This window comes from Sciurus vulgaris, assembly GCF_902686455.1.
Source record: "Sciurus vulgaris genome assembly, chromosome: 14".
Classification (NCBI taxonomy): Eukaryota; Metazoa; Chordata; class Mammalia; order Rodentia; family Sciuridae; genus Sciurus; species Sciurus vulgaris.
The window spans coordinates 6630866-6691813 of NC_136475.1; the positions used below are offsets into that span (position 1 = coordinate 6630866).

Here is a 60948-nt window from a genome sequence, read left to right on the forward strand (position 1 = left end):
CCGTGGGGACACTGACACACCGAGGTCCCTGAAGATGCCCGGCCTGGTCACAGATAGGGCCAGCTAAGCCGAAAGCTGATGGAATGTACTGGACCCTGCAGCTAGGTAGCTACAGGAAAAACCTGTTTAAGACTTTGCAGGAAGAAGGTGAGGTGGGAGTTTAAGGACGAGGAGAGGGCCAAGGAAAGGCCGGCGGAGAGTCAAGTCCCCACTTACCCTATGTCCCATTGCCAACACTGCCACTGAGGGCTTATCACCATGGCAGCTGCACCACAAGCTCTGTGTGCCAGGCAGGTTAAACCCAAGTGACCAATGGAAACTGTTCTAATTAGGCAAAAATAAGGTAGTCAATGGGAACAAATGGGGCAAGATGTCCAATCAGGTCCCTGCAGAGGGGACTGAGGCACAGCTCTGCACGTGAGACGCGCCTCGCCTGGACCCAGGGCCGCGAGCCCCTCTCCCCGCCGGTCCTCTCCGCTCACAGAGTGCACCTCTCACTTCTATGTCGAGCCTCATACTTTCTTAATGGCACATTGCAGGAAGGTGAGCTCTGTAGTTATATATTCACACGCACACACGACACGACATGATGGTGTAATTTGGCCAATGTCACTGCCCAGTGCTGCCCCCCTCCCTCTGCTCCTCCCTCTCCCTGGCCCCTGTCCTTCACAGGTCTCCCTTTGATTTTCACGAGCCCTGCCTGCCCTCCTTTGCTTTCTTTTTTCCTCTCTAGACTTCTCATAGGAGAGAAAATATATGGCCCTTGAACTTCAGAGTTTGGCTCATTTTGCTTAATATAATGGTCTCAAGTTTCACCCAATTTCCCGCACATGACAGTTTTCTCTTTCTTTGTGGCTGAGAACCCCACTGTGTGTACATACCACAGCTTCTGTATCCATTCATCCGGGATGGACCCCTCGGTTGGTTCCATAGCTTGGCTCTCGTGAATTGTGCTGCTCTGAACTCGGGTGTGCCTGTGTCACTGTAGTGTGATGCCTTTAATTCTTCCGGATAAAAACTGAGGAGTGGTACAGCCAGGTCACATGGTGGTTTCGTGCCTAGTCTTTTGAGGAGCCTCCATTTCGATGTCCACGGTGTTGTGCTAACTTACCGTCCCCAACAGTGCACAAGGGCTCCTTTTTCCCCACGTCCTCTTCTGCATTTACCATCATTTGTGTTCTGAACCCAGAGGTGCTTAACCACTGAGCTGCATCCCCAGCCCTTTTCATATTTTATTTAGAGGCAGGGTCTCACTGAGTTGCCTAGGGCCTTGCTAAATTGCCGAGGCTGGCTTTGAACTTGTGATCCTCCTGCCTCAGCCTCCCCAGCTGCTGGGATTACAGATGTGCACCACCACACCCAGCTCATTATTTGTATTTTTGATGGCTGCCATTCTCACTGTTGTGAGAGGAAATCTCAGTGCAAATTTGATTGCATTTCCCTAATTGCTAATGATGTCTGTCATTTTTTTTGTATATTTGTTGGCTATTAGTATTTCTTCTTTAGAGAAATGTCTAGTTCATTTGCCCATGTATTAATTGGGTGGGGGTTTTTTGGTGTTTTTTGAGTTTTCTATATCATCTGAATGTGAATCCTCTGTCAGAAGAGTGGCTAGTAAAGATTTTCTCCCATTCTGTAAGCCCTCCTCACATTCTTAATTGATTCCTTTGCTGTGCAGAAGTTTTTAATTGATGTCCTCCCATTTATTAACTCTAAGAATTATCTCCTAAGCTTTCGGGGTACTATTGAGAAAGTCATTGCCTGTGTTGACCCTGTTTTCCTCTAGGAGTTGCATAGTTTTTGATCTAATTCCTAGGTCTTCAGTGCATTTTGAGTTGCATTCTGTGAATGCTGAGAGATAAGGGCCTAGTGGCTAGTGGCATTCTCCAACATACGGATAACCAGTTTTCCCAGCACCATTTAAGAGGCTGTCTTCTCTCCAATGTAAGTGTTTGGCACCTTTGTCAAGGACTTGTGCAGGCTTGTCTGTGTGTCTGCATTCTGTACCAGCGGTCTTTCTTACTGTTTCTGTGCCAGTGCACCATGGTGTTACTGTGTTGTGATGCCTCCAGTATTGCTTTTTTAGTTTAGAATTGCTTTGGCTATTCTTTTATTCCTTCAAATGGAATTTAGGACTTTTTTTCTGGTCCTGTGAAGAATATTATTGGTATCTTGATGGGGATTGCATTGAATCTGTAAATTGCTTTTGGTTGCATGGCCATTTTAGCAATATTAATTCTGGCTATCCATGAACATGGGAGGTCTTCCCATTTTCTTTTATCTTTTTCAATTTCTTTCTTCAATGTTCCATAGGAGGGTACATATCTTTCACCTCCTTTGTTAGGTTTATTCCTAGGGGTGTGTGTGTGTGTGTGTGTGTGTATGCGTGTGTGTGTTGTTTTGCAGTGCTGGGGATTGAACTCAGGGCCTTATACATGCCAGGCAAACATTTTGCCACTGAGTTATATCCCCACTCCATTTGATTTTTTTGTTTTTGAGGCTATTGTGAATGGAATTGCTTTCCTGATTTGTATCTCAGCAGATTCATTGTTGGTATACAGGAAATTTACTGAGGATTTTTTTTGTATGTTGATTTTTGTAATCTGCCACTTTGCTGAATTTGTTTATTAGCTCCAGCTGAAGGAGTTAAAATTTAAGTGCCCATAATTAAAGCACAGAATCTGTAGTCTAGCAAATGAACTTAGGAAAAGAAACAAAGAGGGACAGGCCTGAGGCCTGAACATACCTAAACAAGCCTAAAATAAGACTGCCAAAGCATCAAAAACTAACTGGCCATGGAGGATAAACAATCTCCACAAGGCCGTGGACCATCTGGTGTCACCCACTTTCCCCCTTCTTCCCTTTTCTTTAAGGTTAACTTGACCCCTGCTAACCAAAATACACTGCCCTACCACATTGCTGGAATGTCAATTTGCACGTACTACTTGCTGATGTAATCAATGTAGTCATGTGCCCGCTTATGTTTGAATCAGCCAATTATGTGTACCCGCACCAAACTCCCTAACTTTTCCTATATAAACCCCTGATTTCTGAGCCTCGTGGTCAACTTCTCTATCTCCTGCGTGAGATACGTGTTGGCCCGGAGCTCCGTTATTAAAGTGCCTCGTGCTTTTGCATCAAGCCGGTCTCTCCTGTTTCCTGGAGCGCGCCATCCTGAGACTCGAGTAAGGGTCTTCCTTTTGGGGGGGTCCTACACAGCAGGCTTCTTTTGGTGGAACTTTTTGAGTTTTCTAAGTGCAGAAACACATCATCTGCAATCAGTGATAATTTGACTTCCTTCTTGCCTATTTTTGTGCCTTTTATTTCCTTCTCTTGCCTAATTCCTCTGGCAAGAATTTCTAGTACAATATTATATAGAGTGGTGAGAGCAGACATATTTGTCTTGTTCCAAATTTTAAAGGACATGCTTTCAGTTTTTCCCCATTCACTTTGATGTTGGCTTTGGATTTTTCATATAGAAAATATGATATTGAGGTAAGTTTCTTATGATCCTAGTTTTTTCAGTATTTTTATCATAGTGCTGAATTTTGTCAAAGACTTTCTCTGCATCTATCTATATGACAATTACATTCATCAATTTGCATGTATTAAACTATCCTCTATTTCTTGGATAAAACCAATTTGGCCATGATGTACAATCTTCTTATTATGTTGTTGAGCACAATTTGCACATATTTTATGAAGGATTTTCCATCTAAGTTCATCAGGGTTAGGGTCTGTAGTTTTCTTTCCTTGGTGTCCTTATCTCACTTTGGTATGAGTGTGATACTGTCTTCATAAATCAAGTTAGAAGTGCCATCCCTTTCTTTTTTTTTTTTTTTTTTTTTTTTTTTTGTGGTGCTGGGGATCGAACCCAGGGCCTTGTGCTTGCAAGGCAAGCACTCTACCAGCTGAGCTACCTCCCCAGCCCAGAAGTGCCATCCCTTTCTATTTCATGGAATAATTTGAGGAATGTTGGCATTAGTTCTTCTTTATAGGTTTGGTAGAATTCAACTGAGAATTCATCTGGTACTGGGATTTTCTTTGTTGAAAGGTTTTTTATTATCACTTCTATCTCACTGCTAGTTATTGATCTCTTTAGGTTTTCTATGTCTTCTTGATTCAATTTCAGCAGGTCATATGTATCTAGAAATATATCTATTTCTTCTAGGTTTTACAATTTATTGGCATATGTGTTCAAAATAGTTCCTAATGATCCTCTGTATTTCTTTTATGTCTGTGGCGATTTCTCCTTCCTTACCTCTAAGTCTATTAATTTGGGTCTTCTTTATTTTCTTTTATTTATGTATTTATTTATTTTTGTTTGTTTGACTAAGAGTTTATCAGTCTTATTTATTTTTTATCTTCATTTCATTCATCCTTGGCATGGTTTTCTTATTCTCAATTTCATCAATTTTGGCTCTGATCTTAATTATTTACTTCCTTCTATCGACTTGGGGATTGGTTTGTTCTTTTTTTCAAGGGTTTTGAGATGCATCATTAGGCTGTTTATTTGAGATCTTTCTGATTTATGTAGGCACTCATAGCCATAAACTTTCCTCTTAGAATGGCCTTCACTGTGTTCCAGAGATTCTAGTATTTTGTATCACTATTCTCATTGGATTCTAAGGATTTTTTAATTTTAAAATTTTAAATTATGATTTCTTCTATCACCCATTTATCATTTGAAAGTGTGTCATTCAATCTCCATATGTTTATATAGTTTCTATGGGGTTTTTAGTGCTGACTTCTAATTTCATTCCTTTATGATCTGATAAGATACAAGGAATTATATCATTTTCCTTTTGTATTTGCCAAGAGTTTCTTTGTGGTCTAAAGTATGGCCTATTAGGAGGAAGTTTCCATGAGTCACAGGGAAGAAAGTGTAATCAGCCCTTGAAGGTTGGTATTCTATGAATGTTTGTAAGTTCATTTGATTTATAATATTTTTCAGATCCAAATATTCTTTAGATTGAGTTTATGTCTGGATGACCTATATATTGGTGAAAGAAGTATGTTGAAATCACCTGGTATTATTGTACTGGGGTCTATCTGAGGCTTTACTTTGAGAAATGTCTCTTTTATGTTACTAGGTAACTGGGAGCATGAACATTTGGGGAATTAATATTTACTATTATTATATCTTCTTTTTGGATTGTTCTCTTCACCAGTGTGAAGTGATCTTTGTCTCTTCTGATTCATTTTGGCTTAAAGTGTGCTTTGTCAGATATGAAAGTAGCTATTCTACTTGTTTTCAGGTTCCATTCACATGGCATATAAATTTCCATCCTTTCACTTTCAACCTGTGGCTCTCTTTACCTGTAAGGTGAGTCTTTTGCAAACAACAATCCAAACATAGTTGGATTTTGTTTTTTAATCCATTACACCAGTCTATGTCTTTTAGGTGGAGAGTTGAGACCACATACATTCAATGTTATTATAGGGAGATATTTATTAATTCCTGCCATTTTATTTTATTTCTAATGTTTAACTTGGTCCTGTTTCTCATTTTGTTTTATTTCTAATGTTTAACTTGGTCCTGTTTCTCATTTGTTTAGATATATTTGTGACTCTGGAATTTGTTTTTTATTTCTTCTCTGTGAAGTATGTCTCTAAGTATTTTCTGTAATGCTGGCTTAATAGTCATGAATTCTGTTCATTTCCATTCATCTTGAAAGATTTTATTTTGCCTTCAACTTTGAAGGCTAGCTTTGCTGCATATAACAATGTTGGTTTACAGTTATTTTCTTTTAGGACTTGGAACACACCATTCAAAGACTTCCTGGCTTTAGAATTCTGATTGTCTTCCTTCTAACCATGAACTAACATTTTTCTCTTGAGGCTTTTAAAATTCTATCCTTGGTCTGTATGTTAGGTACTTTAATTATAATGTGTTGTGGAGAAACTTTTTTTTAGTTTTGTTGTTGTTGTTGTTGTTTGTTTGTTTGTTTGTCGTTATTTATCTTGTCTATTTGAGGTTCTGGATGCATCCTGTATCTGGATGTCCATCTTGTGAAGGTTTGGATTCTTTTCTATTATTATTTCCCTGAAGAGGTTATCCATTCCATAAGCTTGCATTTCACAATGCTCTTCAATTCCAGTAATTCTTAAATTTGGTCTCTTGATGTTGTCCCAAAGTTCGTATATAGTCTGATCATGGTTGTTTTTTGTTATTGTTATTATTTGTTGTTTTTTCCTTAATGCTGTCTGAATATTCAAGGCTGGCCACTTTGTCTTCCAGTTCTGAGATTTTTGTCTTTAGTGGTCTACTGTATTAGAAAGATTTTCAACTGAACATTTTATTTGATTTTTTTGTCTTTCATTTTCAAGATTTCTGTTTGGTTCCTTTTAAATACCTCTATCTCCTTGTTGAATTTCTCATTCATAATCCTCTACTGACTTTCTTAATTCCATGAGTCATTTTTCTGTGTTCTCTTGGAGCTTATTGATAATTTTTATAATCATTTTTATCTGACATTTATTTCATCCACATCAATATCTTTGGATGTTTCCTAAAGTTTATAATTCATCAACAACTCCAAAGTGCCTACTAGCACACCTACAACATAATTACCACAAAAACAGGAATAGCAGGGTCATCAGTTGCTAGGAACAAAAACAATAAGTAACAATGAACTAGATCTGTCATTAAAGTAAGAAGCAGTTGTCAACTATGTCATCCACAGCAGTAAAAATTGCAACAGCATGAATGGTGGGGGCAGGAGTCATAAAACCAATTAATTCTAAATGATGGTAAAAATGCAGTTCAGTAATAGAAAAGAAAATGTTAGAGGAGGGTAAAAGAGAGTTTAAAGAGGGTTAAAGTGGGAAGAAAAAGAATGCAGAAGAGATATGGAAAGTGATGACTATAAAGAAGGAAGAGAAAAATATGGAAGACAAAGTAGAGAGAGACAAAGAGAATGTTGCTGTTAGTGGACAAGAAAGAGAAACAAAAGCAAAATGAAACAAAAATAAGCACACTAAAAACCCTAACCACCCCCATAAAACAAGACAAAGAAAAATAATCATCATTTAAAAATGCTGAAAATGAGAAAAAAGAAACAAATATGTATATGCATATATGTCTAAGAACTAATCAGCACAGCAAGAACTTACACACACACACACACACACAAAGACAAAGAAAAGAAGAAAATAAAGAAAAGGAAAAAAGTTTCTCAATGAAAAAGGAAAAAATTGTTTCCACAGAGGTGGTTAAAACAGTTGTTGAGAATGTATAGTCACTGCCTATGCCCAACAATCCTTCTTTCACCTTCTTCTTGGGATATGTACTGAGAAAGAGAGAGGAATACACCTCCTTCTCTTTTTGTGCTGTTCATTGAGCTGCCAGTTGGAGAGGCCTAAAGCTGAAACTAACTGAAATCACTCTCAGTTCCGCTTCTTACCAGTATAAGGAAGTATGAAATGGGAAATACCATCAGCTGGAGTTTTGTCTACCCAGACCCGATCAATACACTCCCAGGACCAGGCTGCTGCAGAGTTCTAGGAGGGCATTTCCACTGACTGCTGCTGCGTGGCCACTTGCAGGAACTGGGTCTGCTTAGGGAGGAAAGGAACTGTACACCAAAGAAATGACAAGGCACAGCCAAAGTGTCCAGCAGGCACTGGGGGATACACACAGGACTGTTCCCCTGATACATCAAGGGAGACAAACCCAAGTAAATGATGGCTTACTGATATAAGAGCACTGTTGTGGAGAGCAGGATTAACAAATACTCTGTCAAGGACCCAGAGATGGTGCTAAAACTTGGTTGGTTTGTAGAAGCTTAGAAAGTGCAGTGGCCGGCACTAAGTGAGGTAGAGTTCCCAGAACTGCCATGCAAGTAGTGGATAAAGGACTGAGGGCTCAGGGAAATGGGCATGCTGGCGTGGATCTGCCACTGAGGAACATTATGTTTACCTGGGTGGTAAGAAAGCTGCAGCCTCAGCAAGAAGCTGAACCAGGACTGGTGGAGGGAGATGCTGCTGCAGAGCTGTGCTCCTAAAACTGATGCAGATGATGGGATCCTGAGGCCACGTGCCTGCACCCCACTCCCAGAAGCAGGAAGTTGAGACTGCTGTAATCCATGGCAAGAACAGATATGATGATGGCAACCAAGGGAGTCTTTTCCCATGGAGCATCATAGAGATGGTAAAAGAACATAGTATCCCCAGGGGCAAGACTTAGCCTAATTTATGCAACCAAAGGGAATAAGCAATTGTGAGAAGGCTTATGGCAGACATCCCAGGAAGAAAATACCCGATCACTTGCCTAGTTTCCACACTTCAATCAGTAAGTGCCCTTTAGTTGAGAGGAAGACTGGACTGCTAGGCAAGATGCTACCACATCATGGCAAAGGTATATGACCACAAGTTCCCCTGACCTCCCTCCACAGGGACTTGGGGGTCATGTGTTCAGGGAACTATACACTAAGGAAAAGAAGCAGGGAGACATTTCATGGACTGTCGGACAGAGGATTTGAGTTAACCTTGACAACCAGAGATTCAAACATCATCATTACAGAGGCCAGGCAACAATTGGGGTTCTGGGTCAGCAAAGGCTCCTAGTGGGTCCACTGTGCTCATGAACCAGCTGAAGGTCATTTCACCAATCCATGAATGTGTAGTAAAATGGACACGTGTGGAAGTTGGAATAACCCCACGTGATACCCTGCCTGCGGGAAGAACTATCAGAGTGGTAAGCATCCAGTGGGAACCTCTGAGACTGGTTCCCTGACCCAAAGGGTGAATGAGAAAATAATGCTGCAAGTGAGGCACTGGCGCAGATTCATGTCACCCATGAAGAGAAGAGGATGCAGAGGCGGAGGCGCCATTATACAATACCCTCGCTTAGTCACGTGTGGTTTCTGCAGAAACCAGATGTATCTTCGTAGAAGACAATGCACGACTGCAAATGCAACCAAATAGGAGCCAAGTACAACTGCTTTGCCTGACCAGTATCCAGGCAGCAGACTACAAGGATGACAGGCATGCATACGCAGTCAGGATCTGGCCAATTGCTCTCTTGCATCTTTGCAGAAAGCAGGAAGGAAGCCAGGAAGACTTTCACAGTGGCAGTCTTGTCAAGGGTGTACCTCTCCCACTCTTTGGTCATGGTCAAAGAAGGCAGGGGTGAGAGTGGAATCGAGAATTCTGAAAGCAGACCCAGGTCTGGTTAAAGAAAAATAATCTCGCGAAGTCATGAACAGGAGTAGGTTAACTGGAAGTGTTTACAAGGAACTGACTTCATATTCAACTCATGAGTCCTGAGGTCTGTTTTGGAAGACAAATTCTGGGAATTTGTATTTGTTGCTGGTACCCACTCTCTTCCCTCTGGATCGACAGGGGCAAGAGACCCTGAAAGCAGTGAAGGGGGCTACTCCCCAGGCCTTTAGCCTCTCTCCCAAGACCCAACTTTCTCCCTGCCCTGGGCCTGTGAACGTCCTTCAGTGTTTTGCATTTTGTGTAGAACTCCACCCCACGTCTGGGGAAAGCTGCTCTTTCTTACCTGGGCTAAGCAGAGACCTGCAGCCTCGCCCTGCATTCCCACTCTCTGGCCTTGAGCTCCCCTCCTTCCTCTGCCCGCCCTACCTGGAATCCTTGGCTCTCGGCCTGTGCCTGCCTCGACTCCCACAATGGCTAGCTTCTTCCAGAAGAATATCCTCAGCTTTCCCCCCAGGCTGACCCTCCTCTCTAGGTGGACCCCCCTCTGGAGACAGCTTCTTGCTCACTTTTGGGCCTGAGTGATCTTTCAGACAGCCCCAGTCCCAACTCCTGATGGGTAGGAAAGGGCTGGTCTGACAGATGAGTGTCTCTTCTTCCTCTGCATTCTTTCTCCATCACTTCGGACAGATACTTGAGTTCCTAGTACACGCCGACCACTGTGCTTGCGCTGAGAACACGAGGGTAACGTTTAGACCCAAGTTCGCTGCTTGCCAGCAAGCCCGGAAACCAGAGCTGAGGGAATATCCCCAGTGCTGCGAGCCCCAGGATTGTGGGTCAGACGTCCCCAGGAGCACCCCCGGTTCTGAGATTCGCTCCAACTTTCGGGCCTCCACGAATAGTCGTCCTCACTACCAGGATGGCACCAAAGGAAGACGAGCCCTTCTACCAACCATCTCCAGGTCAAGCCCTTGGTCTTTTTATTCTCGGTGTATAAGAGCGCTGTGTGTTCTGAGATTTTTTCTCTCACACTTCGTACATGTGTGATCTCCCAGCCAGTTCTGTTTTGTGAACTTGCTGATGGTGTACTTGCTATGCTCTCAGAAGTAGTTCTTAATAAAAAGCTGTTATGAAAGAAGGAAGCCTGGGCCCTCCTGTCCTCTCTTCTCCTGGTTCAAGATGTAATTGCATACTTGCTCCTGCCCTCTCTCCACCACGTGCCATTCAGCCCAAGATCTCCATTAGAATGAGCCAAAGCAGGCACCATAACCTTGAACTTCCAAAAATGTAGATTCAACTAACCTCTTTTTCTTCCTAAGCAGCCTGTGTCAGGTATTTTGTTGTAGCAATAAAAGGCTGATACACCCACTTCGGGCCTCTTCTTCCTCCATACAAAGTGGACAACCCAGTACCTGGCTCACAGCTTGAATTGTTGACAGCGTTTCACTTGTTGCAATTTTTAGGGCCACCCTGAGTAGTATACAGCAGCCCATTTTAGCTCACACCAACAAGGCCCAGGATTTTCCTTCCACTGATTGATTGTGCATACCTACCCAAGGCTGCAGACATGAGGGGAGAGGTTGGCTCCAACGGATCAGACGAGGAAGATGTAGAGATCTGGGCCATGTATTCATTTAACTGCCTTGTGTTCTCTGGACCTGCTCCCAGTTACCATTTCCATCATCCTTGAAAAGCAACTCCAGTTTCAGTCATTTGACGCCTCAAGGTCCATTTCAAAGTGTCTTTTAAAGCTGAATGGCATGGCAGGAGCTGCTTTTCAAATGAATGACAAGTAGTTGTTTGTTACAGAAGGCGCACCCTTGTCCCAATCTCCAAGCTTCTGTTGGGCAACTGTTCTGGACCTTTAGATACCACCTGTCATCTTTATCCACCATGGACACACTGGCTCCACTGGACTTGCTGGCCTGGAGGCCAAGGAGCAGGGCAGTTTGCCACACCCTGGATTCCTTGCGAAATCTCTCCTTACTCTGGGAACTAATTGAACTAGGAAACGATGAATTAATGCTATATTGCCAATTAAGTATATGATCCCCCCCGAATCCAAAGCGTTCCAACAAATACCACACATTTCCTTTAGCAATAGAGGGTATGTGAAATGAAACATCTTGTCCCAGACCAGTGAACGCTCTGATTTTCACCAATACACAAAGCTCTAAGTTTTAGGGAAAGGGATCTTATCTCTTGCCAGCTAACTGGAGCATTCGGTGTACTTGCTCAGTTTTATTCAACCCATACAATTAGCATCACTTTCTGTATAATGTCAAAACGGTCGAGGTCCCTGTGGCTTATACCATGAAAGGGAAAAGAGTAGCCAGGACTATGGCGCACGCCTGTAATCCCAGCAATTCGGGAGGCTGAGGTAGGAGGATTGCAAGTTCAAGGCCAGCCTAAGCCACTTAAAGAGACCCTATCTCCAATTAGAAAATTAAAAGGGCTGGGAATGTAGCTCAGAAGTAAAGTGCTCCTGGGTTCAATCCCCCAGTGCTGCAGAGAGAGAGAGAGAGAGAAAGGGGAGGGGGAGAGAGAGAGAAAGGAAGAGAGTTTACATTGCGCTGGGTCAAGTAAAATATCTCTTCTTCCAGAATAGTTTTGCACCTTTAATGATGAGGACTGAAATAACTATTCTTCCAGAAATAACTATTCTTCCAGAATAGTTTTGCACCTTTAATGATGAGGACTGAAAAGACTGCGTTTACCTGCTCAGTAGCTGCAAACCAAGTACTAAAGGCTGTACTGATTCATTCAGGTAGAAATCCAGCCCTGCGGTTGCAACTGGGCTAATGGAAGTCCCCTGTCATCTACCGCAATCCATATGGGCTTTGTACACATGAACCAAATGGGACGCGACAGGAACCACAGTGCTCACGTCTTTGGTCTTTGATGGAGGTGCTGATCTTTGCACTACTTTCCCAGACTCGGTGTCGATATCTATTGTTCTGACACACGCTGCTCGAATCCTCTACTGTAACTGGTGAGGGCCAAAGTATGCAAGTTCTGCTGGCTGTTACACAGATCCATCCCAGTTAGGAGTCGAGCTACGACTGCAAGATGGTCTGTGAGCCCACCAGATGCATGGCCAGATGGGCGTGAGCAGCCGGACTTTGGTCATTTCCTTGCATCTGTTGGCCTGCTCGGGGCAGGGAGCCATGACCGCATATCAGTGTCACCAAGGAATCCTGCATTCCACACATCCCCCTTTCTGTGAGGGACAGATGCCCTAGATCATGGCCACAGGTCCCTTTAGGGGAGAATGAGAGGAATATTTATTGTATGTATTTACAGTGGCAATGCTGGCCCCTCCTGGAGGAAGGGGGCCGGGCTGCCCTTCTGTCACTGGGGTCTGAGTTTGAGAACTGACTCAGACGTAGAAACTGAATGAGGACCTGCGATTTTCACTGTGGTGGATGCTAGGGGGCTTGGTTCCCCGGCTCTTCAATTTTTCTGGTTATTTAGTCAAATAATACTTCAACCATCTTCCCTCTTTATCCCCTCCAATAAAGGCCCTGTGTCCAGACAGCTGGCTGCCACTCCAGTGGAGTGACTGTGGGCACCTCCCCTAATGGACAAGTGCCTTCGCCGCTGTTGCTGCAGAGCCCTGTCACTCCCATATACTAGGAGGGCCGGTTCGATGGCCTCTTGTGTCAAACGCGACTCTTAAAAGTTCAGCGGGAAACGTTTCCAGCTGAGTGGCACACAGTGGTCTGCAGACGGCCTCTGGTTACGTCTCCTTTCTCATTTTTAAACGCCCATCTTTTACCCTTTTGCTTTCTTCATCCTTAACTGGGCTCCTGAAGGAAGCAATTCAGGATTAATCTTATAACCATTTTCTTTTGTACTGGGGATTGACTCCATCTCTAAACTGAGCTACATCCCCCGCCCTTTTTAATTTTTATTTGGAGACACAATCTCTTTCAGTTACTGAGGCTGGCCTCCAATTTTCTATTCTTCTGTCTCATCCTCCTGCATCACTGGGATTACAGACTGCACCACCATGCCTGGCTGCTTTGTTTTTATTTTCTGTTTCCTAAACATCAGGTTTTAATTCTACCAATTCCTTTTTTCACCAATCAGAATCTTTTTTTCTACATTATCATCACTAATACATATGGCTTACTTTTATTTGTTTTTTTTAAGTAATATAATAAACACTTGTGTAATTAGTGTCCAACCTAAGAGCTAGAGAGAATGCACTGTATCTCTATACCTTTGAAATATGGGATTTGGAATTATCTGCACACGATGACTGACTAATGACTAAAATTACACGTTTTTATAATGAATCAGTTTTTAATTTTTTTAGTATAATACCTTTTCCGCATAAACAAATATGCTCTGTAGAGTGATCCTCCACCTTGGTGTTTCCTTTCCCAGCTGCAGGTCCCAGGCCCAGGCCTCCCTTGAAAGGAGCTTATGCAGATGTCCCTGGGACAGCGCCACCTCCTGGACAGGAGAGGAGCAAGCTGAGTGTGTCCTTCCTGAGACTTATTTAACTCCCACTGCCTTGGGTGCTGTGTTTATCCCATGTGCAGTTTGAATGCAAGATAATGATGAGATCCGAAAAGACTGAAAAATTGCTGAGAAAAATGTGCACAATGAAGATGATCCTGTCGCCAACCATCCCCACGCTCGGGTGCTTTGTCTTTTATTCTTTTATTCTTGATCTGTAAGACCCCTCTGCATATTCTGGATTTTTTTCTTCTACCTAGTGCATATACTACCTCCCAGTCAGTTCTCTGTTTTGTAAACTTGTTGATGACTTATTTGCTATGCAAAGTTCTAAATTTTGACGTAAACAGTTTATCCATCTTTTTCTGTTACATTTTCTGTCTGTATTATAGATTTTCTTGCCTTCATTAAATGAACAATTCCCCTATGTTTTTCTCCAGAATACTGTTTTCTATTTAGCTTTTTAATATATCTGGATCATTTTTTAAATTTACTCTTCCAATACTGTTATTGAAGTGTTAGCTGGGGTTTTTTGGTTTGTTTGTGGTGCTGGGGATTGAACCCAGGACCTTGTGCTTTATGAGGCAAGCACTCTACCAACTGAGCTATATCCCCAGCCCAAGAGTTAGTTTCTTTGCCACAAATTTGAATTGCCTCTGCCATTCTAGGTTAAATGTGCACGTATAAGTGGGTATCTAATCTGTTCGGCTGATCTGTCTTCTGGTCCAGCGGTGATACCACCTTATTCTAGTGGCCATGCTCACAAAATGTTCCCCTATCAGGAAGGCAAATGTCCCCTTTCATTGCTTTTCTTTATCAAAAATGTTCTGCCCACTCTTGCACATTTAAAAGTTGAGAATAGATGTTCTGTTCCTAAGTAGAGTTGTCCCTCGGTATCCAAGGAGGAGTGGTTCCAGGACTTCCCAGGGGCACCAGAATCTGCAAATCCTCCTACAGAAGGATCATCTCCTCATACTTCAAATCATCTTTAGAGTATTTGTAATACCTAATACACTGTGAATGCTATGTAAGTAGTCGTTACACTAGATTGGAAATAATGTCAAGAAAAAAGCCATACATGTTCAGCGCAGATGCAAATTTTTTTCAAATTTTTTATCCTGTGGTTAACTGACTTTGTGGGTGTGGAACCTATGACTATGTAGGTCGACTATAAGATGCCGTCAGTGTCCTCTCACCACGATGACGACATTATGTTCTACTACATAGCTGTGCCAAAGCCTATTGAGCCAATCCTGTATTTTAAAATAATTGCATTGCTTCCTTTTTCCAGTTACAAACCACAATGTGATGAAACCTTTGTAGATAAATTTTTGCTGGTTTAAAAAATTGTCTCCTGGTGATGAATTCCGAGACCATGAATTGCTGGGGTAGGATATTGAAACTTTCCCAGGTCTTTGAAGTCTCGCTATTTTGCTCTCTGGAAACACCTCCTCATAGCTTTCTAGTAGGTATGGTGGGCACACCGTTCCCTGCACCCTCAAGGACATTTAAAGACAATAATTTGCTAAATTAAACACTAGGGTAAGGAGTACACATAAATGTTTAAAATACAAGTCCAGTTATATAGCCATATGTAGAAAAATGTTATATATATATATGTATATATATGTATATAGTTATTTGAAACTATATATATGTTACATATAGTTATTTGAAAATATATGGCAAGTCATTGAGATTTGGTATCCAAAATCTTTGCCTACTTTCAAGAAATATTATATATAGTTAAATGCTATAAACTTGAAGTAGATTAGAAGAATCAAGAACACTGTGGAACGTATGTTATTAAAATATGGATGAAATGATGGTAATGACTAAGGTTTGCATTCTCTTTCCAAAACAACAAGCAAAGCGTATTGTAGTTATCGGGCTGTGTTCCAGGCAACATGTAATACGCTTGAAGTGTATACTCTCTCATATCCTCACAATGATCAATTGAGCAACCAGGTCCAGGGAGCTCAAAGAACCACCCTTCCCTTGCTTCAAAAGGCAACTGGAGAAACGTCAGGTGTGAATCAGGTTCTCAGGTCTTTCTCAAAGCCTGTGCTCAACTAGAAGCCATACTGTGGATACTGGCTCTTACGTACATGGTAGAGAGCAAGAATGTGCCACGGTCCACCTTATGGAGGTCAGTAGAGTTTTGGACAGAGTCCATTCACAGTGGGTCAGGTAGGATCCTGAACTAATTTTGAGGTTATTTTGCAGTCACACCAAATACACTGCATGACGGCCGAATCCCTCCATTTCTTCCCTGATCCAAAGATTAAGGGCAGTTATGGCAGACAGACCTCCTCCACCAAGATGCCCAAACAAAAAATGAGTCCCTGTCCACAGGGAAATCCCTACCACTTGGTGCCACCATGGAGAGGTGCCAATTATATTGTTATAATGTGTGCATGTAGGAATTTGTGCCAACAAATCCAACCATCATCTGCAATATAATGTACCCATTAAAAATATGGAGGAAAAAAAACAAAAACCCAAACAAAACAAAACAAAAACAAAAACACATGGTTTTATAGCCACGTGACAGAAAGTGTTTAGTCCTCATAAAATCCACAGATGTAAACCAACAAACAAAAAGACACAGAGGTGCTGATCCCCACCCTCTTCGTCTCACATGCTCGTCTGTACAAAATCCAGCCAACAGGCTTTCACACGTTTAACCAGGTGGGCCCAGGGACAAGCAGAACAGTGGACAGTGAAGAGGTCATGCAGGAGACGGCCTGGCCCTGCTACTCACCTCCGTGGACAGAGGTTTTGGGTCCCCTCTATGAATTGAGATTCTCTCAAGGACTGTGATCAAATGTAGACAAGGTGAATGAAAACATGTTCAGCTAATGCTTCCACCTTTGGTACCCCTCAAGCCCAGGTGCCTTGGGACCTAGAGGAAGCCCACATAGATGGCAGCCTGTGGGTGGCAAGGCAAGGGAAGGCCTCTCCCGCCAGGAAGGACGCCCGCACAATTTCACCCTCTGTGCAGTGTGATTTCACATGCTGTTAAGCGATGGGAGGCAACGTCTGCTGGTGAGAACTTTGGATTCAGAAGATGTTAATAGAAAGAAATCAACAAAATGTTTGCATAAAGTTCCCAAATTCTCAAGGAAAACATAAAAATCAAGATCCATAAAATGTTCATGCTCACAATTGGTGAGAAGGCACCAGTCTGATTGGAAAAAGCAGAAAATGTTGCAAAATTTTAATTCAGTGGGTGGAAAACCTTGGTTTTTGCCTTTTTTCGTTTATCATGCCTTCCCCCTTCTCTGGCTGTAGAAGACACTGAATTCAGGGTTGCAAAGGGTGGAAGGTGATTCCCTCAAAGCAAAGATAATGGTGCAGAAAACCACAGGCGTAACTGGCGAATCCCAAGAAACCAAAAGCCCAAGTGGTGTGGCAGCCTGCAGGGGGAGTGAGGTGGGCAGCACGGCCCTCCTCTGAGTCAATGGCTGCACACAGGACAGGTGTGAGGGACAGTCACAGGGCAAAGACTTGCGCTCACCAGGCAACACCAACATGGCAAAATTAACAGAGTCTGCACCCCAGCTGTGAAAGGAGCCAAAGGGTCATTGGACGCACAGCCCAGGTTTCAGACATGGGTGAAGCCTTCCAGGAAAAAACACAGCCAAAGCAATCACAGTGACACCAACCCCTTTTTTCCTTTTAAATTTTTCTTTGAAAGATTGTGTGACAATACTTAGCCAAGTAGAGTTTTACTATTTGGCTTAAAAAACTTAAACCACATATTATCCATGGTTTTTAGGAATATGGCACCAGGTGATCATGAGTCATTTAAGTTACGGTGTTATCAACTGAAATGTACTTTAAGTCATTACATTGTGCCTCTGGATTTATTTAGAAAAGACAATATTTCTGTATTGTAGATTTTTTAAAACCAAGAAAATGATAACATGGCCTGAGAGACGGTTATTGAAATATTCTTCTCCAAAGTTTTCTTATACTTTTCCTGATTATCCATTTTCCCCCAAATTTTTATTTGAAATATTTGAAACCTACAAAAGTTGCAATAGTGGAATAAATCCTTCACTTTGATCCATCTTTTTTTGATCTTTTCCTGTATTTTCTCTCTAGAGATGTAGACATGTATTTATACATGTGTACATATGCACATACATGCACATATATATGTGAACGGTGAACACGGATGCAAGCCTCTGTAGCTCTGGATATATGTCTAACCATATAGGTTCACAATACACTTTTCTCTTCTGAATACCTGAGATTAAGTTGCATCTATCATGTGCCTCGACCCCAGGCTCCTCGGTGTGTGATCTCCTAAGAACAGAGACACGGTGGCACATTACTGGTGTCCAACACGCAATTTGTGTTCAAACATCCCCAGCGCTTTCAGTGGTGGCCTTTGGAGCCAACCCAGATGAGGGTGATGTTCTCTAGTTGAGTACGGTTCCCTATGCTTTTTCTGTCTTTCATGACACTGACACTTTTGAAAATCTAGGACTGTCATTTTTGCAGAATGTCTCTCAATTTGAATCTGATGCTTCTTTATTCAGCGGGTTCATGAGTGAGGAGTTTATGATGCTGCTGTGAAACACACAGAAGGGGAAGCTGACCTTCTGGGGAAAGTGGGGACAGGGAAGGCTCTGTAAGAGACTCCTGGCTGAGCTCAGGTCTGAACACTGCATAGGAATCAACTAAGTACCCTGGGCTGCTGAGAGTAAGAGCATTCCAGGCAAAGAGGTGCAGGTGAGAAACAGCATGGTGGCCAAAGGGGAGCTGGGGAGGTCGATGGCTTCAGTGTTGGACACTGCAGGACTGTGTGCTCCCTTTTCTCAAAAGGAAAATCTATGTAGAGAACCACATAGGCAGGTGGAAGCCCAAGGCAAAGACTCAGGCTGGAAATGCCCATCTGTGGGCTGATTTTTAAAACATTTTCTATGAATGAGATTATGCATGGAGTAGATTAAGAAGAGTCCTAGCTTAAGCCCTGCAGAACTAATTAATGTAATGGTTGGGTGGGAGAAGGCAAAGGAATATCTAGACACATAGGCAAAGCCTGCAGGGTATGTGTAAAGAGAGATGTGAGACAGGGTGTGCGTAAGTCAGCTTTCCATCACAGTGACAAAACACCTCAGAATATCATGTAAAGGAGGAAAGATTTATTTGGCACACAATTCAGAGGCTTTAGTCTGCAGCTGGTGGCTCCATTGCTACCGGCCTGTGGCAAGGCAGAACACTGTAGCAGGGAGTGGGATGGAGCAAAGCTACTCACTTCACTAGTGGCAGGAAAGCAGAGAGAGAGAGGAAGGAGCCAGGGTCCCAACACACCATTCAAGGGCTTGCCTCAATTCTTCTTCTTCTTCTTAGGCCTGCCTCCTAAGGCTTCCCCCACCTCCCAAGAGGCCACTAAACAATGACTCCATCTGTGGATTAGCACATTAACAAGGTCAGAGAGCCCTCATGACCAACCATCTCCTAACAGTCCCACCTCTGAACACTGCTGTACTTGGACAATTTCAACAGGGACCCTTAGGAGAGAAATAGATGGGGCTCAACTCTGAGCATAAGAACACTGGAGATTTACAGCCAGTGAGCAGAGCGATGGCATCAAGTGGATGGAAAATCTCTAAGAGGAGACACCAAGGGCAGGGAGATCCTTGCTAGCTGAGCGCAGTGGCACATGTCTGGTAATCCCAGTGATTCGGAGGCTGAGGCAAGAGGATCACAGATTCCAGGCCAACTCAGCAAATTAGCAAGACCCTAAGCAACTTGCAAAACCCTGTTTCAATATAAAAGAGAAAAAAGGGCTGGGGGTGTAGCTCAGTGCTGAAGTGTCCCTAGGTTAATTCCCAGTATCCACCAAAAAAAAAAAAAAAAAAAAAAAAAAAAAGGATGATCCTTGCTAAACTGACCTAACAAGGATGTCAAGGGTATAGACATCAAAGGTGGGGGACAAGGAACTTGATCGGCTATCAAGAAGTTGGGATTCTCACTGACTTAGCAGGATTATTTGCTAAGACTGTGCTAGGGAGGCCACATGGTGGAGGTTGAGGCTGAAGTCTAGTTAAAAAGAGGGCTTGAAGGAGCCTGAAGAAAGCTTGGTCCATGGGAGTCCTGAGACAGGTCTGAGATGAGAACTGAGAAGAGCAGCCACATGTAGGTCCTCGGTGGCCCTGGCAGGAGGATGAGGATGTTTTTATATAGTCCTACTGAAATTACTCAACGTTAGATATGATTCCTCTGTACATCCATGTAACATATATTAATGTGGCCATAAAAGAACAAGGGGACCAGGGATGTAGCTCAATGTTAGAGCACCTGCCTAGAGTGAACAGGCCCTGGATTTGACCCCCAGAAACATTATTTATGTATAATATGACTGGTTGCCAAGTCAAAGTTTTAGGTAAAAAAGAAAAAGGGCAGAATATGTAAGTAAGTTAGCGCTTGTATGAAAAGGAGGGTGTAAATACACACGCACGTGAGGGGTAAATATGGCCGCATGTGTGTGCACTTGCGGGTGTGTGCACAGAATGTTCTAGAAGTACATACAAGAGCCGGGTAATACTGATGCCTGCAAGGAGAGGAACTTAAGACTTAGAGCAAAGGTGAAAGGGAACCCAATGCACAGACTTTTTGTACCTCTTGATTTTGTACCATATGCATTACTTAAAAATTAAAAATTAACACACCAATAAAAATCTTTCTGAGATCATATACTTGCATTATAGCTTGCATTTTATTGACCATCTGTTCAAATGCCAACAAAGATCTATCTCATCCTTTCAAATTGCTACATGCACTCCATTTTATAGACAAGACAATATCTAGCCAAATTGGTTTCAAATTACTTAGAACAAACACCCCAGGGTGTGTCCTTGCACATTCGTATTTGCACTCACGTTTCTGTAGCACAAAATTCCTAGAAATGAAACAAGATACTTCTCCCAGAAGGGCTGCTTGAAGACTTGCACCATGCGAAACAGTGAGCGCCACGCGGCTGCACAGTCTACACGGAGTGCTCGTCCCCAGGGTGAGGGGGTACCCGTGCGCAGGCATGTGGGCTGCCTTTCCCCAGCAACCCTCGCAGTGAGCTCTGTTGAGTTCTGATGATGGCAACGGTGCTGGCTTCTAGATGCACTTCTAGAAATGGCCCCTGGTAAACATCCTGTGATTCCTGAGCTCCCTCCTCTTCCTTCATCTGCTTGATGTGTGTAGAAGGTCCAGTGGAGGACCCTGAGATCTGGCACGTTACTGGGTCGAGCCAAGAAATGGAGTGAGCACCTTGGAGCACCTTTAGAAGGTGCCAGTATTTGCATTGCCTACAACCCTTCTTCCCAGTGGATGCAGCCTTGATCAACCTGTAAGCTGGCTGAGCCACTTAGAGCAGGAAGTGAGAGAAAGCAGCGGTTGGCACAAGGCCCAGGACCCTGGTGCACCTTGCCCTGGTGGTCTCCAAGTCCACCACAACACTACAGCCCACTTCCCAAGTTGGCACCTGAAAAGAGCATGGCGACTGCTTCCTTTGCTCATCCACAATATTCTCTGAGCACCAACTGTGTGCCAGAGACTCCTCTAAATGCTGTGGATATACCAGCAAGCAAATAAGAGTCCCGGCTTTGCAAAGCTCTCCTCTTCATGTGGGAGACAACCGAGACACAAGAGCCCGAGATGGTGTGTGAGGAGAGGGTGAGGGAAAGAGCCTGGGACACTATTGGAAGTGAGGGTATGCCAGGCGCAGTAGCACATGCCTGTGATCCCAGTGGCTTGGGTGGCTGAGACAGGAGGATCACAAGTTCAAAGCCAACCTCAGCAACTTAGTGAGGACCTAAGCAACTCAGCGAGACCCTGTCTCAAAATAAAAATTAAAAGGGCTGGGGATGTGACTTGGTGGTTCAATCCCTGGTATCTAAAAAATAAAGTGAGGGTTAGAGGGTTAGGGTGACTGTGGTAACTGGATGGGAAAAAGTGATATTTGTACAAAAGCTTAGAGGTGATGGAGTTAGCAGCACATTATCTGGGAGAAGAGGGATCCCAGCAGAACAATTATGCAGAGGCTGAGAAGCTGAGCAAAGCCAGGTGTGCTCAGAGGAGGGAGAGGAGAGGTGCCCAGGAGCTTGGAAGGAAATGAGGGAAGAGCCGTGAGGAAGAGGATGTTCAGCGGCACTGTGCTTTGGAGGACACTGTAGGGACTTTGGCTTTTGCTGAGTGAGATTTATGCCTTTGCACACTTCCAGACAGAAAAACAATATGTACTCTGACTTACATCTTAAAAAGGAGGTCTCTGGCTAGCATATGGATGACAGTTATGAATGTCAAGGTGAAGTAGAAAACTGGGACATCAGGGAGGAGGCTGCTTTAGCAACAAACACTGAGGGAGGCTCATCTGGATTTGGTAACGGGTGGTGGGAAGGACTGGGCATGGACATATTTTGAGAGATGGGAGTCAGGAGGATTTCTTAATGCACTGGATAATGAGTAGGAGAGAAAGAAGGGGGTCCAAGAGGCCCCTGAGGTCTTTGACCTGAATAACTGGAAGAATGAAAACTACTGACTTAGGGAAGGCCGAGGGTGGAGATGTTTGGGAGCCACAGTGAAAGCGCAGCTCTGAACCCAGCACACTGGGGATGCTTTAAGACATTGGAATAGCAGTGCTGGACTGGCAGCTGATTGCAGTGTGGTTTTGCAGGGAAATCTGTGAGTGGAGAACAAATTTTGGAAGCCGATGACCTTCCATAGTCACTGTTGTTGTTGTTCTCCTGAGCCACACTTTGTGACTCACAAGTATGACCACCATTGCTGCATCATTTCTGGATTAAGGTGACATAAGCATGCAACTTAAGTACGATGTAGTTGTGTTAACAGTCTGTCTTTGTGGATAACTGTTTGTGCTTGGTACTGACAGTGCTACTTGATTTTTAAACATTATGAACACCATGACCATGTTTTAAAAAAGAGTTTTAACTATTAAAAAATAGAATGTCACAAAACCACTGCCAGAATGACCGAGGAAAATCACTGGAAACAAAGACTAAGTGATTCTGTTGTTTTAGTGACAAATGGAAGGACACATACGAATGGATTAGGAAAGCAAGCAAGCAAAACAGTTCACACTCCACAATGTTCAGAAAAAGATGTGGGATTGTGCTTGGTGGAAAAGAGTGTACAGAAGCATATGTGAAGACTGAATCTCATGAGGTCAGAATGAGATAGGCAAGTATTCCTAAATCAAATCCAAGTGGGGATGTTTCACCCCTGAAGATACCAATGCTCCATTGAAAAAGGAAGCTGCTGAATTTGATTAGGCAACACACACACACACACACACACACACACAACCACACACACAAAATGCATTACCATGCTGCTGTATGAAACAGGTAAAATTACACTTTCTGACTTAGCTGTTATAGCTAGATGCCTAGGGGATGAGCAAAAGGGCAAATTCTGACACAGTGGTGTGGTGTCCGACCCTGTAGGGTATAAGGCTGAATCTGGGAGGTCTTCCCAACGATTGTGTGCTTCTAATGCTGAATCATGGAAGCAACAATGAAGGGTCCCCCTCAATCTCAGATACTCAGATCTGAAAAACAGAGTGTTCAAATCATCTTCTGGTGTTCTATGAAAATTGTAATGAAACTTTGGAAAACAAAAGAGTGCTGATATTCAGATAGAAACTAGACTTTGCCAACTTATCTGCATATTTGGTAGACAGTGCAAATGTAATATTGGCAAATCTCATCCAGTGTATAAGCATCCTACCAAAGAAAGTGAAAAGATCCTACTTGCCAAGTGCCCTGGATGCCTGTGAGCCCCGTGTCTAAAAGGCATGTGATTATGGCCCGTGATGCTGAAGCTTCCGTAATGTGCATTACAGACCTTTCCCATTTCCTCAAAATGGGGCAGGCACACTTCATCATTAAAATCCACTTGGCCTTGCAGGTCAGCTCTCATCAAGCCCACATTATGGCTGATTTCTGTTATCAGTCCAGTGCAGAGACATCAAGCTAAATATCCTCTCACAAAGGCATTGAAATATTGAGTTTTGGTTTACATACTACACAAGAGAAAAGGATGTCAAAGACTCAGGTACTTTAAAGAAGTATTCATGAAAAAGGAAACAGAAAAAAACAATAAAACACCTTATGTATTATGGATGGAAAGAAACGTCACTGCTGTTTTAAATAAAGGTACTAACCACTCAGTCCAGTACGACTGCATCTGCGTTCTTCATCTCACAAGTCCTTGCACTTCTGTTCTCTAGATCTGCTTGCTGGGCCTGGCTCCTTGGACTTGAGCTCTGCAGGCGTTCCTGGGAGCTCATCTGTACACCCCCTTTTACTGAGCAGCACCTGGCAACAAGGCAGCAGGGAAGGCCAAGGTCGGCCTTGGGACTGCCACTCGCTCTTCAGCAAGAGTGGCTCCAGTGGCAACATCCAGAGCCTCAGGGGGCAGGAGCCCTCAATGTGCAAAACCTGTCCATGTCCTTGACCTTTTTGTCACTATCTTAATGCTTTTAAGTCTTTCTCCTTGGGCTAGCTAACCTGATCCACCACACAGTCAGTCATTGGTCGGCCCATCAGAGAAGAAAACGATTCATACGTATTTCTACGTGACCTTGTCTCATAGTCATGACCTATTGATAAATGTCTTATTGAGCTAAAAAAACGAGGTGCTGCAACTCATATGTCGTTAGGGACTTCAGAATAGGTTCAACATCCTAGCTAGGTGCAGTTGAGGAAGACTGTAATCCAGCTACTCAGGAGGCTGAGGTGGGAGGATGGCCAACTTGGTGAGACTGTCTCAAAATTTTTTAAAATAACTTTTTTTCTTAAAAGAACTGGAAATATAGCTCAGTGGCAGAACACTGGCCTATCATGTGTGAGGCCCCAGGTTCAACCTCTGGCCAGTATCAATAACCTTGAATGCATACTGACTGGATTTTGAAATTGGTAATTTAAAAAATTTACCAAAGTACGGGTCTGATCCCAGGAGTTTCTAATTAGTCCAGGTATGGCCTGGGCATCAGGACTTCTTAAAATAACACACTTCATGGTAGAAGGCAGCATAGTTTCTCTCAAGATTATTAAGTTCCTTACAGGATCTGCTTTTAACCTTGCACACATTTTGCTTGAAGGTTTTTGATGGCACCAACTGTTTACCCAGAGAAGGCTAAGTTCTGACAAATTTTATCATTATTGCAGTGACTATATTTCTCAACAAAGCAGTATGGTCAATAGCAAGCCCAAAATCATCCATTGTAACTGGAAAGCTCTCGAAGGTAAAATGTCCCCCCTTCCTGTTAACATCCCCACCTCCTCACACCCACATTCCAGTGACTGGCCTGTCATGCCTCCTCAGAACCCTGCATGCCATCAGTCTTCACCACACTTTAGCATCTGCACACGTTCCCCAACATGCCTCCTGCCCCCTCCACTCTTCCCAGTAATTATCCGCCTCTCATACCCGTTACTTCTGGGTGGCTGCTTGGTGAGTGCAGCCACTCTTTGTAGAGTGAGGTATTCTGAAAGATTTCCTGTTTTCTCAACCCCCAACAACGGTGGCTACTCTGGAATGGGGTGATGGCACAGAAGATGGTTATGAGGATGGTGGCTGCCGCTGAGGTAGCTATGCCTGGCTGTGGCAATAGCTGCCGTGGCCACGGGTGACTGGGTGAGGGGGGGGTGGCAGCAGCTGAGGCAGCAATTTGCCAGAGAGCTTCCTCTCCAGCAGCACCCACCCTGCCTGTGTGCGTGGCAAGCGGAAGTGGCAGGGGGAATCCTAGCCCTACATGCTGGTGGAGGATGGTACACAAGTACCTCGCCCCTTCCCTGAGGATCATGCTTTCCACTGTCTCCCAGGGTTCTCCAGCGAACTGTGGCCCACAGTGATAATCTGCGAGAAGGTGGACTCCTTAGGTGCTACGTCCCCTTCCCTGTCTCACTTCTCAATGTCCTACCAGTGCTTTCTGGGATCATCTCCCAAATTCTTGTCTCAGGATCTCAAGCTAAGACAGTGCACCATGAGCCAGGGACTGTGAGTCAAGCACATATGGCACATTAGCAAAAGCTGAACACATGCCAGGCCATGAAGCTCAACAAATGTCAGAAGATGGAAATCTTATGTGCTCCCAAACCAACTGCAAGTAGGTAAGAGAGCTGGAAAAATCGCCATATGTTTAGAAATTAAGAAATAAATTTCTAAATAATCTGATATCAATGAAGAAATCAAAATAGAAAGCCATGCTTTGTCAATAATTTAGTGCATAAATTAGAATAGACAAAGGCTAAAAACCAGTAAGTTAAACATTCATTTCAAAAAGGCAGGAAAAAGCCAGGTGTAGTAGCACACACCCACAATCCCAGTGACTTGGGAGGTTGAGGCAGGAGCACTGCAAGTTCAAGACCAGTCTCAGCAATAGTAGGCCCTGTATCAAAATAAAAAGTAAAGGGCTGGGGAGATAGCTCAGTCGGTAGAATGCTTGCTTTGCAAGCACAAGGCCCTGGGTTTGATTCCCAGCACTGCAAAAAAATAAAATAAAAATAAAAAATAAAAGTAAAAAGGGCTGGGATGCAGCTCAGTGGTAAAGCCCTGAGTTCAATCCCCAGGACCCCCCCCCCAAAAAAAAAAATTAGTAGGAAAAGAACACTAAAAGCAAATAAAGAAGAAAATAAGATAATAGATTCAATTAAAAACAATATACAGTAGGGTGTAATGACACATCCCTGTAATCCCAGCAATTCTACAGAGGCTGAGGCAGGAGGATGACCAAGTTCAAGCCCAGCCTGGGCAACTTAGTGAGATTGTCTCAAAATAAAAATAAGGACTGGGGATGTAGCTCAGATGTTTTTGAAAAGTTTGGCTTTTCAAATAAATTCTGTGAAAAGATCACTGATAAGCTCCTGTCTAGACTAATCAAGAAAAAAAAAAGAGGATATAAATAACCAGTGTCAGGAATGCAAATGGAGCTAGTGATTATAGGTTGTTTCTGTTGGTTTTTTAACAAAGTCTGTGTTCAACAGCAAGCACAAAATCCTTCATTACAACTTGAAAGCCCTCAAAGTGATGCCACAGCACTTAAGATAATGAGGTATTATGAACAAATCTACAGCAATTCAAAAATATAGGCAATGCGAGAAATTCTTAGAAAAGTACAATATCCAAACAGCCACAAGAAGAAATAGAAATTGAACTTTGTACGCTAGCTTAAATATGGCCACAAACTCTGCAGACAGATGCCATCAGGAGTGGCCTCACAACTGCTTTGACCAATTGAGTGTGTTGAAAGTGACGTCTTTGAGGTTTCCATTTTCACTCTTTTGGACTCTGGAGCCACCATACAAGGAGGCTGGCCCAGCCTACTGGAAGAGAGGCCACGTGGAGGGATGGTCTCAAAGGTAGTCTAGATCTCCATTTTGTTTGTTCACATCACATTTCTTTTAGTTGTGAGAAGCAAACCCACTCAAGCTTGCTCGAGCGAAGTAGGTTGGGCTCAAAACAGCCACAGAAATCTGCAGGCTCAGTCCACAGCCCAGGGAAATCAGAGCTGGGGAAAGCCACCAGGACGTAGGCAGCCCTTTCAGGACCACAGGGACTGAACACTCTCTCCACGGCCTGGTTTCCTCCTGCCTCAGTCACAGGCACCCGAGGCTCCTGCAACCTAGACTGTACAGGACTTCTACCTGGCTCCTAAGCCAACAAACAAGTTCCCTTGCCTTGGAGATAATCCTCAGGAAAGACTCCCAAGGGCCACCTCCCAGCACCCCCTGCCCTCTCCTGCGGGATGGATGGCAGCGGGTGAGGAAGAAGGAGGCAGTAGAGGCAGGCGGGCTCAAGAACACCGTCCAGCAGGCTGTGAGGGCCACCCTCCCACTCGGACCAGCGACACCCAGCCGAAGCCTGGTGGCAGTGAAGAATGAAGTCACCAGGCATCAGAGAGGCTGGCTTGTGCATGAAAAGGTAACCAGGCATCCCCAGGCCTCAGACAAAGTCCTGTGCCAATGCCGCCAGTCCGTGGGGACACTGACACACCGAGGTCCCTGAAGATGCCCGGCCTGGTCACAGATAGGGCCAGCTAAGCCGAAAGCTGATGGAATGTACTAGACCCTGCAGCTAGGTAGCTACAGGAAAAACCTGTTTAAGACTTTGCAGGAAGAAGGTGAGGTGGGAGTTTAAGGACGAGGAGAGGGCCAAGGAAAGGCCGGGAGAGTCAAGTCCCCACTTACCCTATGTCCCATTGCCAACACTGCCACTGAGGGCTTATCACCATGGCAGCTGCACCACAAGCTCTGTGTGCCAGGCAGGTTAAACCCAAGTGACCAATGGAAACTGTTCTAATTAGGCAAAAATAAGGTAGTCAATGGGAACAAATGGGGCAAGATGTCCAATCAGGTCCCTGCAGAGGGGACCGAGGCACAGCTCTGCACGTGAGACGCGCCTCGCCTGGACCCAGGGCCGCGAGCCCCTCTCCCCGCCGGTCCTCTCCGCTCACAGAGTGCACCTCTCACTCTGTCGAGCCTCATACTTTCTTAATGGCACATTGCAGGAGGTGAGCTCTGTAGTTATATATTCACACGCACACACGACACGACATGACGGTGTAATTTGGCCGATGTCACTGCCCAGTGCTGCCCCCCCCCTCTGCTCCTCCCTCTCCCTGGCCCCTGTCCTTCACAGGTCTCCCTTTGATTTTCACGAGCCCTGCCTGCCCTCCTTTGCTTTCTTTTTTCCTCTCTAGACTTCTCATAGGAGAGAAAATATATGGCCCTTGAACTTCAGAGTTTGGCTCATTTTGCTTAATATAATGGTCTCAAGTTTCACCCAATTTCCCGCACATGACAGTTTTCTCTTTCTTTGTGGCTGAGAACCCCACTGTGTGTACATACCACAGCTTCTGTATCCATTCATCCGGGATGGACCCCTCGGTTGGTTCCATAGCTTGGCTCTCGTGAATTGTGCTGCTCTGAACTCGGGTGTGCCTGTGTCACTGTAGTGTGATGCCTTTAATTCTTCCGGATAAAAACTGAGGAGTGGTACAGCCAGGTCACATGGTGGTTTCGTGCCTAGTCTTTTGAGGAGCCTCCATTTCGATGTCCACGTGTTGTGCTTTCCGTCCCCAACAGTGCACAAGGGCTCCTTTTCCCCACGTCCTCTTCTGCATTTACCATCATTTGTGTTCTGAACCCAGAGGTGCTTAACACTGAGCTGCATCCCCAGCCTTTTCATATTTTATTTAGAGGCAGGGTCTCACTGAGTTACCTAGGGCCTTGCTAATTGCCGAGGCTGGCTTTGAACTTGTGATCCTCCTGCCTCAGCCCCCAGCTGCTGGGATTACAGATGTGCACCACCACACCCAGCTCATTATTTGTATTTTGATGGCTGCCATTCTCACTGTTGTGAGAGGAAATCTCAGTGCAAATTTGATTGCATTCCCTAATTGCTAATGATGTCTGTCATTTTTTTGTATATTTGTTGGCTATTAGTATTCTTCTTTAGAGAAATGTCTAGTTCATTTGCCCTGTATTAATTGGGTGGGGGTTTTTTGGTGTTTTTTGAGTTTTCTATATCATCTGAATGTGAATCCTCTGTCAGAAGAGTGGCTAGTAAAGATTTTCTCCATTCTGTAAGACCTCCTCACATTCTTAATTGATTCCTTTGCTGTGCAGAAGTTTTTAATTGATGTCCTCCCATTTATTAACTCTAAGAATTATCTCCTAAGCTTTCGGGGTACTATTGAGAAAGTCATTGCCTGTGTTGACCCTGTTTTCCTCTAGGAGTTGCATAGTTTTTGATCTAGTTCCTAGGTCTTCAGTGCATTTTGAGTTGCATTCTGTGAATGCTGAGAGATAAGGGCCTAGTGGCTAGTGGCATTCTCCAACATACGGATAACCAGTTTTCCCAGCACCATTTAAGAGGCTGTCTTCTCTCCAATGTAAGTGTTTGGCACCTTTGTCAAGGACTTGTGCAGGCTTGTCTGTGTGTCTGCATTCTGTACCAGCGGTCTTTCTTACTGTTTCTGTGCCAGTGCACCATGGTGTTACTGTGTTGTGATGCCTCCAGTATTGCTTTTTTAGTTTAGAATTGCTTTGGCTATTCTGAGTTTATTCCTTCAAATGGAATTTAGGACTTTTTTTCTGGTCCTGTGAAGAATATTATTGGTATTGATGGGGATTGCATTGAATCTGTAAATTGCTTTTGGTTGCATGGCCATTTTAGCAATATTAATTCTGGCTATCCATGAACATGGGAGGTCTTCCCATTTCTTTTATCTTTTTCAATTTCTTTCTTCAATGTTCCATAGGAGGGTACATATCTTTCACCTCCTTTGTTAGGTTTATTCCTAGGGTGTGTGTGTGTGGTGTGTGTGTATGCGTGTGTGTTGTTTTGCAGTACTGGGGATTGAACTCAGGGCCTTATACATGCCAGGCAAACATTTTGCCACTGAGTTATATCCCCACTCCATTTGATTTTTTTGTTTTTGAGGCTATTGTGAATGGAATTGCTTTCCTGATTTGTATCTCAGCAGATTCATTGTTGGTATACAGGAAATTTACTGAGGATTTTTTTTGTATGTTGATTTTTGTAATCTGCCACTTTGCTGAATTTGTTTATTAGCTCCAGCTGAAGGAGTTAAAATTTAAGTGCCCATAATTAAAGCACAGAATCTGTAGTCTAGCAAATGAACTTAGGAAAAGAAACAAAGAGGGACAGGCCTGAGGCCTGAACATACCTAAACAAGCCTAAAATAAGACTGCCAAAGCATCAAAAACTAACTGGCCATGGAGGATAAACAATCTCCACAAGGCCGTGGACCAGCTGGTGTCACCCACTTTCCCCCTTCTTCCCTTTTCTTTAAGGTTAACTTGACCCCTGCTAACCAAAATACACTGCCCTACCATACTGTTGGAATGTCAATTTGCACGTACTACCTGCTGATGTAATCAATGTAGTCATGTGCTCGCTTATGTTTGAATCAGCCAACTATGTGTACCTGTGTGAAACTCCCTAAATTTTCCTATATAAACCCCTGATTTCTGAGCCTCGTGGTCAACTGTCTATCTCCTGCGTGAGATACGTGTTGGCCCGGAGCTCCGTTATTAAAGTGCCTCGTGCTTTTGCATCAAGCCGGTCTCTCCTGTTTCCTGGAGCGCGCCATCCTGAGACTCGAGTAAGGGTCTTCCTTTTGGGGGGTCCTACACAGCAGGCTTCTTTTGGTGGAACTTTTTGAGTTTTCTAAGTGCAGAAACACATCATCTGCAATCAGTGATAATTTGACTTCCTTCTTGCCTATTTTTGTGCCTTTTATTTCCTTCTCTTGCCTAATTCCTCTGGCAAGAATTTCTAGTACAATATTATATAGAGTGGTGAGAGCAGACATATTTGTCTTGTTCCAAATTTTAAAGGACATGCTTTCAGTTTTTCCCCATTCACTTTGATGTTGGCTTTGGATTTTTCATATAGAAAATATGATATTGAGGTAAGTTTCTTATGATCTAGTTTTTTCAGTATTTTTATCATAGTGCTGAATTTTGTCAAAGACTTTCTCTGCATCTATCTATATGACAATTACATTCATCAATTTGCATGTATTAAACTATCCTCTATTTCTTGGATAAAACCAATTTGGCCATGATGTACAATCTTCTTATTATGTTGTTGAGCACAATTTGCATATTTTATGAAGGATTTTCCATCTAAGTTCATCAGGGTTAGGGTCTGTAGTTTTCTTTCCTTGGTGTCCTTATCTCACTTTGGTATGAGTGTGATACTGTCTTCATAAATCAAGTTAGAAGTGCCATCCCTTTCTTTTTTTTTTTTTTTTTTTTTTTTTTTGTGGTGCTGGGGATCGAACCCAGGGCCTTGTGCTTGCAAGGCAAGCACTCTACCAGCTGAGCTACTCCCCAGCCCAGAAGTGCCATCCCTTTGTATTTCATGGAATAATTTGAGGAATGTTGGCATTAGTTCTTCTTTATAGGTTTGGTAGAATTCAACTGAGAATTCATCTGGTACTGGGATTTTCTTTGTTGAAAGGTTTTTATTATCACTTCTATTCACTGCTAGTTATTGATCTCTTTAGGTTTTCTATGTCTTCTTGATTCAATTTCAGCAGGTCATATGTATCTAGAAATATATCTATTTCTTCTAGGTTTTACAATTTATTGGCAATGTGTTCAAAATAGTTCCTAATGATCTCTGTATTTTTTATGTCTGTGGCGATTTCTCCTTCCTTACCTCTAAGTCTATTAATTTGGGTCTTCTTTATTTTCTTTTATTATGTATTTATTTATTTTTGTTTGTTTGACTAAGAGTTTATCAGTCTTATTTATTTTTATCTTCATTTCATTCATCCTTGGCATGGTTTTCTTATTCTCAATTTCATCAATTTTGGCTCTGATCTTAATTATTACTTCCTTCTATCGACTTGGGGATTGGTTTGTTCTTTTTTTCAAGGGTTTTGAGATGCATCATTAGGCTTTATTTGAGATCTTTCTGATTTATGTAGGCACTCATAGCCATAAACTTTCCTCTTAGAATGGCCTTCACTGTGTTCCAGAGATTCTAGTATTTTGTATCACTATTCTCATTGGATTCTAAGGATTTTTTAATTTTAAAATTTTAAATTATGATTTCTTCTATCACCCATTTATCATTTGAAAGTGTGTCATTCAATCTCCATATGTTTATATAGTTTCTATGGGGTTTTTAGTGCTGACTTCTAATTTCATTCCTTTATGATCTGATAAGATACAAGGAATTATATCATTTTCCTTTTGTATTTGCCAAGAGTTTCTTTGTGGTCTAAAGTATGGCCTATTAGGAGGAAGTTTCCATGAGTCACAGGGAAGAAAGTGTAATCAGCCCTTGAAGGTTGGTATTCTATGAATGTTTGTAAGTTCATTTGATTTATAATATTTTTCAGATCCAAATATTCTTTAGATTGAGTTTATGTCTGGATGACCTATATATTGGTGAAAGAAGTATGTTGAAATCACCTGGTATTATTGTACTGGGGTCTATCTGAGGCTTTACTTTGAGAAATGTCTCTTTTATGTTACTAGGTAACTGGGAGCATGAACATTTGGGGAATTAATATTTACTATTATTATATCTTCTTTTTGGATTGTTCTCTTCACCAGTGTGAAGTGATCTTTGTCTCTTCTGATTCATTTGGCTTAAAGTGTGCTTTGTCAGATATGAAAGTAGCTATTCTACTTGTTTTCAGGTTCCATTCACATGGCATATAAATTTCCATCCTTTCACTTTCAACCTGTGGCTCTCTTTACCTGTAAGGTGAGTCTTTTGCAAACAACAATCCAAACATAGTTGGATTTTGTTTTTTAATCCATTACACCAGTCTATGTCTTTTAGGTGGAGAGTTGAGACCACATACATTCAATGTTATTATAGGGAGATATTTATTAATTCCTGCCATTTTATTTTATTTCTAATGTTTACTTGGTCCTGTTTCTCATTTTGTTTTATTTCTAATGTTTAACTTGGTCCTGTTTCTCATTTGTTTAGATATATTTGTGACTCTGGAATTTGTTTTTTATTTCTTCTCTGTGAAGTATGTCTCTAAGTATTTTCTGTAATGCTGGCTTAATAGTCATGAATTCTGTTCATTTCCATTCATCTTGAAAGATTTTATTTTGCCTTCAACTTTGAAGGCTAGCTTTGCTGCATATAACAATGTTGGTTTACAGTTATTTTCTTTTAGGACTTGGAACACACCATTCAAAGACTTCCTGGCTTTAGAATTCTGATTGTCTTCCTTCTAACCATGAACTAACATTTTTCTCTTGGGCTTTTAAAATTCTATCCTTGGTCTGTATGTTAGGTACTTTATAATGTGTTGTGGAGAAACTTTTTTTAGTTTTGTTGTTGTTGTTGTTGTTTGTTTGTTTGTTTGTCGTTATTTATCTTGTCTATTTGAGGTTCTGGATGCATCCTGTATCTGGATGTCCATCTGTGAAGGTTTGGATTCTTTTCTATTATTATTTCCCTGAAGAGGTTATCCATTCCATAAGCTTGCATTTCACAATGCTCTTCAATTCCAGTAATTCTTAAATTTGTCTCTTGATGTTGTCCCAAAGTTCGTATATAGTCTGATCATGGTTGTTTTTTGTTATTGTTATTATTTGTTGTTTTTTCCTTAATGCTGTCTGAATATTCAAGGCTGGCCACTTTGTCTTCCAGTTCTGAGATTTTTGTCTTTAGTGGTCTACTGTATTAGAAAGATTTTCAACTGAACATTTTATTTGATTTTTTTGTCTTTCATTTTCAAGATTTCTGTTTGGTTCTTTTAAATACCTCTATCTCCTTGTTGAATTTCTCATTCATAATCCTCTACTGACTTTCTTAATTCCATGAGTCATTTTTCTGTGTTCTCTTGGAGCTTATTAATTTTTATAATCATTTTTATCTGACATTTATTTCATCCACATCAATATCTTTGGATGTTTCCTAAAGTTTATAATTCATCAACAACTCCAAAGTGCCTACTAGCACACCTACAACATAATTACCACAAAAACAGGAATAGCAGGGTCATCAGTTGCTAGGAACAAAAACAATAAGTAACAATGAACTAGATCTGTCATTAAAGTAAGAAGCAGTTGTCAACTATGTCATCCACAGCAGTAAAAATTGCAACAGCATGAATGGTGGGGGCAGGAGTCATAAAACCAATTAATTCTAAATGATGGTAAAAATGCAGTTCAGTAATAGAAAAGAAAATGTTAGAGGAGGGTAAAAGAGAGTTTAAGAGGGTTAAAGTGGGAAGAAAAAGAATGCAGAAGAGATATGGAAAGTGATGACTAAAGAAGGAAGAGAAAAATATGGAAGAAAAGTAGAGAGAGACAAAGAGAATGTTGCTGTTAGTGGACAAGAAAGAGAAACAAAGCAAAATGAAACAAAAATAAGCACACTAAAAACCCTAACCACCCCCATAAAACAAGACAAAGAAAAATAATCATCATTTAAAAATGCTGAAAATGAGAAAAAAGAAACAAATATGTATATGCATATATGTCTAAGAACTAATCAGCACAGCAAGAACTTACACACACACACACACACACAAGACAAAGAAAAGAAGAAAATAAGAAAAGGAAAAAAAAAAGTTCTCAATGAAAAAGGAAAAAATTGTTTCCACAGAGGTGGTTAAAACAGTTGTTGAGAATGTATAGTCACTGCCTATGCCCAACAATCCTTCTTTCACCTTCTTCTTGGGATATGTACTGAGAAAGAGAGAGGAATACACCTCCTTCTCTTTTTGTGCTGTTCATTGAGCTGCCAGTTGGAGAGGCCTAAAGCTGAAACTAACTGAAATCACTCTCAGTTCCGCTTCTTACCAGTATAAGGAAGTATGAAATGGGAAATACCATCAGCTGGAGTTTTGTCTACCCAGACCCGATCAATACACTCCCAGGACCAGGCTGCTGCGGAGTTCTAGGAGGGCATTTCCACGGACTGCTGCTGCGTGGCCACTTGCAGGAACTGGGTCTGCTTAGGGAGGAAAGGAACTGTACACCAAAGAAATGACAAGGCACAGCCAAAGTGTCCAGCAGGCACTGGGGGATACACACAGGACTGTTCCCCTGATACATCAAGGGAGACAAACCCAAGTAAATGATGGCTTACTGATATAAGAGCACTGTTGTGGAGAGCAGGATTAACAAATACTCTGTCAAGGACCCAGAGATGGTGCTAAAACTTGGTTGGTTTGTAGAAGCTTAGAAAGTGCAGTGGCCGGCACTAAGTGAGGTAGAGTTCCCAGAACTGCCATGCAAGTAGTGGATAAAGGACTGAGGGCTCAGGGAAATGGGCATGCTGGCGTGGATCTGCCACTGAGGAACATTATGTTTACCTGGGTGGTAAGAAAGCTGCAGCCTCAGCAAGAAGCTGAACCAGGACTGGGGGGGAGATGCTGCTGCAGAGCTGTGCTCCTAAAACTGATGCAGATGATGGGATCCTGAGGCCACGTGCCTGCACCCCACTCCCAGAAGCAGGAAGTTGAGACTGCTGTAATCCATGGCAAGAACAGATATGATGATGGCAACCAAGGGAGTCTTTTCCCATGGAGCATCATAGAGATGGTAAAAGAACATAGTATCCCCAGGGGCAAGACTTAGCCTAATTTATGCAACCAAAGGGAATAAGCAATTGTGAGAAGGCTTATGGCAGACATCCCAGGAAGAAAATACCCGATCACTTGCCTAGTTTCCACACTTCAATCAGTAAGTGCCCTTTAGTTGAGAGGAAGACTGGACTGCTAGGCAAGATGCTACCACATCATGGCAAAGGTATATGACCACAAGTTCCCCTGACCTCCCTCCACAGGGACTTGGGGGTCATGTGTTCAGGGAACTATACACTAAGGAAAAGAAGCAGGGAGACATTTCATGGACTGTCGGACAGAGGATTTGAGTTAACCTTGACAACCAGAGATTCAAACATCATCATTACAGAGGCCAGGCAACAATTGGGGTTCTGGGTCAGCAAAGGCTCCTAGTGGGTCCACTGTGCTCATGAACCAGCTGAAGGTCATTTCACCAATCCATGAATGTGTAGTAAAATGGACACGTGTGGAAGTTGGAATAACCCCACGTGATACCCTGCCTGCGGGAAGAACTATCAGAGTGGTAAGCATCCAGTGGGAACCTCTGAGACTGGTTCCCTGACCCAAAGGGTGAATGAGAAAATAATGCTGCAAGTGAGGCACTGGCGCAGATTCATGTCACCCATGAAGAGAAGAGGATGCAGAGGCGGAGGCGCCATTATACAATACCCTCGCTTAGTCACGTGTGGTTTCTGCAGAAACCAGATGTATCTTCGTAGAAGACAATGCACGACTGCAAATGCAACCAAATAGGAGCCAAGTACAACTGCTTTGCCTGACCAGTATCCAGGCAGCAGACTACAAGGATGACAGGCATGCATACGCAGTCAGGATCTGGCCAATTGCTCTCTTGCATCTTTGCAGAAAGCAGGAAGGAAGCCAGGAAGACTTTCACAGTGGCAGTCTTGTCAAGGGTGTACCTCTCCCACTCTTTGGTCATGGTCAAAGAAGGCAGGGGAGAGTGGAATCGAGAATTCTGAAAGCAGACCAGGTCTGGTTAAAGAAAAATAATCGCGAAGTCATGAACAGGAGTAGGTTAACTGGAAGTGTTTACAAGGAACTGACTTCATATTCAACTCATGAGTCCTGAGGTCTGTTTTGGAAGACAAATTCTGGGAATTTGTATTTGTTGCTGGTACCCACTCTCTTCCCTCTGGATCGACGGGGGCAAGAGACCCTGAAAGCAGTGAAGGGGGCTACTCCCCAGGCCTTTAGCCTCTCTCCCAAGACCCAACTTTCTCCCTGCCCTGGGCCTGAGAACGTCCTTCAGTGTTTTGCATTTTGTGTAGAACTCCACCCCACGTCTGGGGAAAGCTGCTCTTTCTTACCTGGGCTAAGCAGAGACCTGCAGCCTCGCCCTGCATTCCCACTCTCTGGCCTTGAGCTCCCCTCCTTCCTCTGCCCGCCCTACCTGGAATCCTTGGCTCTCGGCCTGTGCCTGCCTCGACTCCCACAATGGCTAGCTTTTCCAGAAGAATATCCTCAGCTTTCCCCCCAGGCTGACCCTCCTCTCTAGGTGGACCCCCCTCTGGAGACAGCTTCTTGCTCACTTTTGGGCCTCAGTGATCTTTCAGACAGCCCCAGTCCCAACTCCTGATGGGTAGGAAAGGGCTGGTCTGACAGATGAGTGTCTCTTCTTCCTCTGCATTCTTTCTCCATCACTTCGGACAGATACTTGAGTTCCTAGTACACGCCGACCACTGTGCTTGCGCTGAGAACACGAGGGTAACGTTTAGACCCAAGTTCGCTGCTTGCCAGCAAGCCCGGAAACCAGAGCTGAGGGAATATCCCCAGTGCTGCGAGCCCCAGGATTGTGGGTCAGACGTCCCCAGGAGCACCCCCGGTTCTGAGATTCGCTCCAACTTTCGGGCCTCCACGAATAGTCGTCCTCACTACCAGGATGGCACCAAAGGAAGACGAGCCCTTCTACCAACCATCTCCAGGTCAAGCCCTTGGTCTTTTTATTCTCGGTGTATAAGAGCGCTGTGTGTTCTGAGATTTTTTCTCTCACACTTCGTACATGTGTGATCTCCCAGCCAGTTCTGTTTTGTGAACTTGCTGATGGTGTACTTGCTATGCTCTCAGAAGTAGTTCTTAATAAAAAGCTGTTATGAAAGAAGGAAGCCTGGGCCCTCCTGTCCTCTCTTCTCCTGGTTCAAGATGTAATTGCATACTTGCTCCTGCCCTCTCTCCACCACGTGCCATTCAGCCCAAGATCTCCATTAGAATGAGCCAAAGCAGGCACCATAACCTTGAACTTCCAAAAATGTAGATTCAACTAACCTCTTTTTCTTCCTAAGCAGCCTGTGTCAGGTATTTTGTTGTAGCAATAAAAGGCTGATACACCCACTTCGGGCCTCTTCTTCCTCCATACAAAGTGGACAACCCAGTACCTGGCTCACAGCTTGAATTGTTGACAGAGTTTCACTTGTTGCAATTTTTAGGGCCACCCTGAGTAGTATACAGCAGCCCATTTTAGCTCACACCAACAAGGCCCAGGATTTTCCTTCCACTGATTGATGTGCATACCTACCCAAGGCTGCAGACATGAGGGGAGAGGTTGGCTCCAACGGATCAGACGAGGAAGATGTAGAGATCTGGGCCATGTATTCATTTAACTGCCTTGTGTTCTCTGGACCTGCTCCCAGTTACCATTTCCATCATCCTTGAAAAGCAACTCCAGTTTCAGTCATTTGACGCCTCAAGGTCCATTTCAAAGTGTCTTTTAAAGCTGAATGGCATGGCAGGAGCTGCTTTTCAAATGAATGACAAGTAGTTGTTTGTTACAGAAGGCGCACCCTTGTCCCAATCTCCAAGCTTCTGTTGGGCAACTGTTCTGGACCTTTAGATACCACCTGTCATCTTTATCCACCATGGACACACTGGCTCCACTGGACTTGCTGGCCTGGAGGCCAAGGAGCAGGGCAGTTTGCCACACCCTGGATTCCTTGCGAAATCTCTCCTTACTCTGGGAACTAATTGAACTAGGAAACGATGAATTAATGCTATATTGCCAATTAAGTATATGATCCCCCCCGAATCCAAAGCGTTCCAACAAATACCCACATTTCCTTTAGCAATAGAGGGTATGTGAAATGAAACATCTTGTCCCAGACCAGTGAACGCTCTGATTTTCACCAATACACAAAGCTCTAAGTTTTAGGGAAAGGGATCTTATCTCTTGCCAGCTAACTGGAGCATTCGGTGTACTTGCTCAGTTTTATTCAACCCATACAATTAGCATCACTTTCTGTATAATGTCAAAACGGTCGAGGTCCCTGTGGCTTATACCATGAAAGGGAAAAGAGTAGCCAGGACTATGGCGCACGCCTGTAATCCCAGCAATTCGGGAGGCTGAGGTAGGAGGATTGCAAGTTCAAGGCCAGCCTAAGCCACTTAAAGAGACCCTATCTCCAATTAGAAAATTAAAAGGGCTGGGAATGTAGCTCAGAAGTAAAGTGCTCCTGGGTTCAATCCCCCAGTGCTGCAGAGAGAGAGAGAGAGAAAGGGGAGGGGGGAGAGAGAGAAAGGAAGAGAGTTTACATTGCGCTGGGTCAAGTAAAATATCTCTTCTTCCAGAATAGTTTTGCACCTTTAATGATGAGGACTGAAATAACTATTCTTCCCAGAAATAACTATTCTTCCAGAATAGTTTTGCACCTTTAATGATGAGGACTGAAAAGACTGCGTTACCTGCTCAGTAGCTGCAAACCAAGTACTAAAGGCTGTACTGATTCATTCAGGTAGAAATCCAGCCCTGCGGTTGCAACTGGGCTAATGGAAGTCCCCTGTCATCTACCGCAATCCATATGGGCTTTGTACACTGAACCAAATGGGACGCGACAGGAACCACAGTGCTCACGTCTTTGGTCTTTGATGGAGGTGCTGATCTTTGCACTACTTTCCCAGACTCGGTGTCGATATCTATTGTTCGACACACGCTGCTCGAATCCTCTACCTGTAACTGGTGAGGGCCAAAGTATGCAAGTTCTGCTGGCTGTTACACAGATCCATCCCAGTTAGGAGTCGAGCTACGACTGCAAGATGGTCTGTGAGCCACCAGATGCATGGCCAGATGGGCGTGAGCAGCCGGACTTTGGTCATTTCCTTGCATCTGTTGGCCTGCTCGGGGCAGGGAGCCATGACCGCATATCAGTGTCACCAAGGAATCCTGCATTCCACACATCCCCCTTTCTGTGAGGGACAGATGCCCTAGATCATGGGCCACAGGTCCCTTTAGGGGAGAATGAGAGGAATATTTATTGTATGTATTTACAGTGGCATGCTGGCCCCTCCTGGAGGAAGGTGGCCGGGCTGCCCTTCTGTCACTGGGGGTCTGAGTTTGAGAACTGACTCAGACGTAGAAACTGAATGAGGACCTGCGATTTTCACTGTGGTGGATGCTAGGGGGGCTTGGTTCCCCGGCTCTTCAATTTTTCTGGTTATTTAGTTCAAATAATACTTCAACCATCTTCCCTCTTTATCCCCTCCAATAAAAGGCCCTGTGTCCAGACAGCTGGCTGCCACTCCAGTGGAGTGACTGGTGGGCACCTCCCCTAATGGACAAGTGCCTTCGCCGCTGTTGCTGCAGAGCCCTGTCACTCCCATATACTAGGAGGGCCGGTTCGATGGCCTCTTGTGTCAAACGCGACTCTTAAAAGTTCAGCGGGAAACGTTTCCAGCTGAGTGGCACACAGTGGTCTGCAGACGGCCTCTGGTTACGTCTCCTTTCTCATTTTTAAACGCCCATCTTTTACCCTTTTGCTTTCTTCATCCTTAACTGGGCTCCTGAAGGAAGCAATTCAGGATTAATCTTATAACCATTTTCTTTTGTACTGGGGATTGACTCCATCTCTAAACTGAGCTACATCCCCCGCCTTTTTAATTTTATTTGGAGACACAATCTCTTTCAGTTACTGAGGCTGGCCTCCAATTTTCTATTCTTCTGTCTCATCCTCCTGCATCACTGGGATTACAGACTGCACCACCATGCCTGGCTGCTTTGTTTTTATTTTCTGTTTCCTAAACATCAGGTTTTAATTCTACCAATTCCTTTTTCACCAATCAGAATCTTTTTTTCTACATTATCATCACTATACATAGGGCTTACTTTATTTGTTTTTTTTAAGTAATATAATAAACACTTGTGTAATTAGTGTCCAACCTAAGAGCTAGAGAGAATGCACTGTATCTCTATACCTTGAAATATGGGATTTGGAATTATCTGCACACGATGACTGACTATGACTAAAATTACACGTTTTTATAATGAATCAGTTTTTAATTTTTTTAGTATAATACCTTTTCCGCATAACAAATATGCCTCTGTAGAGTGATCCTCCACCTTGGTGTTTCCTTCCCAGCTGCAGGTCCCAGGCCCAGGCCTCCCTTGAAAGGAGCTTATGCAGATGTCCCTGGGACAGCGCCACCTCCTGGACAGGAGAGGAGCAAGCTGAGTGTGTCCTTCCCTGAGACTTATTTACTCCCACTGCCTTGGGTGCTGTGTTTATCCCATGTGCAGTTTGAATGCAAGATAATGATGAGATCCGAAAAGACTGAAAAATTGCTGAGAAAAATGTGCACAATGAAGATGATCCTGTCGCCAACCATCCCCACGCTCGGGTGCTTTGTCTTTTATTCTTTATTCTTGATCTGTAAGACCCCTCTGCATATTCTGGATTTTTTTTCTTCTACCTAGTGCATATACTACCTCCCAGTCAGTTCTCTGTTTTGTAAACTTGTTGATGACTTATTTGCTATGCAAAGTTCTAAATTTTGACGTAAACAGTTTATCCATCTTTTTCTGTTACATTTTCTGTCTGTATTATAGATTTTCTTGCCTTCATTAAATGAACAATTCCCCTATGTTTTTCTCCAGAATACTGTTTTCTATTTAGCTTTTTAATATATCTGGATCATTTTTTAAATTTACTCTTCCAATACTGTTATTGAAGTGTTAGCTGGGGTTTTTTGGTTTGTTTGTGGTGCTGGGGATTGAACCCAGGACCTTGTGCTTTATGAGGCAAGCACTCTACCAACTGAGCTATATCCCCAGCCCAAGAGTTAGTTTCTTTGCCACAAATTTGAATTGCCTCTGCCATTCTAGGTTAAATGTGCACGTATAAGTGGGTATCTAATCTGTTCGGCTGATCTGTCTTCTGGTCCAGCGGTGATACCACCTTATTCTAGTGGCCATGCTCCACAAAATGTTCCCCTATCAGGAAGGCAAATGTCCCCTTTCATTGCTTTTCTTTATCAAAAATGTTCTGCCCACTCTTGCACATTTAAAAGTTGAGAATAGATGTTCTGTTCCTAAGTAGAGTTGTCCCTCGGTATCCAAGGAGGAGTGGTTCCAGGACTTCCCAGGGGCACCAGAATCTGCAAATCCTCCTACAGAAGGATCATCTCCTCATACTTCAAATCATCTTTAGAGTATTTGTAATACCTAATACACTGTGAATGCTATGTAAGTAGTCGTTACACTAGATTGGAAATAATGTCAAGAAAAAAGCCATACATGTTCAGCGCAGATGCAAATTTTTTTCAAATTTTTTATCCTGTGGTTAACTGACTTTGTGGGTGTGGAACCTATGACTATGTAGGTCGACTATAGATGCCGTCAGTGTCCTCTCACCACGATGACGACATTATGTTCTACTACATAGCTGTGCCAAAGCCTATTGAGCCAATCCTGTATTTAAAATAATTGCATTGCTTCCTTTTTCCAGTTACAAACCACAATGTGATGAAACCTTTGTAGATAAATTTTTGCTGGTTTAAAAAAATTGTCTCCTGGTGATGAATTCCGAGACCCATGAATTGCTGGGGTAGGATATTGAAACTTTCCCAGGTCTTTGAAGTCTCGCTATTTTGCTCTCTGGAAACACCTCCTCATAGCTTTCTAGTAGGTATGGTGGGCACACCGTTCCCTGCACCCTCAAGGACATTTAAAGACAATAATTTGCTAAATTAAACACTAGGGTAAGGAGTACACATAAATGTTTAAAATACAAGTCCAGTTATATAGCCATATGTAGAAAAATGTTATATATATATATGTATATATATGTATATAGTTATTTGAAACTATATATGTTACATATAGTTATTTGAAAATATATGGCAAGTCATTGAGATTTGGTATCCAAAATCTTTGCCTACTTTCAAGAAATATTATATATAGTTAAATGCTATAAACTTGAAGTAGATTAGAAGAATCAAGAACACTGTGGAACGTATGTTATTAAAATATGGATGAAATGATGGTAATGACTAAGGTTTGCATTCTCTTTCCAAAACAACAAGCAAAGCGTATTGTAGTTATCGGGCTGTGTTCCAGGCAACATGTAATACGCTTGAAGTGTATACTCTCTCATATCCTCACAATGATCAATTGAGGCAACCAGGTCCAGGGAGCTCAAAGAACCACCCTTCCCTTGCTTCAAAAGGCAACTGGAGAAACGTCAGGTGTGAATCAGGTTCTCAGGTCTTTCTCAAAGCCTGTGCTCAACTAGAAGCCATACTGTGGATACTGGCTCTTACGTACATGGTAGAGAGCAAGAATGTGCCACGGTCCACCTTATGGAGGTCAGTAGAGTTTTGGACAGAGTCCATTCACAGTGGGTCAGGTAGGATCCTGAACTAATTTTGAGGTTATTTTGCAGTCACACCAAAATACACTGCATGACGGCCGAATCCCTCCATTTCTTCCCTGATCCAAAGATTAAGGGCAGTTATGGCAGACAGACCTCCTCCACCAAGATGCCCAAACAAAAAATGAGTCCCTGTCCACAGGGAAATCCCTACCACTTGGTGCCACCATGGAGAGGTGCCAATTATATTGTTATAATGTGTGCATGTAGGAATTTGTGCCAACAAATCCAACCATCATCTGCAATATAATGTACCCATTAAAAATATGGAGGAAAAAAACAAAAACCCAAACAAAACAAAACAAAAACAAAAACACATGGTTTTATAGCCACGTGACAGAAAGTGTTTAGTCCTCATAAAATCCACAGATGTAAACCAACAAACAAAAAGACACAGAGGTGCTGATCCCCACCCTCTTCGTCTCACATGCTCGTCTGTACAAAATCCAGCCAACAGGCTTTCACACGTTTAACCAGGTGGGCCCAGGGACAAGCAGAACAGTGGACAGTGAAGAGGTCATGCAGGAGACGGCCTGGCCCTGCTACTCACCTCCGTGGACAGAGGTTTTGGGTCCCCTCTATGAATTGAGATTCTCTCAAGGACTGTGATCAAATGTAGACAAGGTGAATGAAAACATGTTCAGCTAATGCTTCCACCTTTGGTACCCCTCAAGCCCAGGTGCCTTGGGACCTAGAGGAAGCCCACATAGATGGCAGCCTGTGGGTGGCAAGGCAAGGGAAGGCCTCTCCCGCCAGGAAGGACGCCCGCACAATTTCACCCTCTGTGCAGTGTGATTTCACATGCTGTTAAGCGATGGGAGGCAACGTCTGCTGGTGAGAACTTTGGATTCAGAAGATGTTAATAGAAAGAAATCAACAAAATGTTTGCATAAAGTTCCCAAATTCTCAAGGAAAACATAAAAATCAAGATCCATAAAATGTTCATGCTCACAATTGGTGAGAAGGCACCAGTCTGATTGGAAAAAAGCAGAAAATGTTGCAAAATTTTAATTCAGTGGGTGGAAAACCTTGGTTTTTGCCTTTTTTCGTTTATCATGCCTTCCCCCTTCTCTGGCTGTAGAAGACACTGAATTCAGGGTTGCAAAGGGTGGAAGGTGATTCCCTCAAAGCAAAGATAATGGTGCAGAAAACCACAGGCGTAACTGGCGAATCCCAAGAAACCAAAAGCCCAAGTGGTGTGGCAGCCTGCAGGGGGAGTGAGGTGGGCAGCACGGCCCTCCTCTGAGTCAATGGCTGCACACAGGACAGGTGTGAGGGACAGTCACAGGGCAAAGACTTGCGCTCACCAGGCAACACCAACATGGCAAAATTAACAGAGTCTGCACCCCAGCTGTGAAAGGAGCCAAAGGGTCATTGGACGCACAGCCCAGGTTTCAGACATGGGTGAAGCCTTCCAGGAAAAACACAGCCAAAGCAATCACAGTGACACCAACCCCTTTTTTCCTTTTAAATTTTTCTTTGAAAGATTGTGTGACAATAACTTAGCCAAGTAGAGTTTTACTATTTGGCTTAAAAAACTTAAACCACATATTATCCATGGTTTTTAGGAATATGGCACCAGGTGATCATGAGTCATTTAAGTTACGGTGTTATCAACTGAAATGTACTTTAAGTCATTACATTGTGCCTCTGGATTTATTTAGAAAAGACAATATTTCTGTATTGTAGATTTTTTAAAACCAAGAAAATGATAACATGGCCTGAGAGACGGTTATTGAAATATTCTTCTCCAAAGTTTTCTTATACTTTTCCTGATTATCCATTTTCCCCCAAATTTTTATTTTGAAATATTTGAAACCTACAAAAGTTGCAATAGTGGAATAAATCCTTCACTTTGATCCATCTTTTTTTGATCTTTTCCTGTATTTTCTCTCTAGAGATGTAGACATGTATTTATACATGTGTACATATGCACATACATGCACATATATATGTGAACGGTGAACACGGATGCAAGCCTCTGTAGCTCTGGATATATGTCTAACCATATAGGTTCACAATACACTTTTCTCTTCTGAAATACCTGAGATTAAGTTGCATCTATCATGTGCCTCGACCCCAGGCTCCTCGGTGTGTGATCTCCTAAGAACAGAGACACGGTGGCACATTACTGGTGTCCAACACGCAATTTGTGTTCAAACATCCCCAGCGCTTTCAGTGGTGGCCTTTGGAGCCAACCCAGATGAGGGTGATGTTCTCTAGTTGAGTACGGTTCCCTATGCTTTTTCTGTCTTTCATGACACTGACACTTTTGAAAATCTAGGACTGTCATTTTTGCAGAATGTCTCTCAATTTGAATCTGATGCTTCTTTATTCAAGCGGGTTCATGAGTGAGGAGTTTATGATGCTGCTGTGAAAACACACAGAAGGGGAAGCTGACCTTCTGGGGAAAGTGGGGACAGGGAAGGCTCTGTAAGAGACTCCTGGCTGAGCTCAGGTCTGAACACTGCATAGGAATCAACTAAGTACCCTGGGCTGCTGAGAGTAAGAGCATTCCAGGCAAAGAGGTGCAGGTGAGAAACAGCATGGTGGCCAAAGGGGAGCTGGGGAGGTCGATGGCTTCAGTGTTGGACACTGCAGGACTGTGTGCTCCCTTTTCTCAAAAGGAAAATCTATGTAGAGAACCACATAGGCAGGTGGAAGCCCAAGGCAAAGACTCAGGCTGGAAATGCCCATCTGTGGGCTGATTTTTAAAACATTTTCTATGAATGAGATTATGCATGGAGTAGATTAAGAAGAGTCCTAGCTTAAGCCCTGCAGAACTAATTAATGTAATGGTTGGGTGGGAGAAGGCAAAGGAATATCTAGACACATAGGCAAAGCCTGCAGGGTATGTGTAAAGAGAGATGTGAGACAGGGTGTGCGTAAGTCAGCTTTCCATCACAGTGACAAAACACCTCAGAATATCAATGTAAAGGAGGAAAGATTTATTTGGCACACAATTCAGAGGCTTTAGTCTGCAGCTGGTGGCTCCATTGCTACCGGCCTGTGGCAAGGCAGAACACTGTAGCAGGGAGTGGGATGGAGCAAAGCTACTCACTTCACAGTGGCAGGAAAGCAGAGAGAGAGAGGAAGGAGCCAGGGTCCCAACACACCATTCCAGGGCTTGCCTCAATTCTTCTTCTTCTTCTTAGGCCTGCCTCCTAAGGCTTCCCCCACCTCCCAAGAGGCCACTAAACAATGACTCCATCTGTGGATTAGCACATTAACAAGGTCAGAGAGCCCTCATGACCAACCATCTCCTAACAGTCCCACCTCTGAACACTGCTGTACTGGGAACAATTTCAACAGGGACCTTAGGAGAGAAATAGATGGGGCTCAACTCTGAGCATAAGAACACTGGAGATTTACAGCCAGTGAGCAGAGCGATGGCATCAGTGGATGGGAAATCTCTAAGAGGAGACACCAAGGGCAGGGAGATCCTTGCTAGCTGAGCGCAGTGGCACATGTCTGTAATCCCAGTGATTCGAGAGGCTGAGGCAAGAGGATCACAGATTCCAGGCCAAACTCAGCAACTTAGCAAGACCCTAAGCAACTTGCAAAACCCTGTTTCAATATAAAAGATAAAAAGGGCTGGGGGTGTAGCTCAGTGCTTAAGTGTCCCTAGGTTTAATTCCCAGTATCCACCAAAAAAAAAAAAAAAAAAAAAAAAGGATGATCCTTGCTAAACTGACCTAACAAGGATGTCAAGGGTATAGACATCAAAGGTGGGGGACAAGGAACTTGATCGGCTATCAAGAATTGGGATTCTCACTGACTTAGCAGGATTATTTGCTAAGACTGTGCTAGGGAGGCCACATGGTGGAGGTTGAGGCTGAAGTCTAGTTAAAAAGAGGGCTTGAAGGAGCCTGAAGAAAGCTTGGTCCATGGGAGTCCTGAGACAGGTCTGAGATGAGAACTGAGAAGAGCAGCCACATGTAGGTCCTCGGTGGCCCTGGCAGGAGGATGAGGATGTTTTTATATAGTCCTACTGAAATTACTCAACGTTAGATATGATTCCTCTGTACATCCATGTAAACATATATTATGTGGCCATAAAAAGAACAAGGGGACCAGGGATGTAGCTCAATGTTAGAGCACCTGCCTAGAGTGAACAGGCCCTGGATTTGACCCCCAGAAACATTATTTATGTATAATATGACTGGTTGCCAAGTCAAAGTTTTAGGTAAAAAAAGAAAAGGGCAGAATATGTAAAGTAAGTTAGCGCTTGTATGAAAAGGAGGGTGTAAATACACACGCACGTGAGGGGTAAATATGCCGCATGTGTGTGCACTTGCGGGTGTGTGCACAGAATGTTCTAGAAGTACATACAAGAGCCGGGTAATACTGATTGCCTGCAAGGAGAGGAACTTAAGACTTAGAGCAAAGGTGAAAGGGAACCCAATGCACAGACTTTTGTACCTCTTGAATTTTGTACCATATGCATTACTTAAAAATTAAAAATTAACACACCAATAAAAATCTTTCTGAGATCATATACTTGCATTATAGCTTGCATTTTATTGACCATCTGTTCAAATGCCAACAAAGATCTATCTCATCCTTTCAAATTGCTACATGCACTCCATTTTATAGACAAGACAATATCTAGCCAAATTGGTTTCAAATTACTTATAACAAACACCCCAGGGTGTGTCCTTGCACATTCGTATTTGCACTCACGTTTCTGTAGCACAAATTCCTAGAAATGAAACAAGATACTTCTCCCAGAAGGGCTGCTTGAAGACTTGCACCATGCGAAACAGTGAGCGCCCGCGGCTGCACAGTCTACACGGAGTGCTCGTCCCCAGGGTGAGGGGTACCCGTGCGCAGGCATGTGGGCTGCCTTTCCCAGCAACCCTCGCAGTGAGCTCTGTTGAGTTCTGATGATGGCAACGGTGCTGGCTTCTAGATGCACTTCTAGAAATGGCCCCTGGTAAACATCCTGTGATTCCTGAGCTCCCTCCTCTTCCTTCATCTGCTTGATGTGTGTAGAAGGTCCAGTGGAGGACCCTGAGATCTGGCACGTTACTGGGTCGAGCCAAGAAATGGAGTGAGCACCTTGGAGCACCTTTAGAAGGTGCCAGTATTTGCATTGCCTACAACCCTTCTTCCCAGTGGATGCAGCCTTGATCAACCTGTAAGCTGGCTGAGCCACTTAGAGCAGGAAGTGAGAGAAAGCAGCGGTTGGCACAAGGCCCAGGACCCTGGTGCACCTTGCCCTGGTGGTCTCCAAGTCCACCACAACACTACAGCCCACTTCCCAAGTTGGCACCTGAAAAGAGCATGGCGACTGCTTCCTTTGCTCATCCACAATATTCTCTGAGCACCAACTGTGTGCCAGAGACTCCTCTAAATGCTGTGGATATACCAGCAAGCAAATAAGAGTCCCGGCTTTGCAAAGCTCTCCTCTTCATGTGGGAGACAACCGAGACACAAGAGCCCGAGATGGTGTGTGAGGAGAGGGTGAGGGAAAGAGCCTGGGACACTATTGGAAGTGAGGGTATGCCAGGCGCAGTAGCACATGCCTGTGATCCCAGTGGCTTGGGTGGCTGAGACAGGAGGATCACAAGTTCAAAGCCAACCTCAGCAACTTAGTGAGGACCTAAGCAACTCAGCGAGACCCTGTCTCAAAATAAAAATTAAAAGGGCTGGGGATGTGACTTGGTGGTTCAATCCCTGGTATCTAAAAAATAAAGTGAGGGTTAGAGGGTTAGGGTGACTGTGGTAACTGGATGGGAAAAAGTGATATTTGTACAAAAGCTTAGAGGTGATGGAGTTAGCAGCACATTATCTGGGAGAAGAGGGATCCCAGCAGAACAATTATGCAGAGGCTGAGAAGCTGAGCAAAGCCAGGTGTGCTCAGAGGAGGGAGAGGAGAGGTGCCCAGGAGCTTGGAAGGAAATGAGGGAAGAGCCGTGAGGAAGAGGATGTTCAGCGGCACTGTGCTTTGGAGGACACTGTAGGGACTTTGGCTTTTGCTGAGTGAGATTTATGCCTTTGCACACTTCCAGACAGAAAAACAATATGTACTCTGACTTACATCTTAAAAAGGAGGTCTCTGGCTAGCATATGGATGACAGTTATGAATGTCAAGGTGAAGTAGAAACTGGGACATCAGGGAGGAGGCTGCTTTAGCAACAAACACTGAGGGAGGCTCATCTGGATTTGGTAACGGGTGGTGGGAAGGGACTGGGCATGGACATATTTTGAAGATGGAGTCAGGAGGATTTCTTAATGCACTGGATAATGAGTAGGAGAGAAAGAAGGGGGTCCAAGAGGCCCCTGAGGTCTTTGACCTGAATAACTGGAAGAATGAAACTACTGACTTAGGAAGGCCGAGGGTGGAGATGTTTTGGGAGCCACAGTGAAAGCGCAGCTCTGAACCCAGCAACACTGGGATGCTTTAAGACATTGGAATAGCAGTGCTGGACTGGCAGCTGATATGCAAGTGTGGTTTTGCAGGGAAATCTGAGTGGAGAACAAATTTTGGAAGCCGATGACCTTCCATAGTCACTGTTGTTGTTGTTCTCCTGAGCCACACTTTGTGACTCACAAGTATGAACCACCATTGCTGCATCATTCTGGATTAAGTGACATAAGCATGCAACTTAAGTACGATGTAGTTGTGTTAACAGTCTGTCTTTGTGGATAAACTGTTGTGCTTGGTACTGAGCAGTGCTACTTTGATTTTTAACATTATGAACACCATGACCATTTTTTAAAAGAGTTTTAACTATTAAAAAATAGAATGTCAACAAAACCACTGCCAGAATGACCGAGAAATCACTGGAAACAAAGACTAAGTGATTCTGTTGTTTTAGTGACAAATGGAAGGACACATACGAATGGATTAGGAAAGCAAGCAAGCAAAACAGTTCACACTCCACAATGTTCAGAAAAGATGTGGGATTGTGCTTGGTGGAAAAGAGTGTACAGAAGCATATGTGAAGACTGAATCTCATGAGGTCAGAATGAGATAGGCAAGTATTCCTAAATCAAATCCAAAGTGGGGATGTTTCACCCCTGAAGATACCAATGCTCCATTGAAAAAGGAAGCTGCTGAATTTGATTAGGCAACACACACACACACACACACACACACACACACACACACACAAAATGCATTACCATGCTGCTTTATGAAACAGTAAAATTACACTTTCTGACTTAGCTGTTATAGCTAGATGCCTAGGGGATGAGCAAAAGGGCAAATTCTGACAGTGTGTGTGTCGACCCTGTAGGGTATAAGGCTGAATCTGGGAGGTCTTCCCAACGATTGTGCTTCTAATGCTGAATCATGGAAGCAACAATGAAGGGTCCCCCTCAATCTCAGATACTCAGATCTGAAAAACAGAGTTTCAAATCATCTTCTGGTGTTCTATGAAAATTGTAATGAAACTTTGGAAAACAAAAGAGTGCTGATATTCAGATAGAAACTAGACTTTGCCAACTTATCTGCATATTTGGTAGACAGTGCAAATGTAAATATTGGCAAATCTCATCCAGTGTATAAGCATCCTACCAAAGAAAGTGAAAAGATCCTACTTGCCAAGTGCCCTGGATGCCTGTGAGCCCCGTGTCTAAAAGGCATGTGATTATGGCCCGTGATGCTGAAGCTTCCGTAATGTGCATTACAGACCTTTCCCATTTCCTCAAAATGGGCAGGCACACTTCATCATTAAAATCCACTTGGCCTTGCAGGTCAGCTCTCATCAAGCCCACATTATGCTGATTTCTGTTATCAGTCCAGTGCAGAGACATCAAGCTAAATATCCTCTCAACAAAGGCATTGAATATTGAGTTTTGGTTTTACATACTACACAAGAGAAAAGGATGTCAAAGACTCAGGTACTTTAAAGAAGTATTCATGAAAAAGGAAACAGAAAAAAACAATAAACACCTTATGTATTATGGATGGAAAGAAACGTCACTGCTGTTTTAAATAAAGGTACTAACCACTCAGTCAGTACGACTGCATCTGCGTTCTTCATCTCACAAGTCTTGCACTTCTGTTCTCTAGATCTGCTTGCTGGGCCTGGCTCCTTGGACTTGAGCTCTGCAGGCAGGTTCCTGGGAGCTCATCTGTACACCCCCTTTTACTGAGCAGCACCTGGCAACAAGGCAGCAGGGAAGGCCAAGGTCGGCCTTGGGACTGCCACTCGCTCTTCAGCAAGAGTGGCTCCAGTGGCAACATCCAGAGCCTCAGGGGGCAGGAGCCCTCAATGTGCAAACCTGTCCATGTCCTTGACCTTTTTGTCACTTCTTAATGCTTTTAAGTCTTTCTCCTTGGGCTAGCTAACCTGATCCACCACACAGTCAGTCATTGTCGGCCCATCAGAGAAGAAAACGATTCATACTATTTATACGTGACCTTGTCTCATAAGTCATGACCTTATTGATAAATTCTTATTGAGCTAAAAAAACGAGGTGCTGCAAACTCTATGTCGTTAGGGACTTCAGAATAGGTTCAACATCCTAGCTAGGTGCAGTTGAGGAAGACTGTAATCCAGCTACTCAGGAGGCTGAGGTGGGAGGATGGCCAACTTGGTGAGACTGTCTCAAAATTTTTTTAAAATAACTTTTTTTCTTAAAAGAACTGGAAATATAGCTCAGTGGCAGAACACTGGCCTATCATGTGTGAGGCCCCAGGTTCAACCTCTGGCCAGTATCAATAACCTTGAATGCATACTGACTGGATTTTGAAATTGGTAATTTAAAAAATTTACCAAAGTACGGGTCTGATCCCAGGAGTTTCTAATTAGTCCAGGTATGGCCTGGGCATCAGGACTTCTTAAAATAACACACTTCATGGTAGAAGGCAGCATAGTTTCTCTCAAGATTATTAAGTTCCTTACAGGATCTGCTTTTAACCTTGCACACATTTTGCTTGAAGGTTTTTGATGTCACCAACTGTTTACCCAGAGAAGGCTAAGTTCTGACAAATTTTATCATTATTGCAGTGACTATTATTTCTCAACAAAGCAGTATGGTCAATAGCAAGCCCAAAATCATCCATTGTAACTGGAAAGCTCTCGAAGGTAAAATGTCCCCCCTTCCTGTTAACATCCCCACCTCCTCACACCCACATTCCAGTGACTGGCCTGTCATGCCTCCTCAGAACCCTGCATGCCATCAGTCTTCACCACCACTTTAGCATCTGCACACGTTCCCCAACACTGCCTCCTGCCCCCTCCACTCTTCCCAGTAATTATCCGCCTCTCATACCCGTTACTTCTGGGTGGCTGCTTGGTGAGTGCAGCCACTCTTTGTAGAGTGAGGTATTCTGAAAGATTTCCTGTTTTCTCAACACCCCCAACAACGGTGGCTACTCTGGAATGGGGTGATGGCACAGAAGATGGTTATGAGGATGGTGGCTGCCGCTGAGGTAGCTATGCCTGGCTGTGGCAATAGCTGCCGTGGCCACGGGTGACTGGGTGAGGGGGGGGTGGCAGCAGCTGAGGCAGCAATTTGCCAGAGAGCTTCCTCTCCAGCAGCACCCACCCTGCCTGTGTGCGTGGCAAGCGGAAGTGGCAGGGGGAATCCTAGCCCTACATGCTGGTGGAGGATGGTACACAAGTACCTCGCCCCTTCCCTGAGGATCATGCTTTCCACTGTCTCCCAGGGTTCTCCAGCGAACTGTGGCCCACAGTAATAATCTGCGAGAAGGTGGACTCCTTAGGTGCTACGTCCCCTTCCCTGTCTCACTTCTCAATGTCCTACCAGTGCTTTCTGGGATCATCTCCCAAATTCTTGTCTCAGGATCTCAAGCTAAGACAGTGCACCATGAGCCAGGGACTGTGAGTCAAGCACATATGGCACATTAGCAAAAGCTGAACACATGCCAGGCCATGAAGCTCAACAAATGTCAGAAGATGGAAATCTTATGTGCTCCCAAACCAACTGCAAGTAGGTAAGAGAGCTGGAAAAATCGCCATATGTTTAGAAATTAAGAAATAAATTTCTAAATAATCTGATATCAATGAAGAAATCAAAATAGAAAGCCATGCTTTGTCAATAATTTAGTGCATAAATTAGAATAGACAAAGGCTAAAAACCAGTAAGTTAAACATTCATTTCAAAAAGGCAGGAAAAAGCCAGGTGTAGTAGCACACACCCACAATCCCAGTGACTTGGGAGGTTGAGGCAGGAGCACTGCAAGTTCAAGACCAGTCTCAGCAATAGTGAGGCCCTGTATCAAAATAAAAAGTAAAGGGCTGGGGAGATAGCTCAGTCGGTAGAATGCTTGCTTTGCAAGCACAAGGCCCTGGGTTTGATTCCCAGCACTGCAAAAAAATAAAATAAAAATAAAAAATAAAAGTAAAAAGGGCTGGGATGCAGCTCAGTGGTAAAGCCCTGAGTTCAATCCCCAGGACCCCCCCCCAAAAAAAAAAAAATTAGTAGGAAAAAGAACACTAAAAGCAAATAAAGAAGAAAATAAGATAATAGATTCAATTAAAAACAAATATACAGTAGGGTGTAATGACACATCCCTGTAATCCCAGCAATTCTACAGAGGTTGAGGCAGGAGGATGACCAAGTTCAAGCCCAGCCTGGGCAACTTAGTGAGATTGTCTCAAAATAAAAATAAGGACTGGGGATGTAGCTCAGATGTTTTTGAAAAGTTTGGCTTTTCAAATAAATTCTGTGAAAAGATCACTGATAAGCTCCTGTCTAGACTAATCAAGAAAAAAAAAAAGAGGATATAAATAACCAGTGTCAGGAATGCAAACGGAGCTAGTGATTATAGGTTGTTTCTGTTGGTTTTTTAACAAAGTCTGTGTTCAACAGCAAGCACAAAATCCTTCATTACAACTTGAAAGCCCTCAAAGGTGATGCCACAGCACTTAAGATAATGAGGTATTATGAACAAATCTACAGCAATTCAAAAATGTAGGCAATGTGAGAAATTCTTAGAAAAGTACAATATCCAAACAGCCACAAGAAGAAATAGAAATTGAACTTTGTACGCTAGCTTAAATATGGCCACAAACTCTGCAGACAGATGCCATCAGGAGTGGCCTCACAACTGCTTTGACCAATTGAGTGTGTTGAAAGTGACGTCTTTGAGGTTTCCATTTTCACTCTTTTGGACTCTGGAGACCACCATACAAGGAGGCTGGCCCAGCCTACTGGAAGAGAGGCCACGTGGAGGGATGGTCTCAAAGGTAGTCTAGATCTCCATTTTGTTTGTTCACATCACATTTCTTTTAGTTGTGAGAAGCAAACCCACTCAAGCTTGCTCGAGCGAAGTAGGTTGGGCTCAAAACAGCCACAGAAATCTGCAGGCTCAGTCCACAGCCCAGGGAAATCAGAGCTGGGAGAAAGCCACCAGGACGTAGGCAGCCCTTTCAGGACCACAGGGACTGAACACTCTCTCCACGGCCTGGTTTCCTCCTGCCTCAGTCACAGGCACCCGAGGCTCCTGCAACCTAGACTGTACAGGACTTCTACCTGGCTCCTAAGCCAACAAACAAGTTCCCTTGCCTTGGAGATTAATCCTCAGGAAAGACTCCCAAGGGCCAAACTCATTTTTCTAAACCAGAGCACAAATCTTAGGTTTCAAATGGCTGATTATTCCAACTTCCAGAGGTTAGGAGTCTGTTCCAGGGAGGAGAGACTTGTCTGAATATCAAATCTGGGTTGAGGCCGTGGGCATTGTTAAACCCAAACTCTGGAGACCAAAGGATCTCTAAAATAAAAGGATTTATTGAGTCATTAAGATGCTATCCAAGAAAAGAAAGCACCAAGTCCTGGAACAAGTTTCCCTCGTAATCAGTTGCAAGTGTTGGTAGCAATTGGAAAATGTCTGCTAAGCAGGAGCTAAGAGTATGTTTTATAAATTTGGGGAAAAGGAAAGTATTCTAACCCACACTGCCATGTAGTTAAAAGGAACAGGTCAACACAAAGAGTGGCAAGAAGTTTTGTGATAGCAGGGTAGTCCATGAGAAGTCATTGTTACTTCTGGATTGGCTGACTTCAAGAGTCTGCAAAGTTCATATGTAAATAGTTAGCAGGTGGTGTGTCAACATGTGTCATTTAAGATTTTAACATACATTCAAGAATGTAACTGGCCATTTGCTCTTTTCAGCTTGGAGCTTGTTACTGATTAAGAGGCCCTTCTGTCCTCTGGTCCTTTGTAATTAAAATTGGGACATCGTGGAATTTTTCTTTTATGGGCATGCTCAGCTCAGGGCTCTGTGCCTCCCTGCATCCTTGCCTCTTCCCCCACTGGGGGAAGGCACTTGCAAGCTGGTACCTGCCAGATTCCCTCAGCATCTCTTCGGCACACCGCAGGCTTACTTGATCCCTCACCCTCTGCTCACGTGCTCTTCTGATGCCAAGAGCACACTTGGCCTTCACAGAACAAAGAAGTACCAGAGGGTCATCACCCATGAAAGGTCCTTGAGGAGGAGAATGGGAGAAGGGAGAATCATGAACCGAAACAGACTTCCTTGCATGTAAGAGTTTGTCAGGATGAACCCAACTACTATGTAAAACTATAAAGTTCTATAAAAAATAAACAGCCCTGGAGGCCAGATGGGGAGTTGGTGGGTAAACACCCCAATTTCCTTGCCCTTTGACAGGGTAACTGAGCTAAGTTCTATGCTGTCCTTCAGAGACCCCCAGTGGGGCAGAATCCATTTCCCAAAGATAACTAGCCTGATAATGCATAATTTTTTGGTGTATTCGACTCCCTACCAGTGGATTCAAACTGTGAATATACTATCTGCACTTAGATTCTGACACTGGGTTTCTGGGGGTGTGCAAACCAAGACAGAGTTCAGTATAGCAGCCTTCTAAGCCACATTCTTCCATGTTCAATAGTAAGGCCAGTACTTCTCCATCATCCAATGCCTGTGTCTAATGCTCACTCAGTTTTGAATTCAGCAAGAAAAGAGGAGTAATATTTACTGCCCACCACCCAAGCTTCTAGAAAACAAGAAATATTTGGTGAGTGCCAGAGTGGAGGGAGAAAGGGGCTTTCCCCACATTCATGCAGCAGTAGACATGAGGGCGCACCTTCCCCTCCCCGGCACTTCTTACTCAGACCACGTGAAGCTGGGGGATGGATAATCAGGGTTGCTACCCAGCCATCTCTCCACCCCACCCTACCCCACCCCACCCCAGGTGCCAAAGGCAGCAATCAGAGCATTGCACAGTCTTTATTTATCGGAAGTCCTGATATTCAGTAAGTCAGGTCCATTGCCAGGGCCCTCAAGACTCCAAATGGCTACTTTGCAGGGGGTAGGGACATCAAGGGGCCAGTCACTCATATTCAGTTCAACTGCAGTCAACCGGGTCCTCAGGAGGCAGGAAGCGACTGTGCCTGTGGAGAGAACACCAGCATCTGCTGGAACCTCCTCTGTGCCTGGCCCTGGGACCTCCGCTGGTGAGACTGTAGACAGAGCAGAGGCTGCCTCTGCATTCCCAGGCTGGAGGGAGGAAAAGGGTGCCAGGCAATGACCTTGCCACTTGCCACTAAGAACACCTAGGCCCTGGCAAGGTGTCATAAGGAATGCACCATTCAGCTGTATTTACTGAGCTGTGCCTAGCATTTCATAGGTACTGGGGACCCAGTAGGCAGAAATCTCTGACTCTGGGAGCTTCCATTCAAGTAGGAAGGGACAAAGAGCAAATGAACAGAAATGTGTCAATTGATGAGAAATTCTGTGTAGGAGAGAACAAAGGTGGTCCGAATCTTACTGCCCCCAATTAGGGAGAAAAAGTTGGGAGGAAGAGGACGGTGGGAAAGAACTGGGTCTTAACTACTGAGTGGAGAACCTTAAAGTTGTTGTTGTTGGTGGTGGTACCAGGGATTGAACCCAGGGGTGCTTAACCATTGAGTCACATCCTCAGCCCTTTTTTATTTTTTATTTAAAGACAGGGTCTTATTAAGTTGCTTAGTGCTTCACTAAGTTGCTGTGGCTGGCTTTGAACCTGCAATCCCCCTGCCTCAGCCTCCCAAGACACTGGATTCTAGGTGTATACCACCACACCTGGCTGGAGAACCATGAAGTTTTAAAGGAGAGACATTTGGCCTAATTTCCATTTTTAAAAGTTCTTCTGGCTGCCAGAGAAGAGAGACTGTGGGGGCAGGAGTGGCCACAGGGACAGGTTGGGTGCCTGCCCAGGACAGGAAGGAGCAACTGGCCTTAAAGGAGAAAGAGGTCTTTTCTATCCAATACCCAAAACATCTGGAAGAAAGAAATGCTCCTAACAGTGACTTGAGAAACTATGTGGACAGTATATGGTCATTACTAAACATTTTCTGGGGAGAATTAAAAGTCCTTCCAGTTGGTTTCTGCTCTTGGAATCTGAGCTATTCACTTATCGCTGCTCTACAGAAAGAAATCAATGACTACCATTCTGATTCAAAGGGCATCTTCCCAGTATTTAGTCAAGAACTCCCCTGAAGCAAGAGATACAAAGACAACTGTAGGGTGTGAGCCATGATAAAGGGGCTCGTGGACTTTGAGCCTAAGAACAAGCACAAGGCATCAGAGAAGGTTTTCTAAAAGAAGGACCAAACAAGCTGGAATAAGAACTGGCCAGTAGATGAGTTAGGAAGGGCAATCCTAGAGCAGAGGGAAACAGCTGGACAAAAGCAGGAGGGACGGGCAACTAGGTAATAGCATGTTCACTGGGGTTAGAACATACAGCTTGGAGAGCAAAGTGGGGAGAGGATGGGGTCAGAGGTCATGGAGCTCCAGACTGTGCTGGAATTGAGAGCTGGCCTGCTGACAATAAAATCCACGGAAAGATGGCTAATTAGAAACAGAACATGGTCAGATTTCCTCTGAGATCATTCTGAGACCATCACAGAGAAAGACATGAAAAGAACAAGAGGAACCCCAGGTCTGCTGGTACAGAAAGAAGGGCTGTAGGGACCAAGAGAAGAAACGTGAGAGTATTCAGAGGCCAGTAAAGGTGTGACTTTTCCCTTTGGAGCTCACAGGACACTGGAAGAGCCAGGTGAACATCCAGAGGAGCATTTCTCAATCTTGTTTCCTACTATTACCACCCAAGGAGTCTTTTTAAGACTTTTTTCTAATTGCCCCATCAATAAAATTTTAATATCTCAGATATGCTGTGTATCTCCTATGTACTGTATGAATAAAAGAAAGTTAAGACGTTTCACCCACCCCACTCCCTCTGCCCCTACAGCTAACAACATTGAAGGCAGAGTGAGTGAGGGAGGGGGCAGAGGAGGTCAACCTGAGGAACACAGAGAACCTGTAAGGATCTGGGACTTCGTTCCCAATGTGAATGGGAAGCCACTGCAGAGTTTTAAGCAAAAGTGCAACGTGACAAGATTCCAGGCCACTGTAGGCAGGAAAGAAAAGATTCATGGAAACAAAGGAGATGGCAGGGATAGGTATCCTGGGGAAGTGAGGTGGGGAAGGTGGCTGGACTGAAGGAGGGACTGGATGGGGGCAGGAGGTGACCATGTTCTGGATTCTGGATACCTGTGGAAGGCACGTATGGGAGTGGGGTGGGCAGAGTACTTGAATCTTCACCTTGAGCAATTAGAAAGATGAGGGGGCTAGATGCTGATTAACAAGCCTGCTTTACCTCTACGGCTGTGGGTGGGTGTGGCGGCTGCACCTGCTCAGCACACTGCAGGAAGCGGCGCACATGTTCAGCACAATTGCCGACAGCTGCCTCATTCTGCCGAAGACACTCTTCAAAGGCCTCAAAAGGTTCAGCACAGGCCTGGCGGATCTGGCGGATGATTGGGCTGGGGGAGGCAGGGCATTTCAGACCCTGGAACACTCCTGCTCCACTCCCACCCCCACTCCCCCAGCCCCTGCCACATACTTGCCCACACTCACTGGGAGGATGTGCACTGAGCAATGCTCATCTTAAGGTGGTGACAGTCTCGCTGCCATGACTCAGGCTTGGCTGTCACACACTGGCCATACTGCTCCAGCTGCCGGCCACAGTATCGAGCAGTGACCTCCAGGGCTGCCTGCCTGTGGGACAGGGTAGGCTGAGAATAATTTCAGACAGCAAGCAAGAAAGGGAATTTTGATCTGGTTCCGGGGTAAGACTAAGGGTCCTGGGCAGATGTGGGAATCTTAAGGATTCTGGGATGGGGACAGGGAAGGGCGGAGGTGAGGCCTGAGCCCTGGGAGTTGTGGAACACAGGGGGAGCTTCAGAGGTGATAGTGGAAGTCCCAAAACAAAGTCTGGTTATTCTGCAGCAGGCCTGTGGCATCTTGGAATCCAGGAGGCCTGGGGATCACGTAGAGAAGGCTTGAGCCTCAGAGCTGGACCCAGAGTTGTAGAGAGAGAGAGCTTAGGAGAGTTAAACGGGTTTGGAGGCCCTGGAAGTTGGGTCTCAGGGTCTCTTAGCCAGGAAGTCTCAGAGATGGGGCCTGAAGACAGAAGAGACCCGAGGCCCTGGTGGGTTTGGGAACCCTGGGATGGGACTCAGGGTCTGGGGCATGATTTGGAAGCCTTGGGTGAGCTTGTGATGCTGGGGTAGATCGAACAATCCTACACGAGAGATCTTGGGGGCTTGGGGGTGCGGTGTAGGGATGCAGAGCAAGGTCGAGGCGTCTAGGAACAAGACTGGGTGCTAGAGGTAAGGTCTGGTGACCCAAGGAGAGCGCCTGGGGCGCTGAGGACCCCTACTGGAGTCCTAGGGCCGTGGTGTCAGGGGCCGGGATGGGGTGACAGGGCCGGGAAGTCCTCGGCCCTACGAGGGAACCGGAGGGGCCTGAACGCCGGAGGCGGGGTTTGCGACGGTGCCGAACCCCGAGGCCTTTCTCCAAGGGGCAGGGCGGAGGTCCTGGGCTAGGTCCAGGTCACTGAAAGAGAAGCGTAGCGGCAGTAAATTAGGGGCAGGCATCCCGGCTACTCACATCTCGAGGCCGGTGCCGGCGTGGGATCAGTCAGGGCGGAGCGACCCGCCCCTTCCGGTGCCTGGTTGTCATGGCGGCGCCCTGCCCAGCCCTCGCAGCCTCGCTTTTCCGGTCGCAGAGAGGACAAGCATCCCGTTCCGCTTGGCTCCGACCCGTCACGGCGGCGCCCGGTCTCTCCTTCCGGCCCCGGCCTGTCATGGCGGCTCCCCATATATCCGCTTCCGGTCCGGCTGGCTGTGTGACTTTGTCCTTTCTTACTTCCGGCCTGCCATGGCGGCGCCAGCGATCGCCGGAAGTGGCGCCGGAAGTGCTGCGGTGCCTCGGGCCCCAGCGAAGAGCGGGTTCTGCTGGGGCTGAGCGGCGGCCACGCGCGCTCCACCTTGCCTGACCCGGGCTAGTGGAGAGCGGCGGCTGCTGTGGCGGCCCCTCAACAAGCTGCGGTTCGCGGCCGATTGGGCACCATGGCGGGCACCTGCGGGGCTCGGGAAAAGGGCCCCTCGTGCTGAGCCGCCGCCCTCGGCCTGGGGCACGTGCCAGCTGTTCTCCAGTGCATCCCTTGCGCGCGCTGCGACCCGGGGCGGGGGTCACCCCAAGAGCCCGGCCCGGCACAGGCGCCCCACTGCTCAGCCTAGGCCCCGCCAGCCATGCCCCAGCCCCCTGACGGGGGCCCTAAGCTGGGCCT

At 44.4% G+C, this 60948-nt stretch overlaps 1 protein-coding gene across 5 annotated transcripts; it reads right to left on the reverse strand.

The window, feature by feature from the left end:
- Positions 1-11834: 11834 nt before the first annotated feature.
- Positions 11835-60520, reverse strand: CHCHD5 (coiled-coil-helix-coiled-coil-helix domain containing 5). 5 transcript variants are annotated; one of them, XM_079110688.1, is made up of 5 exons: positions 60159-60279; positions 59232-59372; positions 58972-59137; positions 13492-13623; positions 11835-12421 (listed from the first exon to the last, which is right to left on the reverse strand). In XM_079110688.1, exons 1-5 carry the CDS (start codon positions 60251-60253, stop codon positions 12401-12403), a joined length of 555 nt encoding a protein of 184 aa, XP_078966814.1. In that variant the 5' UTR covers positions 60254-60279; the 3' UTR covers positions 11835-12400. The 5 variants fall into 5 exon arrangements, with proteins under 5 accessions (XP_078966814.1, XP_078966815.1, XP_078966813.1 ...); XM_079110689.1 differs by lacking the exons at positions 11835-12421; positions 13492-13623 and adding exons at positions 39941-39977; positions 41045-41175; XM_079110687.1 differs by lacking the exons at positions 11835-12421; positions 13492-13623 and adding exons at positions 40346-40531; positions 41045-41175.
- Positions 60521-60948: the final 428 nt, after the last annotated feature.

Excerpts from the sequence above, each read along its gene's own strand:
- CHCHD5 (XM_079110687.1), bottom strand. The coding sequence starts at position 60,253 with ATGCCTGCCCCTAATTTACTGCCGCTACGCTTCTCTTTCAGTGACCTG. Across the intron at positions 59,138-59,231 it reads GCTCAGTGCACATCCTCCCA|CCCAATCATCCGCCAGATCC; the intron begins GTGAGTGTGGGC and ends TGCCTCCCCCAG. Across the intron at positions 40,532-41,044 it reads ATATTTGTTATGCGGAAAAG|GAGCCCAGTTAAGGATGAAG; the intron begins GTATTATACTAA and ends TGCTTCCTTCAG.